At 42.2% G+C, this 69195-nt stretch overlaps 7 protein-coding genes and 1 long non-coding RNA gene across 11 annotated transcripts in view; 4 read left to right on the top strand and 4 right to left on the bottom strand.

Moving 5' to 3' along the window:
* Positions 1-16616, bottom strand: part of daam1a (dishevelled associated activator of morphogenesis 1a) — a 17199-nt gene extending 583 nt beyond the window's left edge. The window contains exons 1-27 of one of the 4 annotated variants that reach the window (XM_041060145.1): positions 16601-16616; positions 14190-14351; positions 9666-9895; positions 9459-9548; positions 9130-9201; positions 8940-9034; positions 8613-8832; positions 8340-8453; positions 7993-8103; positions 7447-7550; positions 7282-7348; positions 6956-7073; positions 6668-6806; positions 6346-6404; positions 5861-6048; positions 5476-5736; positions 5230-5337; positions 4939-5036; positions 4062-4146; positions 3623-3729; positions 3392-3480; positions 2979-3147; positions 2703-2810; positions 1612-1672; positions 1382-1516; positions 1058-1228; positions 1-925 (exon numbers count right to left, since the gene is read on the bottom strand). The exon at positions 1-925 is cut by the window's left edge and continues 583 nt beyond it. In XM_041060145.1, coding sequence (XP_040916079.1) covers positions 725-925; positions 1058-1228; positions 1382-1516; positions 1612-1672; positions 2703-2810; positions 2979-3147; positions 3392-3480; positions 3623-3729; positions 4062-4146; positions 4939-5036; positions 5230-5337; positions 5476-5736; positions 5861-6048; positions 6346-6404; positions 6668-6806; positions 6956-7073; positions 7282-7348; positions 7447-7550; positions 7993-8103; positions 8340-8453; positions 8613-8832; positions 8940-9034; positions 9130-9201; positions 9459-9548; positions 9666-9851 — 3156 coding nt within the window. In that variant the 5' untranslated portion in view covers positions 9852-9895; positions 14190-14351; positions 16601-16616 and the 3' untranslated portion in view covers positions 1-724. Of the gene's footprint in view, positions 926-1057; positions 1229-1381; positions 1517-1611; positions 1673-2702; positions 2811-2978; positions 3148-3391; positions 3481-3622; positions 3730-4061; positions 4147-4938; positions 5037-5229; positions 5338-5475; positions 5737-5860; positions 6049-6345; positions 6405-6667; positions 6807-6955; positions 7074-7281; positions 7349-7446; positions 7551-7992; positions 8104-8339; positions 8454-8612; positions 8833-8939; positions 9035-9129; positions 9202-9458; positions 9549-9665; positions 9896-11640; positions 11803-14189; positions 14706-16600 lie in introns of those variants that run through there. The other 3 variants (XM_041060143.1, XM_041060144.1, XM_041060142.1) reach the window with 3 other exon arrangements.
* A 2943-nt stretch (positions 16617-19559) lies between these two features.
* On the bottom strand, positions 19560-23873 carry LOC121197442 (G-protein coupled receptor 135). Its single transcript, XM_041061054.1, is given in 4 exon segments — positions 19560-21540; positions 22267-22386; positions 22388-22537; positions 23349-23873. Coding segments are annotated over 3 exon segments (1509 nt in total). The 5' UTR covers positions 22435-22537; positions 23349-23873; the 3' UTR covers positions 19560-20198.
* An 11037-nt stretch (positions 23874-34910) lies between these two features.
* Positions 34911-39299, top strand: LOC121197128 (jnk1/mapk8 associated membrane protein). Its single transcript, XM_041060549.1, has 7 exons — positions 34911-35018; positions 35571-35650; positions 36114-36268; positions 36384-36590; positions 36705-36886; positions 37042-37118; positions 37275-39299. Exons 1-7 carry the CDS (start codon positions 35015-35017, stop codon positions 37491-37493), a joined length of 924 nt encoding a protein of 307 aa, XP_040916483.1. The 5' UTR covers positions 34911-35014; the 3' UTR covers positions 37494-39299.
* Positions 39300-41016: 1717 nt separating this feature from the next.
* Positions 41017-43356, bottom strand: fam241a (family with sequence similarity 241 member A). Its single transcript, XM_041060561.1, has 2 exons — positions 43114-43356; positions 41017-41436 (listed from the first exon to the last, which is right to left on the bottom strand). Exons 1-2 carry the CDS (start codon positions 43255-43257, stop codon positions 41140-41142), a joined length of 441 nt encoding a protein of 146 aa, XP_040916495.1. The 5' UTR covers positions 43258-43356; the 3' UTR covers positions 41017-41139.
* lrit3b (leucine-rich repeat, immunoglobulin-like and transmembrane domains 3b) lies at positions 42150-48042 on the top strand. Its single transcript, XM_041060538.1, has 7 exons — positions 42150-43048; positions 43923-44190; positions 45110-45484; positions 45610-45692; positions 45987-46280; positions 46376-46435; positions 47101-48042. The coding sequence occupies exons 2-7, from the start codon at positions 44081-44083 to the stop codon at positions 47520-47522; spliced, it is 1344 nt and encodes a 447-aa protein (XP_040916472.1). The 5' UTR covers positions 42150-43048; positions 43923-44080; the 3' UTR covers positions 47523-48042.
* Positions 48043-51087: 3045 nt separating this feature from the next.
* Positions 51088-65173, top strand: LOC121197113 (glutamyl aminopeptidase). The gene is made up of 20 exons (XM_041060530.1): positions 51088-51861; positions 53253-53394; positions 54074-54208; positions 54363-54483; positions 56184-56338; positions 57594-57707; positions 57832-57966; positions 58143-58208; positions 58298-58363; positions 58698-58858; positions 59309-59391; positions 59472-59608; positions 60361-60416; positions 60509-60659; positions 61568-61641; positions 61798-61902; positions 62174-62347; positions 62949-63089; positions 64149-64230; positions 64443-65173. Exons 1-20 carry the CDS (start codon positions 51194-51196, stop codon positions 64587-64589), a joined length of 2913 nt encoding a protein of 970 aa, XP_040916464.1. The 5' UTR covers positions 51088-51193; the 3' UTR covers positions 64590-65173.
* Positions 65174-66410: 1237 nt separating this feature from the next.
* Positions 66411-69195, bottom strand: part of rrh (retinal pigment epithelium-derived rhodopsin homolog) — a 4929-nt gene continuing 2144 nt past the window's right edge. Inside the window, exons 2-6 of the mRNA XM_041060567.1 lie at positions 68692-68791; positions 68189-68342; positions 67651-67819; positions 66816-66994; positions 66411-66695 (exon numbers count right to left, since the gene is read on the bottom strand). Of these exons, the coding sequence (XP_040916501.1) occupies positions 66590-66695; positions 66816-66994; positions 67651-67819; positions 68189-68342; positions 68692-68791 (708 nt within the window). The 3' untranslated portion in view covers positions 66411-66589. The remainder of the gene's footprint in view (positions 66696-66815; positions 66995-67650; positions 67820-68188; positions 68343-68691; positions 68792-69195) is intronic.
* LOC121197145 overlaps positions 68653-69195 on the top strand; it is a 3213-nt gene continuing 2670 nt past the window's right edge. Inside the window, exon 1 of the long non-coding RNA XR_005896225.1 lies at positions 68653-68813. This is a non-coding gene — a long non-coding RNA (uncharacterized LOC121197145). The remainder of the gene's footprint in view (positions 68814-69195) is intronic.

The following is a 69195-nucleotide window of genomic DNA, read 5'->3' as shown; positions in this document are numbered from 1 at the left end:
CTGGGCAATATATAATTTATGTAAAATATATTTGATCTAAACAGTGCTCTGCTTCATGTCAGTACATTCACATAAATTAAGTTCCATAAATTGTTACAGGATGTATCAGTAGTTTCAAACAGCTCCGGTTTCTGTGATTGTGTGTATACCATAAACAATAACACATAAAAAAGGTTAAATAGCCTCCGAAGAAACTTTGGGACATTTTAAACATACTGAAAACACCATTCACATCCTCGTCTGTTCAATATTATAATTCTCTCAATATATATTTTCTCTTATGGTGTGCAAAATATTCTGTACAGGTACATTCTGAACACAGGAAATAGCAACATGTTCGGTACATCAACTCTTCATTCTCCATTTATACAAATTTCTCTGCAGAAACTGAAGTGTACTATTTAAAGGAATAGTTCAACATTTTGTGAGATATGTTTACTCTCTTTCTGTCAGTGAGTACAATGCGCTTTAGCAGCATCTGCTTCCAGGATTTATGGTAAGATAAACTCAACATGTCTGGACTCCCAAAAAGTTGCAATATTCCTTTATGTCCTCACCATTTGTCAGTTTACTGTTAGTATCTATAGGTGTATGATGTGTACCTCCTTGAGCCATGAACCGGTAGTGTGGATTTAAGTGAAAATAAGCGCTCCATGCCTACCACAGTGTTACCGACACATTCCCATGTTTCAGCAGGTCTATAACAGTCCCAGCAGGGGGACTGCTACTGGTTCAGTTTTGCTGCTGGTCTCTCCCGGCTGGTGTCCACCAAGTTGTGTCTCCGCTGTTTTCTGCGGTTCATTTTGGACAGATCCTTGTCGAACACCTCTCCGGAGCGCAGAGCAGACACCAGGTCATCAAACTCACCGCCCTCCTCTTCGTTCGCTTTGGCCTTCCTTGCTTTCTCCTCCCTGTCTTTCTTCAGCTGGAGACAAAAAGAGAGAGAGAGAGAGAGAGTGTGTGTAAATGGTTCATTGTATCTAGTCAAACAAATGGTTTTTCACACATCTGCCTACAGTATGTCCCTCTCTTATCATATCTGATAATGTCTGCTAACCTGTGCCTCCATGAGTGCCCGTCTCTCCTCCTCCTCCTTGCGTCGGGCCATGTTCTCATTGTCCTGTTTGGCCTCCGAGAAAGCGATGAGGAACGTGTCGAAGATCCCAAAGAACTCGTCCGGCTGCAGGTTGGATGCGTCCTCTCCAAAGTGTTTCAGTGCCTTTCCAAACTTCAACAAGACACAGACAGGGTGAAGGTGGTCATTAAGTCTCACTCTCCTCCACCGTTTCATCTCTAACGACAAACTGCTAGCCTGATGATGTTGGTCAAGAGAACTGTCTAACTCCTAAATATCTAATGGGGTTTCTGCTTACTCACTCACCAGTTCTTTGGCCTCAGTGAGTGCCTCCTCTACCTCAGAGAAGCTGAAAGAGGCCACGGTGATGAACTGACTGACCACAGGTACAAACTTATCAGAAGGACCATGAGAGGACTGAGCCTCCTGGTACTGCAGCTCCTGCAAACAAACAAAAAGAAAAAAACAAAACATCAGACACAAGACAAGACATTAATTCTGAAAAGATTTTCCAGCACCCTGCTGAGCTCACTCACCGCCTCAACGCTCTTTAGGCCTGATCTCAGATTGCCAATGTCCTTCTCCAGCTCTGTCATACTGGAAAGAAACAGTGAAGAAACATTTTTGGACATTTGAGGGTTTTAGTGGTTAATGTGAGTTGGAACTGGAGCTATTTGTTGGTGAACAACAGCTGGCAGCAGAGACTGTGTTTGGCACCACTCAGTGTTGCTACTTGTATGCAAAGCGAAAACAGAATTTTTTGTTAATTTATTAAAAAGGAAAAACTGTAATGTGAGACCGACCTAAGTATTCAGACCCTTTACTCAACACCTAGTTAAAGCATCTTTGGCAGTGACCACATCCTCGAGTCTTGTCTTCTTGTTATGGGTATGATGCAACAAGCTTTGCGCATCTGGATTTGGACATTTTCTTCTCTGCAGATCTTCTCAGGCTCTGTCAGGTTGGATGGGGCGTTGTCTTAGCGCATTGTGTCCCTATAGGGTCACTGTCCTGTTGGAAAGATAACCTTCAGCCCCATCTGAGGCCAGGAGCACTCTGGACAAGGTTTTCATAAAGGCTACGCCTGTACTTTGCTTCGTTCAGCTTTCCCAATCCTAACCAGTCTCCCTGTCCCTGCCACCATGCCTCACTGATGGGACAGGACTAGACAGGTAATGAGTCATGCCTAGTTTCCTCCAGACATGATGCTGAGGCACTTCCTTGGGCCTCTTCGCTTGGTCTTTGTTCTAATATGCACTGTCAGCTGTGAGACCTTATGTAGACAGGTGTGGACCTTTCCTCATCATGTCCAATCAGCTGAATTTACCACAGGCGGACTCACAATCAAGGCACAGAAAGTGTCAGAGCAAAGGCTCTGAACACCTCGAATATCTGTTTTCCTTATTAATAAATTGGCAAATTTCACTTTGTTATCATGGGATATTGGGTGTAGATTGATGAAGGGTGAAGAGGTCCGAATACACATTCAGAACACACACTGTAGGTATACACATGACTAAAGCTGGCTAAAAATGCATTTACAAGAAAACTATTTTAATAAACTTGATTCTGCATGTGTTACTTCAACTGCCACTGCCACTGTGTATGTCGGTTAGTTCATTCTTACTTGACTTTAGCAGCTTCTGGCACATTCTGCAGCTCTTCACTGAAAGCTGCCACCTTTGGGTACTTCTTTTCCAATACAGTGATCAAGTAGTGGAGCAGAGTGATGTTTCTACAAACACACAGGAGACATTTTTGACGTTTCATGGTAGGAAAATCACAGGCATGAAAAATACCAGGACTCTGAAACAAAGTTCAGCCATCATTCATTAAAGTAACGTCTACACGTGTGCTTTGCCTGCTTCCACCTGTCAAAGTGACTCCTTGTAGACAACTGTACCTGTCTATGCTCGACTTGGTGTCGGCTATCTTGTTGAGACTGGACACTTTGAATCCGTGGGCGTTTCCTCGCTGTCCTTTGTTCATGTAGTTCCCAAAGGCCAGAACCACCTCTAGGAGCTGACGCAGTGTCCTGCTCTCTACTACTTCCCTGGACGCGAGACACAGAGCTGAAACCACAGAGGGAAGGAGGGCATGTTCACACACAGCACGCAAATCGAGTTTGTAATATTTTATATTTCAGTTTCTTATCTTCAGCAGAGGAGAGAAATCAGAGCTTAAGATAGAAATGCACTCATACATAATACTAATACAGACCTTGCATGTTCATGATAGCCCTTCTGTCAAACATTCACATTCATTCATTCATTCATTTCATGGAAACTAACGAGCATTTGGGATAGAAGAGGTTACCTTTGATTTTAGGTTTGACCTCAGCCACTCTTTCAGCAAACTTCTTCTTGAAGTAAAGAGCCTGGAGTCTCTGTTGGTAGTGGTTGATTCTGGATGTGGAGACAAAACAGACATGAAAACTGAGAGTGGACTCCAGATGTCTCTGAAGACTCAGCAGGAGGAGATATTGGATATAATAGTTGGAGAAAATAGTCCCCAGTCTTTCCTGGAAGGCTGCTGTAGTGCCTTTACCTGCTCATTTCATACAGGAAGCGGTCTGATTTGGCCATCCGGTCCAGCTCGTGCTTGTGCTCTTCTAACAGCTCAATGTCGCTCTTCTCAGGAACAAACTTCAGAAGCTTTGACGACAAAGACGCATACGCAAACAATCATAAATGCATTTGATTTGAAAAGTTCAGACTTAGAAACCTAAAATAAATGTTTCCATGACAAACATGCATCGTATTTTCTGAATTGATCCAGAATTATCCCAAAATCCAAAAGTGAATAAAGCTTCTAAAATATTTTCCTGCTGCACATGTAGCTTTATATTACAACCCCGGACATCTGACATCCCCCCTCCCACTTTGCTACTGTATGTTCTCACAATGCAATGTTAAAGTAATGGAAATGGAGCGTGTGTTTCTTTCTTTTGTCTTGTGTGTTTCTTTGTATATGTATGTCTTAGCACCTGCTCCAGCATGTCTTTAGGCAGGTCTTCCTGTTCATCCATGGTTAGGATGGCATGGCGGATCTCCTCATTGGTCAGCTTCAGCCTGTGACACAGAGATTCTGATTACATGGATAATAAATGTAACATGTCATCATTAGTTGAGGCTGTAAGAGAAATTAAACTCCGGAGGCCTCTAGTCTGACGTTAAGAAACTGGCCCGATCACTGTGTGTTAGTGGAACAGACTGTAGTCTTTCTGATGTGATCGCATTGTAAATATTCCAGTGACAGTGTTTCACTTTGACCTGATCATTACCACCTGTGATGTCCAACTGAAAAAAAACAAATCTCCTCCCCATGTTTTCTGGAGAATCTCTGAAAATACAAAGACTAAATAGCCTGCGACTCAAAATACCCCCAGTAACACTGACACCCCACACTGATGTGGAAACTAAATGTTAAAACCCCTACGTGTAGATCAAGATGTGAAATCCTTCTAACGTTGCTGACCCCCAGTGGTACGATTGAATATGACACCCACTAAAAAAAACGATCAAAAGCTGAAAGCTTGAAATATAAACTTTTCAGAAATCTCATCATCCTTTGGAGTCAAACTTGAACAGAGGAGTCACTGCTGGGTCATGGCCAGTTGCCACATTGCCTCAAAGACACCAGATATAACAGTGCACTGAGGCAACTCATATAACATTGGAGTTTATTGGCAGAAAATTCCCCATAAACCACCAGAAATAAGGTAAATACCCATGGTAAATGAAGGCCAGTTCATAATACTGACGTTTATAAAGATGACATTTCACTTGATAGTATAATTTACAACAGTGTGACCAGGCTTTTGGTTCTAGTGTGGTGGAAACTAGACCCTAACACACACTGACCGTGAGAGCAGGATGTTACAGTTCTGTGCTCGGCGACCGTCGATCACTGACAGCTCCTTGACTTTCTTAGCGAAAGTGTGATCATCCTCAGCATCCTTCTGTTAACACAAAGGGTCGGAATACAACAAAACACAGCACAATATAACAGAGCTCTAATCAAAAATATAGGAACAGCAACATATATATATATATATATATATATGAACATAAAACAAAAGGTAAAAGAGGACATGAATAGCTGAAGGCATCACAGGGCTGTTGCATGTGTAGCGTCAGTATACAGTGTGTTACCTGTGGCTTTTGGTAAGCTGAGAAGGTCCTCTGGAACTCCTCTAGATCCAGAACTTTGAACACCTTGAGATCATCGACCTCTTTCCATATGGTTCCTTCTGTTTTGCTCTGAAACAAACAATAATGCAGTTTGTTGACAAAGTTTTAATTTAAGGTGGAATTAATATAATTTACTGCCCATCCTGTGGCAGTGGTGGAGGTGAAGCGGGAGATCCAGGAATCCAGGACTCCTGTAAATAAGCGTACCTCAGGCAGTTTGCTCCAGTTGAATGACTTCAGAGGGTTTGATGGCTGAGGAATATTCTTCCTCTGGGCCGTGCTCAGTGGAGCTCCTGGAGGAGGAGGAGGTGGAGCAAACGGAACCATGCCAAAGGCTGGCGGGCCTCCCGGAGGAGGGGGCGGTGGAGGAGGAGGTGGAGGAGGAGGAGGAGAGGGGATGGAGGGGACGGTACCAGGAGGAACTAAACCACCAGAGGTCACAGGAGGTCCACCTGGAACAGTGGACGTCTAAACAAGAGACACAAGACAAAAGAACTGAGTCAAACCTGACCTCAAACAACGTTACACAAATATGCTCAAACTAAAACTGATTGGCATTTCAAACTGAGTGGCATGTCTGACATGAACGTACAGAGCTGAGCTGCTGCAGCCGAGCAGACAGGTCCGCCACTTGCAGTTTCGCCTGCTTGTGGTCGTTGGTCTCTCGCTCCAGCTTGTCTTTCATCTTGTTCAGCATTGCCATCATGTCTTCTTTCTCCTTATTCTTGGCTTCGCACTCCCTCTCTTTCTTTTCAAACCGCTGCTGTAGGTTCTGATGGTCTGGAGAGGAGAAAAGCGAATGATGAGTGAAAGACGAGTGAACCAGCATCATCTGGAGTTGTGTTGGGTGCTTGGTCCCTGATGTTTGCACATAGTTTGAGGTACTGTTTGTTTTGTTAATCATATCGTGAAATTAGCAAAGCATTTACTAAGAATTTATTTAGTTCATTATAATGTTAAACTACTAAATTCAACCAATTAACTGTTTTTAGGTGAATGAATGAAAAGAAATGACTGCAATTTATATTTTGGATTATATTCATGCATGTTGTACATGTTGCACAAAGATGTACTTACCTTTTCTCATTTTATCAGCTTGCTCTTTCCATTGTTTCACCTCATTTTCCTTAACGAGCCTACAAGCAAAGACACATACAAACAACACCACTGAAAGACATAACATCATCAACATGCATCTACCACGACCACCACACACACACACACATCATTATATATGTGTGTATTTGTATACATACATATATGTTTATGACTGACGTTCCTCAGATTCAGTGTAGAATTTGGATTCATCGGGATTTCGTGATTTCAGACCTTTGAAGATTACACTTTAGATCGCAGCAGCAATGCTCATACCCCATAGTTAGGAACCCTGTCAACTTACATGCGTACAATGTTTTTAACGTTGAAGTCCTCCAGTGGAGCAACATCAGGGTTTTCACCTTTGTCCGTCTGCAGAACAAGCTGCTGAATTATCCGATCCAGCAGCACCCAGTACTGAAGCGTGGTACTGTTCTGCTTATCTGCACACAGACAGACAGACAGACAGGCAGGCAGGCAGACAGACAGACAGACAGAGAGGAGTTAAGAAACTGCTTCTGTCATACATTGATTATAAGGTGAGTGAATGAGGCAGGCAGACAGACAGGCAAACCGACAGAGGCAGTCTTACATGGCATCATGAGGCAGTGCTGCAGCGCAGACAGGAGGTGAGGGTAAGCTTCAGTGTGGTTCAGATTCTTCTTGATCAGCTCGAACATCTGGCTGGCACTTTTAGTTTCTATATGGACCTGAGGGGACATGTCAGAGGACATTTGTCACCATGTTTGTAAAGAAGATGAGCTGGTACAAGTGTGTTTCATTGTAAAGGAACAGTACAACATGTTATCCTGGTTTTCAACAATCCATAAAATTCCACTTCAAGTTGTGATGTGTGTCAGAACTAAGGACGCTGTGTTTGAGGTTAAGTCTGTTCCAGACAGAAATATTTGGACTTACAACGTCAAAGCGTTTGGAAATCATAAGCTCATCTTCATTCCTCAGCATCTCAAAGAAGTCCAGATGTCTGCAAGGCAACAATACCTGTAACAACTGAACTCAGAAACCAAGTTAAACTTAAAATATGTTAAGGTTCTTGCACCTCTTTGGTGCGACCTGATGTACCTGTCCAGAGTGGCGTTTTCATGGGAACGTAGCTTGTCAATGACTGGCTGGATGCCCAACATCAGAAACTCATAGCGGAGATGGATACGGAACTCCAGACTGGTCTGTGGAAAACACACACGTACACAACATTGCCATATTACTGAAATTTGTCCTGTTTGTTATATAATAGACAGGACAAACAATCAGAGATGACGCAAAGGAAGGACCTCAGTCCCTCATTCACTCACTAAAACACAAAATGTGAATTAATCCACAGATGAAAATAGTCCCCACCACAGGAACTATATCCTCCTGTGTGGGAAACGCTGGATAAAAACTACAGTGACCACTACAGTTGAGAGACGGACTCCCCACTCTTGGTTTTGGTCTTTGAATGACACCTGCCTCATCTTTTAGGAGGACACATGTTGAAGTAAAGTCACCAAAAAAAAGTCATACAGCATCACACTGTATCTCAAACTAACTCCTGGAGGACAATTAACCCAACAAACCGATGGAACTTCAAACTGCATGCGGAGCGATTGTTTTTCGATTGTTCCTCACCTCTCCTGCTCCCTGGCTGAGCACAGCGTTGATGAAGGACATGATGGCCGTCTTCAGATTAACCTCATCTCTGTAGCGGCCTGTGGATCTATCCAGGTCTGTCAGCAGGTTCTGCACACCGATCAGAAAATACATTATAAAGTCTGCTTGGGATACAGGGGAGGACAAGGTGTATCAAATGGGAGTGACTTAGTGCTGCTGCAGGACATGGGGCCTGCTTCAATGAGGTGGACTTTATTTAGTATTTTTCTGGTTCAGCATTTTGACTATGGGAGGTCTAGGGAATCCTCAAGAAGCTGTTTTGTATCTTCTTCTGCAGAAAATTAAACAAAACAAATGAAGCGAACCTGAAAGCGTGTCCTCTCTGAGGCAAACTTCTGATAGTGCAGCATAGCTTCCAACACTTTCTTATGGCCTCCGGGCACCAAGCATACTGCACCGAGGATCTCTAACACTGCCACCTGAGAAGAGAGAAGAACGGTCAATTACAAAAGAGATGAAGAAAAATTAATCTTGCCATCAGCTTTCAGTCAACAGAACTACAAGACTTGTTGCTGTGTCTTCACCTGCTCCCCATGTTACAGAGAAGCCTACGTGGAGTCTGTGTTCCACCTGTGTACCTTGGTTTTGAGGTTTTCAGTGGCGAGACTTTGTGCGATGATGTTAATGCTCTCACAGTGACCCAGGACGTGAGCTCTGCCCTGAGAATTGTTCATCAGAGCTTTGATGCAGCCAATCAGCGAGGTGTGGATCTGAGACTCGGCGGTCTCGTAGTCCATCGTCCTGAGGAAATTCAGGATGCAAGACAGGCCGTCCAGCTCGATGAATCGTGTCACGAACCTGAGGGAGATCGGTCAGAGCGGCAGGCGGAGGTTATTCAGGTCAGTGAAGCTTTGAGGAATCTCTTCGTTTTCAGACTAACATGTGTGTTAGAGTCGGGCTTGTACCTCATTGGCTGTGTCCTCAGTGCTGTTTTAAGACCATCTATGATCTTATGTCTTTCCTGCTCCTCCTCATCCTCCAGTGCCAGCAGAGTCTTCCTCTGGACATTGAGGGGTTAAGCAAAAATAAAGCCTCACAACTTTTTCACAATTACAAATGAAAATCTGTGTGGGAAGAAGCTGGTGTGTTACTCACAGCAGCCATGGACCTGAGCTGGTCAATATAAAACTCTGGCCAGCTGGTTGCTCCTTTGTCCTCCTCTGCCTCCTGAAAACCACATATACAGACACACAGAACAAGATTATAGATATACTTATACATGCAAAACAACAAATCCACGTGTCATCTGTTGCCTTCTGGTTTTTCAAAATGTTTATCAACATCGAGAAAATGAGAATCTGCAGCAGCTCCAAAAAAAGTGAATGAATTATAGATACACCATGGGTGTCTTTAGCAGAGACTGACACTGTCCATTTAGAAGAGATGCATGTTTAACATGAGATGAGTTGCTTATAGTTTCTCACCATTTTCTTACTGCAGTAGATCTTCCATTTTTTCTCGGCTGGCAAAGAAAACATGGCGGCTCTGTGCTCCTCTGTAAGGTCCAGTTCATCCTGGGATAGAAGGAGAAGGAAAGGATGGAAAAGGAAAAAAAAGAAAAAGAAAAGTGTGAAGCAGAAACACTCATGTTCAGAATAGGAACGATGACCACTCAGCGGTGTTGAACTCACCACCAGCTCAGCGAACATGGCGTCCAGCTCTTGAAGGGGAGGCATGGGCAGGGTGGGCTCCAGCACAGCCATGCTGTTAATGTCATCGTGGCAGTGGGTGATCTCAGGTTGGTCACTTCCTTTGAAGCAGCAAGAAAACAGAGAGGACAGGCCGCGCCCCTGGGGCTGCTTCGCCCAGGACGCCATGGTCACAGCAGGTGAGGGGGGGGGGTGCTCACCGGATGTATTGGCTGATGAGATGAAAAGCAGAAACGAAATATGTTGTTAGTTTTGTCCCTGGTGGACAGTGCTTGAGCTAATATCCATCCACAGTAACAATGACACATACACATACACCTGTCAGATATGTCCCATCTCTTAAAAATCTACACACACACACACACACACACACACATCCATGTTTCTAAAACTGTGCAGGCTGCACAAACATCACCTGTCACCTGTCCATTAACACCAACATCATCAAATCACACACACAGCACTAATTCATTTGGGTGTGATTAACAAGCCACAGCTGGAACAGATCTTGTTCGTGCAGCTGAGTCACGAGGTGTGGCCCCAACACACACTTACATCACTGTGCCCGCGTTTGGTGTCGTTTATTTAAGGATGTGATTTATGATAGGACCAGCACTTTGGTATGCTGCATGAGAAAGACAACTAGTTTCAGTGTAGTCCTAAGTGACATACTCAGGTTCTTACACAGTTAGAAAGCAAGTGCTGATGGTGCAAAGTCAGAGTCACGCAGAGAATGCTGGGAACACACTGGTGTTGCTGGTAGCCTACGACACATTGTGGTTATGTGTGGTTGTTTGTGGCGATTCTCTACACTCAGTCCTGCAACAGCAAATACAAACTTAGTTGTGGGTTTATTGTTGTTGCCGTGACGACACAGGTGAGGTACACCTGTCGACCTATGTATGCTCCTGTGGGTCGTATCTGAGGGACTCCTGTGGGTCGTATCCTGATCTTTCAGTACAGGATCCACATGTAGCGACTCCAGCGTTGTTAAACTGTTTTCTGCTTCTGTTCAGACTCTCGCAGCTCATGGTTAAGCCTGAGGGGGAAGATCCTGGTCTGGTTTAACACAGAAAACGTTCACAGTGACTTCAGACACAACCTGTTTCTGTACAAACCTCAGACTTTCTCTAACATCAATCATGGGTGGGGCTGTGGATGTGAGCCCTGCTCTCTGGTGTGGCAATCATGCTCTTTGTATGGCTGCCACTCACCCATACCACTTCCTTGTGAATCTGCTGATGGTTTTAATTGTGTGGCTTCATTCATTCCTTACAAAAAAAAAACAAAAATCCAGCTCGTAATTTTTCTTCCCATAAAACTCATACAACAATTACAGCAGTATACAACTATATAGCTGTATAGTACTGTAATTTCTAAGAGACAGGGTTGCTACACTTAACATTTTGTGTGCCACACTGTTGAACTTGTAGTAGTACAAGTACTTTAGTACTGTTGTTAAAGTACATAAAGTGCATTAATTTTTTTTTTTGTCCACTTGGGGACCTAACTTGACAACAAGCTGAAAATGATACATATCATGGCCTGATAGAGTTGATATAGCTGTCTGAGCTCAGTGAGGATCTGATCTGATATCTGTATTTGCTTAATTTAGATTAGATTTGTTTAGTATTTGCCTCTGTTAGTTATTTCTGTAGTTTGTTTTTCTAGTCGTTTATTTAGTTAACTTTGTAAAACCTGGGCAGCACTGTAGGCTCCTCAGGTTATAATGGTAGGTCGACAGGTATAGGACCAGCATGCACCTGGATGGGGCTTCGTTTGCTTGTGTATATTATATCCACATGGTCCATCAGTAGGCTTTTGAGTTTAAGTTTGATTCAAGTTAGATTTTTGACAATAATTAATGTGTTAGCAAACGTGAACCATTTCTCATTCATTTTGCCTGTGTGCTGAGTTAGGATTGTGACAAACTAATCCTAACTCAAAGTCCACTTACAATGACATATTTCAACAGCACTTCACTGTCTTCATCAGCAGATGGAGTCTGCATAGCTGTAATGAACGTGGTTCGGCTGACATCATGTGACCTGAAGTGTGGAGCTGCGGCCTCAGGGTAACTGCTGGTCTGATGGCATGGACTGTGAGCTGAGGTTGAAAGCTACAGAAGAAGACGGTAAGTGGACCTTGAGTTAAGATTATTTTGTACTTTTTATACCCATTGCACCATTTCACATTATCACTGGACGCTGTCATGACTAGCCCCTAAGGGGGTTGTTCTCTGAACTCTTTTGGACTTCTGAACTCTTGTTTAGTTTAAGTTTTGTTTATAGTTCCTGTTTTATTTTGAAATCACTGCCCTTGTGTATCTTGTCTTGTTCTACTTCCTGTCTTTGTCTTGTTTCCCTCCTTTTGTGATTGTCTGCCCCGCCCTAATTGGTTTCACCTGTTGCCCATTGCCTTGTGTATTTAAGTCTCGTCTTTTCCCTGTGTTCTTGTCGGTTCGTTTGTGTTCCATGCCCAAGTCTGTGTTCCATGCCCAAGTCTGTGTTCCATGCCCATGTCCGTCTCCATGCCTGAGTCTGCGCCATGCCCCTGTGTTTGTTCATGTTCCTGTGTCTTGCATTTTCCCCCTCATGGACTTACCTCGGTTTCTTTTGTTTCAAGTAAGGACTTTTGTATTTTTGTTTAGTTTTGTTCCTTGGTGTTTTTTCTCCCAAGTGGATGATTTTTGGTTGTTTGAGTTTTGTTCCCTTGCCCTGGACTCTTCCAGTGAATTTTGGTTTATTAAAAGACTTTTAGTTCCACCTTTCTGCCTGTCTTGAGGGTTTTTGCGTTTGGGTCCTAGTCCTTGTTCCCCATAGTTGTGACAGACGTTAGAACTTTTTATCTACAGCTGTTAATAGAGAAATGTTCAGGGGAAGCCACTATCAGTAAGGCTGATCCTCTGGGGACCATAAATACACCAAATAAATAAAAAGTACTGGAGCTCTTGCAATCAGTGTTCATGTATATTTCTCGACATTTGACAGTGTAGAAATAGCGAGGCTGTGTCCTTGCCTCAGTCACATAAATGCTTTTTTACGTAACAGCATGTCAGTGGTTGCTGCAGGACTTAAATAATGATCAGCACTGTGTGTGTGTGTGTGTGTGTGTGTTCACTGTGTATAGATTGATGACAGTGTTAGAATTCATCCTGATGCTCAGATCAGCCGCTCAGCTCGGAGTTTACAGGGTTTAATCAATACGTTATTGATCCCTGTAGGGAAAGTGTACAGGGGTCAAAGGTCAGTGTCAGCAACGACACTGTTTCACTCAATGACCATTCAGTCAGCAAATGTTTGCCAGAGCTTGTTCTTTCCCCAGCACGAACGTGCGTTGTCAAACGCAGCCTTTAACCTCGTGTCCACATTGAGCAGAAGAACAGAACTACTCCTGCAAAGGTCCGTTCTGAGACCTGATCATGTGACACGTTGCATCTTTAATAAACCATTTAAACAACTGAAAGTCACTGATTTTAATGTGTTGTTATGATGTGAGAGTTTGTACTTGTTAACGTAAATCACTCTAAATAACTGCATAATAACTATTACAGCTGCATTTTAACAGCATACATTAGGACTGGGTTAGGATTCCTAACTGCACTGAGGCTTTTACATTCTCATTCTGTCAGTGAAGCTCAGAATAACATGAAGAGACTTCCCCCGCTCGTAGCTGGACCTGCGGTAACAGAGCAGGCTTTGTGATTACAGATTATCAGGACAGCTGATGTTAGGCTCAGTGAAGCCAGGTAAACCCCAGGAGAGCCAGACTAAGCTGAACTTGACAGTCCCTGCTTTCACCTGCTTCCCTCTTGATTCCTTGCTCTGTTTGGAAATCTTTACATCCAAGATGGCTGCCTCCTCTCCCCTTGGAAGGCTGGTACCTTGCACTTCATTCTCTCTCTCAACAAACTATCAGTCCTTTTGTCTGATTTAGTTTGTTCTGTCGTACACGTTTGCATCATGGGACGTAATGACTGTTGCAGATTGTAGGTGCCACACAGAACTTGGTGGACAACAACCCGATGAATCTCTAATCAGAAATGCTAAAAAAGGAATTGAATCTTTTCTACTGGACCAACATGCCAGCAGTTACCACACACTGAACCTGCCACAGAAAGCCTGTGTACATTTTATTTGAACTGCAAACAGTTGCCTCAGTTAGACAGTCTGTTAGAGCTTCAAAGGCCAGCAAAACATTAGCATCCAAGGTCAGGCACAGTTCACAAACCACTAACTATTGGCAAGGGGGCATTCATTTAGTGTCACTACTGATTCCTACTGGAAACTCAGATGGAGGCTTGTTAAAGAACATAACAATATAAATACATATTGTTATATGGGTTATCTTCCCGAGATGATGATGGGTTACTGCTGTAAAAAAAAACTGAATCAAATTTTGGCAATTTAATCATCTGGAGTACAGCAGATTTAACATCAGAACGCTGCATATATGTGATTTAGCCTAAAATGTCATGGCGTGTGCAGATCATCGTGGGTCTCTTACCTGTGGGGTCCTCTCTCTTCTATGTGATGCAGTGAGACACCATGTTCAGCTCCAGCAGATTGAGTGGCATCAGATCAGGTGTCAGATCATTCACTCTGCTGTCACTGTTTAGTGAAACTCCAACCTCATTCCGACACTAGAACTTCATCACAGCTGGACACACTGAAGACAAAATCATCCTCAGGAAGTTTGTTGAGTTACAAACTGGATAAATATAAAATCCATCTGACATAGAAAAGTCACAGAGAGCTGATGCAGATAGGGAAGTTCCTGAAAGTCTGGCAGAAAATACGAAGGTGTCCACGAATATACAAATCCTCTTACATTTCTGTCACACATCCACACAACGCCCCGCTCTCGTATTTCTACCTCTGTATTCTTCTTTTCCCTTTTTTTTTCTCTTCTGATCTGAGGTTGATAGTTTATCAGCGTCTCTGCACCTGTCGGGTAGAATGTACAGAGAAACTGACGGATCAGCCCGGGTGAGAGTGTACAGTATGTGGAGAGTTCAAAACACACACTACTGCATTCCTGGTGGAGGCAGTCACGCCCAGACCTCACCCACTGCACTGTGAGTGTGTGTGTGTGTGTGTGTGAGAGAGAGAGAGAGAGAGAGAGAGAGAGAGAGAGAGAGAGAGAGAGAGAGAGAGAGAGAGGTGTGGCGATATCTGTGCAGCGTCTCCTTATATCGGACACACAGAAGATTTTTCAGATGTAGATCAGCAAATTACAAATGATGGCATGTTTACTGATGTACGGCCCGTCCAGAACCAGTTTTACTTTACTTTAGTTTAACTTTCACTTCCCTCACAAACTTTAATTCATCCACTGTGAAGACAGTGTGATATAGCTGAAAGCTCTGGGAGCTGAAGCTAAGAAGCAGAAAATGAGTTTGAAATGTTCTGCAAAACTATGGTTTGACAGAGGTCAGGAATGGATTTCACATGCTCACGTGCTCAGATTAAGATTAAGGTTGATGTAAAAATCTGTTGACATCATCAGAAAACACAACAGAAACACACTGAGATGTACTTTTGTGTATTCTGAGGGTAAAGGTTGCAGTCAGTGTTGACACAGTGTGAGTGCAGAGTCAATAACCCTGAGAAAGAGGCAGATACACAGAAATAGAAGTTAGCTATTTTGAAGTCTGTTGCAACATGGAATCTATTTTAAAGGCAAACTACAGCGAGCTAACTTATGGTATCGTTACTCAGCTCATGGGTGGACACAACAAGGCTCAACTCAAAGAGCAAAGCACCAAACCAACGAGCCAAAGTGAAAACTCGGCAGAGATGGTTCAGTGGTCCGTAATGCATGAATGAGAGGAATGTTGTATGGTGCAGAGAAGGAAACCAGGCTCAGTGCAGGAGGAAGTCAGACCAGGTGAGCCAAGTCCTGCCTGATGACCCTCACCTCCACCCTCCAGGCTGCTTGCAAGGGAAGCTACGGCTGCGTTCCATTCTGCGGATTATTCTTCCTCCCCTTAGCAAGGAGCTTTCCAAGCTTTCCATTCAGCTAACATGCTAACGGGCTAACAAGTGACTAACATCCTCGACACTCCGGCGTCATTTTGAAAAGACAGGAATTACTGCTGACACTGTTCCATAAGGCCTACAGATAATTAAGTAACAGCTTCAAAGAAACATACCGCCTGATGACTGATGGTAATTACACCAACAGACAAGTACAGTGTGTTACTGAGAGAGAACCGGAGGAAAACCAGGGGCAATAAAAAAGTAGGCAAAGAGTGTTTTAATGATTCATTCATTCTTCTTACACACGTGCTAAGTTTTGTTTTATGAATACACATGAATGACATTAACATGAGGCCTTAAATGCTCGTAATCGAAAATCTGGAAAGCTGCACAAGTCAGTCCGTCTGAATAACAAACCATTCCATTTAAAAACTGTCCTGCTTAACAAAAATACTTGAGTCTCCAGTGAACTCTTTATTACAACGTCTGGTTCTAAGAGACCTAAAAAACCTATTCCAGCTTCAGCAGTTAGGACTTAGATCATATCACAGCTCAACAACGGCTGCATTATGTGTCCTAAATCACCACCACAGCTTTTGAATGTTGCTCCATTATGTGTCAGGAATAGATGAACAGTTCATTTAAAAGTTTTAGACTTATAGTCAGTTTCAAATGGTTTCAAATCTAACACTCTTAAAGTATAGGTTTCACACAAGGGTCAGTACACACACAGTAACGCTCGACAGTGTGTCTTCACTTGATGACACATTCAGATTCACATGTGCAAACACTGACTCTGAGCTGTCTTTGATCATGTTCGACCCAAGAGATGCTGCAGGTAAAAAAAATAAATAAATAAACGGGTTCCTCAGAAAGCGTCTCTTACATCATCAGTGCCATGAATATCTGCAGATGATTATCCACACGTTCACTCACCCCCTCTTTGTTCTTTCTCTCTCTCTCTCCTGTGTGTGTGTCTGTGTTATGAAGTCAGGGGACATTCCAACACACACACACACTTGCCTGTCCCTGAGTAGTGAAGGGTGGTGTTCCTTTGTCTTCAGCCTTAAACACTACACTGATGGGTAATGTCAGCTTCAGCTAGAATAAACCATTATCTCTGAGCCTGTCACGCTAAACAGTTCGTTTCAAACCAGGTGCAGCAGTGCAGACAGAGTACTGTCCAGAGCTGACAGGCTGGAATTAGAGCAAGAAGAAATTCTTAAATGTGGAACATTCATCATCATCATCATCATCAGTTGCTGCTGCTGCTGAACAGTGAGCAAAGGGCTTGAACTTTTGGTTTAACATTAAGCTTTAATATAAAACTGCTGATGTTCAGTTTGAACAAGATTTAAAAGTCTAATGACCTGCTAGCTCCCTCTGGAGGCCACAGTCTCAGTATAGCCTACAACCTGACACTAACCTTTCCTTTGTAGGGTTGCTGAAAGTGGTTTCCTGTTCAGGATGGGATCGAAACACCCACATCACCCCAAACGTTCCCCTCATCTGTACTGCTGGCTGTGTTTATTACTGGCTGTCCTCTCTCAGATCTCCTGTCCTGGTTGTGTTTGTCTTTAAATAGCCCTCTATGGTAACAGTCTTCAAAAGACAGATGACCTTTAGGGTTATAGTACAGGAACAGGATGTTCCTGTACTATAACCCTGTATATGTATATATATATATATATATAACATATATGAATGGTGGTTTTTCAGTTGAATTTTACTCCCAACCTGCTGCACTGACAGGATGGAATTTCTTTTCTCCATGTATTCAGTATGTTGTTTTCCACACATGAACTGAAAACAGGTGGAAACATTTGGTACAAACAGCAGTGAAGCAGAAACAGGTTTTTAGTCTTGAGGATTTTCATCAAAGACTGCACCATACATATTTGGTTTCCGTGTAGGCAAATTTGACATTTTGCATGTTGCTGCATTGACTAAAATAAACAGAAAGCAGTTCACTGTTTGTTGTATTGTGTTTACGGATTCGTCAAATAAAGTGTTAGCTCTTTTTTTCAACAGTAAAGATGAGATGTTGATTAAAAATGCATTAAAAAAGAAGAAATGAAAGTGGAATTTGAAGATAGAAAAATGTAGCAATCTCTTTATTATTGACAAAAAAAAGATATGGAAATGCATTTGCACATTTAGGTCAAAGTGATGACATCAGTATCTTTTCCTTCCTGCTTGGCACCAGGATCCTCTTCCCTGCAGCACCTGAGGCCCTAAAAAGCTGGACATTTTCAGAGCTTGGCTCGGTTGATGACAATCATTTGCTTGGCTGAAGTGAAAGAAAATAAAAGTTCTAATAATTATCCACTCTCACAGAGTTTTTTTTAAAGACTTATTTAACATTAGTAATGCCAACATGTCATTCAGGTGTAGCAGTTATCTTAAACCTGCATCGCGTTTCCTGCCTGGTCAAGTATAATCCAAACTCTGCATCTGAAATAAAGTTTATTCAGAATCTGTAGCTCCTTCCACCTTTAAATTACTGTGCTGAGGTTCACTGTGGTTTTACAGACGCTAAACCAAATACAGGTGTTCAGTATGTGAAAACTGAATCATCATCACGGAGCTCCACGCCATGGCTGCTGAGCCATTAAAGCTTTAACAAAGCTGCTGTTGTATTTACTGACACATTTGCTTCATAATGAGCCAAAGGTGATGCGAACAAACCACATCAGTGACGGATGACTGACTGTGACACTGTGTACTGAAGTGAACAAAAAAGATTGGAATTGGCGAAATAATTCAGAACCTCTGAAACACAGTGCACAGAGCAAGTTCATAGATCCCCACAAATCCCACACACTGGCCCTTTTAGTCCGTAACTAACCCAAAGGTCTGATGCCACTTGTCTGTGGACTCTAACGTGGTCTTGCAGTGACTTTTCATTTGTAAACATTTGCAAATCCAGTGTTGTAAAAACACATCTGGCCCAGCATGTTCAATCTTAAGAGAGAATGTCACCCGAAACCTGTTGAGACACATTCAAACTGATATTTTTGCACAGTAGAATCATGATAACTTCAATAAAAAGTAATTTCGTACCTCATGAATTACAAAAAAGCCACAACAGACGAACAGACATGATGAAAATGCAAATCCTCATCCCTAAAAGATAAAACAGGTTTGTCAGTGCCCTCCCAAACGAACATCATGACTGTTCATATGCCCAGTTTCTGATCGACAACATCTTAGGATGATGTTTGGTTTAAACTACTTGTAGTTAAAAGGTTAAGGTTAGGGGTAGAAGGTTGTGGACATGGTTTAAGAAATCAGTCTTGACTGTTGACTAACAGCCTCAGACACTTAAGGCCCTACCTTTACACCCGTGATATTTCAGACTGAAGCAGTTGACATTTTCCCGTCCAGTGCCCATGTTGTTTAAATTGTAAATGCACTTGCGCCACCTGGGTTTTAAAGGGAATGGGTGATGGAACTCTGATTGGTTCATTGCATGTTACACCAAAAACACACCCTTGATTAATTAAGAGGTTAATTGCAAACCCTTCTGAACCATGAGCCTGGTGCTGTGACTTTTTCGTCTGCACTTAAACAAGCAAAAATGGATTTGGACACCCTAAATGCACTTGCTCCATGCACTTAGATTGTTAAAACAGAGCCCTTGAGCCAATAAACTATCCATGACGACAACCTCCATCCTGGCCTGGTCACAGCAGCATTTAAACCAGCAAAATTTTAGCATGAAATAAATAAATTCAAAGAATTACTGTGATCAGTGGATCTGGTCACAGGGACATCCCCCCCCCTTTTTTGTGAGAATGTGTGAATGAACTTTGCTGTGCCACTTTCTGATGTGACCAGACCATGAGAGGCTCTGCCTCTGAGTCTGCTTCTGATAGAGGACAGGCAGGTCCATATTCACATGACAGCAAGAGGCTGCTTGTAAGGAAGGTGAAACTTTAGGTTATTTTAAGCTTTTAAACAAATCGCCAATGGTGTCGTTTTTCTGGTGAGGACAGTCTGAAAATGACACGTACAGTACACATATGTTCTAAGCGTGGAAGGTTTAGGATTAAGGAAATGCTAGATCCTTTTCGGTTTTCCATATTCACATGCTGCATCTACATATGAAATTATGTCTGGCATGAGGATCTGTGCCGCGCAAACACAAACTCATCATGGTCCTCTACAGAAATCTTAATCACTGCTTAATCACTGAGGCGGTGGTGGTGGTGGGGCGGTTCCAGGGGTTCTTCAGGTGGTCGTGTGGATCCTTGAGAGGACATGGCATCCTTCAATTTAAGGAAGGAATATCAGAAAGTGTGAACAGTTCTGCAACCGAGTAGTACTGTATGAGCAACTCATGATCCGTTTGATTCCTGGAACAAAATCTGGCCTGGATCATCAACATTGTTGAGATTCTGAGATGTGATAAGACAGAAATACTAGAAGGTGTTCCCAAAAAAAGTCTGGTGACAGAAGCCTCTACATCCATAAGAATAAATACAGGTAAGATGAAAACAACTATTAGATGGTGAAGAATTGTTCCAAAGCGTCACAGACTGGTGTCAGCTGTCTTCATTTTACGAGTGCTGACAGAGTTGGGTGGTGCTGCAGTGTCAGGGTGGGCGTCCCTGCAGAAAAACACAGCAGGGTTTTTACAGGCCCACATTGCTACCTCTCCTCCTTTTCCGGGACTTGAACTCGACAGCCGGCTGTTGTTATTCACCCCTACGCGACTCACGTAGCGGTCCCTTATCCTCTCTGCTTGGTTAAGCCGGATCTCGCGGTTCTGGGTTTGGCTGGAGAGGTACGCGGCAATGTTTCTGGTCCGATAGCCCTCCTCTCTGCTCCGTCCCAGCAGCATGGATATATTGGGGTTCCTCAGGGCGTAGATCAGAGGGTTGATGGCTCCATTTGCCCAGGCTAGCCAGATGGCTACCGTGTCCATTGCAGGGTTGAAGGTGTAGTCTCCCATGGCTGTTACCAACCCCATTACACAATATGGCCCCCAACAAAAAATGATGAAAACAATCATTATCAGAACGGTGGTGGCTGTTCGCATTTCACTGTAAAATCGCAGCAAGTATGCGTACGTGGTCACCGGTCTGACTCGGATCTCTGAAAGCCGCACTGTCTTACAGATGTTGTAATGACAAAAACACATGAGGGAGAAGGGCAGTAAATAACAAACAACGATAAGGCAGATGCTATAAGCTGTCCCCATGCGTGAGGTCCCAGAGTGGAACACATACATACAGTGGTAGAAACCTCGCTTATGGATTTCTGCAGGTGTCCGGACTAACAGATACCAAGGTAAAGAGAAAACGACAGCAGTTAGCCAGACAGCTATCAACAGCTGAGTTGCTTTCTGGCGGCCTATTTTCGCCTGTGGCTGTCTAACTATGGCGTAGTACCTGTCAAAGGAGATCAAAGTCATAGTCAGGGTGGAAATGATACCAAAGCAGGTGTTGAAAAAGCCGTTGGCCACACAGAAATGATCCCCGAACATCCAGATACCATCCTTACTGAAGAGCATGACAAAGGAGAACGGCAGACACAGGACGGCTGTGAGGAAGTCAGACAGCGACAGCGACATGATGAAAGCATTGGTCACCGTTCGAAGCTGTCTGTGTTTGATGATGACAATGACGACCGCCGAGTTACCGAGGCTGGAGAGGAGGAAGATGGAGAGGAGTACCAGGGCCTGAGCTGCCACTGTGATGCCCTGCAGGACAGAGTTACTCTCAGCGGCGCTCAGCACCGATGGGGTCGACGCCTGGTGGGTTTGACTGAGCTCACTCCCTCTTTGGTCTCTGAAAGCCGATAGGTTTCCTGTGGTTCCCACTGTGGCCTCTGTGGTGGAGGTCACAAGGCTGGTCACTATGGAAACTATCCTAAAGAACCAAAAAAGAAATTTAAAAAAAAAAAGAATTAAAGCAACTTCATGCATCTCCCAAAAAAAAGTTACAGTAAGAAACATAACCTCAGCTTCTCTGAAGTACTGTACTACTACTAGCTGAATAAAATACAGCAAGCTTTTGGTAGTTGACAGTTTCTCCATACCAAATTCCATAGCACAAATCAAGGTTTCAGTATCAGTGAATTTAGTATTTCTTTAGATTGTCACAGGGATGTCTTTGCATCTTAAATCACCATGAAACCCTAATGGATTCTGTGACCCCCCCCAGAACTTCTGGAACATGCCAGAGACTGTAGATATTCATTATTTCAAGTCACGAGGGAGCTGTTTTCAGCAGGCCCTGAATTTTGTAACCACACCGCTGTTGCTGTGGGGTTGATGTTTGATCAGTCTACTCTACAGCTGAGATATGAAATCAGTCTTCTTGGCTAATTATATCTCTACTGAATTTAGCTATGTTCTCAAAAATGCTAATGTCTGCTATAGTTCGCTGTGGCTACTTCAAAGGGCACACGGATGGTGCAGGTGCCAGTGAGCAGGTGCTCCCCATTGTTGCAATTTCTTGTGCGAGGCTGAATGGATTTCATAATCATAACTTGCTCCTCTCAGGCAATTTAATCAGTTGTTGCATCACGTGCAAATCTGAAAATTAGCCATTTGCGAAATGAGATGGAAAGGTAAGACGGTCAAACTGAATCACCTCGGTGCAACAGGTGAGGCAGTGCCCAGCTGGTTGGTGAAGCTCGGCCCGGAGTTGTCGGCCGTGTAGTTGCTGCCACCGCTGCCCCACAGGGCCGTGCTAACAGGCGAATCCATCGACGAAGCCCAAAAACAGCACAACAAAACTCATCCCGTATCTCACACGCATCCAGTCCCATCAGAGTCAGCCAGAGTTGGTTTCCTGGATTCAGGGATTGCTGCTGATAGATGACTCCTCCTCATCCATTTGTAGTTTTCTGTTTTCATTATCTCTAGATCCATCAACAGAAAGAATAAAAAGACAGGGGTACGTCAAATCTGTGTTCAAGGGCCAACACTCACTGACTGACTAGGCTAGTTTGACATAACTGTCTACATAAGACTAATTACATGCAATGTCAGTGAAGCTTTGTTGTTGTAACAGCTACTGGCTATGCATTTTGTAAGCCATAATACTTCTTACTGACACCACAGGCCGGCTCTCAGAAATAAGAGGTCACTGACTGATGGCCGTGACCGATCCACAGGAGCTCGGCATTAAAAATGCATGTGTTGCACATTTGGCAACCGTGTCACATTAATTCAGAACAGATTATTATCAAGGATTTCAAACCCTGCTTGTTCACCAGCACTTTAAGATGCTCTTTGAAAGGTGGACCTGTTTCTTCTGAACCCTCTTGGTGGAAATATATTTGTGATTTCATTTACATACACACTGGTGGCAACAGTGATTTCACGGAAATCACGGACCTTCTGCAGTATTTAGCCTATATGATATATCAATATAATAAAATAAAATTCAGTCTGAAAATGGAAAACCAGCCTATGCTAAGCTAGTTAGAAAAAAACATGTTTTAAACGTAGCCTAATGTTACACAACAATTTTATGACAAACATAAGCTGAGTTTTTGTTGCACACATTTAAACCTCCACCTCTGTGTTTCTCCAACAACCTACCCGGAAGTTATGTGTTATTTGTTTACATTCTGGAAAAACAAATGCCCACAGTCGTGTAAACATTTTTTGTTAAAGCATGCTAAACATAAACGCCCGTTATTCGGTTGTAAAGCAGGGTTTATTTACCCCTCCCACTTTCTTCCTCTTGTTACCCCCAGACTGGGGTAATTCTGTCCGGGTCTGTCCACACAAACAAAGCTGTGCCTATCGGTCATTCACCAGCTTTGTTCCGAGAAAATGAGCTAAATGAGCGTTTTTTTTTTGTTTGTTTTTTTAAACTCTGGATGTTTCTCAGAGCTCACAGCACAGGCTGCATCTCCAGGAAAGCCACGACATATTCACAACTCCGCGTCGTTCATGTCACAGCTGGACATGAGGCTTGGTTTGGATTTTTGGGCCCCGAAATCCTTCATACGGAGAGAAGAAAGTCAGTCCATCCTCTTTTTTTTTTCTTTTCCTTAGCTGTCATCAACGCTGCTGGAAGAGAGAAAGAGAGAGAGAAAAAAGAAACATCGTCGGAGAGACAGCGGCTCCCACCCTGTTGATTTCTGTCAGGATTTAAAAAACAAAAAACAAAAACACCAGCCTTGGTTCTGCTTCTTTATGTCTCCATGAATAACGGCTTCGGTAACCACACGAGAGCCGCTTCAAAAATCCCAGGTGTGAACGAGATTCTGCACGAGCTCCATCCACTCTCTCTCTCTCTCTCTCTCTCTGCATCTCGCTCTCCCTCTACATGCCTACAATCCCTCGCGCTCTCTCCCTCCCAGAGACCACGCCTTCCCATGTGAACGTGCTCACCGTTTCGTCTGACGTTTCATACAGTTGCCATGGTAACTGGTGATAGATTTTTTTTTTTTCTCTTTGCGCATCTATGTCCCCTGTAAAACGGTGTTATAAGGTGTTTGCGAAACATACTGTTGAAAATGGACACATCAGGTTTGAAACGGTCTCGGTCTGAACGGGTTGAGCAGTTTGGTGACTCCACAGCTGGACTCCTGCTGCTAATATTATTTTCTACCACCATCACATCCATGTTCTGGAAACTCTGTAGCTGCTAATGTTAAAATGAAATTATAATTATTCAATCAATAGTACATTTTTAATTTTCCATATGTTCTCGCAAATTATGTCAAATTAATTCATTAGATTTTAATTTTTAAATTTAGTTTTAAAAAAATGCCAGTGAAAAAGACTATTTTTAATTATCTAAAATAATACTTAAAATTGAAATGTGAAAGTTCTGTATTGCATTCAATCATTCATAAAAAAAATATACTATTATATAATATATACTGTTATATAATATATAATAATATACTATTTCCTCCTTCCAGAATCACCATATTGACAGGGTGGAGGGGTTTGTGCTTCCCTGTGACCTTTGTTGGTGGGATCAATAGCTCCTGGTAGGGTCTCCTGAGGCACACTGGTCCCAGGGGAGGGGCCAGACTAAGAGCAAAAACACACATGAATCGGTGACAGCAGAGATGCAGTGTCTCATCTGGAACAGGGAAACAAGCCCACTCCTGCAGCCAGACTTGGGAGGGGAGCTCAAGGACATACTTATAACTGAAATTCACAAGTTCTGTTCGCAAATGAATCTCCATCTTCTGATTGCACATTGTCTGCAAATTTTAAAATGGAAATGAAATTTCAGATTCATGGCAAAGGCAGACAGAAAACAGAAAATAAGTCAATGCTTTTTCTGCTGCTGACTCTGTCTCTGTTACTGTCTTTGTCCTCCAATTTTTTTTTTTAGTTCTTCTAGCAACTTCTTCTCTTTAGTCTGCTTCCTCCACATTTCCTCCAGGGATGTCATCTATGTCACGTCCATTTCCAAAGGGCTGCAGAAAATGCAGCATAAAACTTGAGTTATACATAAAACTTGTCACCACTGATGCTCTGATGCCAGGTTTTATCTGGCTGGTATTCACTGATTCAGGTTGTGTTTGAAGCTCTGTGGGCCTGGTGGCTAAGGTGTATGCATTATTGGCAAAGTATTCAACAATTTGTGAGAAAGTCCAAGAATAAAAAAGGACACTGGGTAATACAGGGAGTTGAACTGCAGAAATGGTCCTTTATATATCTGTGGCATGACCAGTATCAAAGATCTCCAGTAAATGGCAGTCATGCTTTCACCTAGAAACACCATTCAGACTTTAAAATGTGGACACATCCTGTGTATTCGAGGTGTATTCAGCTTTTTTCCCAAGTTGTGTAGTTTTTGAACGGTGACCCTTTAATGACCATGATGGGTGTGTATTGCAGAATGTTCCAGCCTAGAGTGGGAGCGACTACAGCCACAAATTTTACTCTACAACAATGATAATTCTCCAACTTTGGAGCCACACTTGTCTTCTTTCTCACAATGTGTTTACTTTATTGGAAGGATTTACGGTTTTTGAATAGCCTGCCTGTTTCCCACATGAGTCGCTCTCAACTGCTCCATTGACTCCAATGTCAATCGAGATGAAGATTTTTGGAGAAAAGCAGAAAATGAGGACTCCAGTGTCCTGACATGGTGCAGGCACATTAGATCCATTCACAGGATCAGATATAGTGCTGCTGTGTGACTGCTTGAGTAATTTATTCAGAAGGTCTTATTCTGGTTTTGTTCAACGCTGTTATTTTACATGGCAGCAAAATTTGGATGTTCTTATTAAAAGTTCAACTGCGCACTGAGATGCAGGCCAAATCTGCATGGCTTTCAAGCAGTGCATCTGTGCCTGGCTGTAGTGCTGCTATTAGCACATGTATGGTTGGTATTGGCAAAAATGCCTGTGGCATTAACGCCACTTTACAACACAGACATATGTACATTATACTTCAGGTGTGTTACTGTGTCATACTAAGGATTGTCCACTGTGTGAATAAACGTTATTGACACATATGTGAATGTAATGTTTCATGTCCTGGTGTACTACAGACAATAGCATTCATTAGTCCTGCGATCACTACACTGCATTACCCAATATATATATATATATATATATATATATATATATATATATATATATATATATATATATATACAAAATATATATACCATTATTATAATTATTATTATTATAACATTATAATGATAGTTTAAAAAACTAAAGTGAAAAATTAGAATGAATGAAAAACTATACTGTTATTAGCACCAGTGGTCAGGGGCGAAGCTGCCATGGAGGACAATGTATTCGTGGAAATGTGGCAGCAGCTTTGAAACAGCATTTAGATCTTTGTGTTAGGAAATGAAACAGTAATGCTTTATTTTCAGGTCGGAAGCTTTGGTGAGACATTTTATTTTATTTTGAGCTCAGCTGATAAGCAGTCAATGGTTGTCAAGAGAAAACATCCTCATAAAGAAAATGAAGTTATTTAATGTTTCCTTAATGGAAAGTTGCTCATGTGGACTCAAAGAGATGTTTTCTACTTACACTTACACATATCATTATAACACTTATTTAAATACAATCAATTCACTTCAATTCAATTCAATTCAATTCTATTCAATTTTATTTATATGGCGCCACAATCAAATCGCAGAAAGAGAGAGAAAACTCTCTCTTTCTCTCAGAGAGAGAACTCTCTGAGAGAAAGAGAGAGGAAAAAACTCTCTCTTTCTCACTGAGGAGGGAAGAGAAAGACAGAGAAAAAAACTCTCAAAGAGAGAGAAAAAACTCAGTCTTTCTCGCTGAGGAGCGAAGAGAAAGAGAGAACAGCAGAGAAGCAGAGAAAGAGAGAACAGCAGAGAAGCTAAGATAGAGAGAAGCAGAGAAAGAGAGCACAGCAGAGAAGCTGAGAAAAAGAGAACAGCAGAGAAGCTGAGATAGAGAGAAGCAGAGAAAGAGAGAACAGCAGAGAAGCAGAGAAAGAGAGAACAGCAGAGAAGCTGAGATAGAGAGAAGCAGAGAAAGAGAGCACAGCAGAGAAGCAGAGAAAGAGAGAACAGCAGAGAAGCAGAGAAAGAGAGAACAGCAGAGAAGCTGAGATAGAGAGAAGCAGAGAAAGAGAGAACAGCAGAGAAGCTGAGATAGAGAGAAGCAGAGAAAGAGAAAACAGCAGAGAAGCAGAGAAAGAGAGAACAGCAGAGAAGCAGAGAAAGAGAGAACAGCAGAGAAGCTGAGATAGAGAGAAGCAGAGAAAGAGAGAACAGCAGAGAAGCAGAGAAAGAGAGAACAGCAGAGAAGCTGAGATAGAGAGAAGCAGAGAAAGAGAGAACAGCAGAGAAGCTGAGATAGAGAGAAGCAGAGAAAGAGAAAACAGCAGAGAAGCAGAGAAAGAGAGAACAGCAGAGAAGCAGAGAAAGAGAGAACAGCAGAGAAGCTGAGATAGAGAGAAGCAGAGAAAGAGAGAACAGCAGAGAAGCTGAGATAGAGAGAAGCAGAGAAAGAGAAAACAGCAGAGAAGCAGAGAAAGAGAGAACAGCAGAGAAGCAGAGAAAGAGAGAACAGCAGAGAAGCTGAGATAGAGAGAAGCAGAGAAAGAGAGAACAGCAGAGAAGCTGAGATAGAGAGAAGCAGAGAAAGAGAGAACAGCAGAGAAGCTGAGATAGAGAGAAGCAGAGAAAGAGAGAACAGCAGAGAAGCTGAGAGAAGCTTAACTCCGCTCCTATCCGGCCTTCATAAGGTACCTGTGTTCCATTTCCTGCTGACAAGTCCAACATTCCTTCATCCAGGAGAATCTTGGCATCTGCTAAGTGTGTCTTTTTCCAGGCCATATCCACAATACACACTTGAGATCCTGTGTCCCATAACACTGTGGTAGCAACACCTCAGAGGTTACACTGGACAAAGCTCTTGCCATTTCCACACTGTAAGCTGCAACAATTTCTCTTGCCAACATACTGAGAATTAATGCAAAAATAATACTATTAAACCTGATAACGCGAAATCAATAAACAAAATCATGAAGTAACATATATTCTTGAGGAATATAAACTTACATGAGCACACTGATATAAAAATAAACCTGAAACATAAAACAATGGTTGCAGGGCGCTACACCTTCCCTCATTACGAGAAATAAAATGTTAATAAAAGAGTTTGATTCATGTCAGATACAAAGCTTAAATCAACACCCGTTTAACTTTCAACTTAAACTCTTTAACACTATGGCATAAATTCTAACCAGGTTACAGTCACCTCCTGTGACAGATCATTAACTACACATCTATGGACTATAGGTATCATACTAGGTTTCCCTAATTCGTTCTATGAAAGGATACATGTCACTCACACAGGTTACAGTCACCTCCTTGCAGCAGTTCCTCCACTTTGTTACTTTCACGCTCTTGTACCATGGCTACTTTCACTGATTTTACTTTGGTAACAGATGACACTTTACTTTTCCTCTCCATTTCCACACTGTAAGCTGCAACAATTTCTCTTGCCAACATACCGAGAATTAATGCAAAAATAATACTGTTAAACCTGATAACGCGAAATCAATAAACAAAATCATGAAGTAACATATTTTCTTGAGGAATATAAACTTACATGAGCACACTGATATAAAAATAAACCTGAAACATAAAACAATGGTTGCAGGGCGCTACACCTTCCCTCATTACGAGAAATAAAATGTTAATAAAAGAGTTTGATTCATCTCAGATACAAAGCTTAAATCAACACCCGTTTAACTTTCAACTTAAACTCTTTAACACTATGGCATAAATTCTAACCAGGTTACAGTCACCTCCTGTGACAGATCATTAACTACACATCTATGGACTATAGGTATCATACTAGGTTTCCCTAATTCGTTCTATGAAAGGATACATGTCACTCACACAGGTTACAGTCACCTCCTTGCAGCAGTTCCTCCACTTTGTTACTTTCACGCTCTTGTACCATGGCTACTTTCACTGATTTTACTTTGGTAACAGATGACACTTTACTTTTCCTCTCCATTTCCACACTGTAAGCTGCAACAATTTCTCTTGCCAACATACCGAGAATTAATGCAAAAATAATACTATTAAACCTGATAACGCGAAATCAATAAACAAAATCATGAAGTAACATATATTCTTGAGGAATATAAACTTACATGAGCACACTGATATAAAAATAAACCTGAAACATAAAACAATGGTTGCAGGGCGCTACACCTTCCCTCATTACGAGAAATAAAATGTTAATAAAAGAGTTTGATTCATGTCAGATACACAGCTTAAATCAACACCCGTTTAACTTTCAACTTAAACTCTTTAACACTATGGCATAAATTCTAACCAGGTTACAGTCACCTCCTGTGACAGATCATTAACTACACATCTATGGACTATAGGTATCATACTAGGTTTCCCTAATTCGTTCTATGAAAGGATACATGTCACTCACACAGGTTACAGTCACCTCCTTGCAGCAGTTCCTCCACTTTGTTACTTTCACGCTCTTGTACCATGGCTACTTTCACTGATTTTACTTTGGTAACAGATGACACTTTACTTTTCCTCTCCATTTCCACACTGTAAGCTGCAACAATTTCTCTTGCCAAAATACTGAGAATTAATGCAAAAATAATACTGTTAAACCTGATAACGCGAAAACAATAAACAAAATCATGAAGTAACATATTTTCTTGAGGAATATAAACATAAAACAATGGTTGCAGGGCGCTACACCTTCCCTCATTACGAGAAATAAAATGTTAATAAAAGAGTTTGATTCATGTCAGATACAAAGCTTAAATCAACACCTGTTTAACTTTCAACTTAAACTCTTTAACACTATGGCATAAATTCTAACCAGGTTACAGTCACCTCCTGTGACAGATCATTAACTACACATCTATGGACTATAGGTATCATACTAGGTTTCCCTAATTCGTTCTATGAAAGGATACATGTCACTCACACAGGTTACAGTCACCTCCTTGCAGCAGTTCCTCCACTTTGTTACTTTCACGCTCTTGTACCATGGCTACTTTCACTGATTTTACTTTGGTAACAGATGACACTTTACTTTTCCTCTCCATTTCCACACTGTAAGCTGCAACAATTTCTCTTGCCAACATACCGAGAATTAATGCAAAAATAATACTGTTAAACCTGATAACGCGAAAACAATAAACAAAATCATGAAGTAACATATTTTCTTGAGGAATATAAACATAAAACAATGGTTGCAGGGCGCTACACCTTCCCCCATTACGAGAAATAAAATGTTAATAAAAGAGTTTGATTCATCTCAGATACAAAGCTTAAATCAACACCTGTTTAACTTTCAACTTAAACTCTTTAACACTATGGCATAAATTCTAACCAGGTTACAGTCACCTCCTGTGACAGATCATTAACTACACATCTATGGACTATAGGTATCATACTAGGTTTCCCTAATTCGTTCTATGAAAGGATACATGTCACTCACACAGGTTACAGTCACCTCCTTGCAGCAGTTCCTCCACTTTGTTACTTTCACGCTCTTGTACCATGGCTACTTTCACTGATTTTACTTTGGTAACAGATGACAGTGTACTTTTCCTCTCCATTTCCACACTGTAAGCTGCAACAATTTCTCTTGCCAACATACCGAGAATTAATGCAAAAATAATACTGTTAAACCTGATAACACGAAATCAATAAACAAAATCATGAAGTAACATATTTTCTTGAGGAATATAAACATAAAACAATGGTTGCAGGGCGCTACACCTTCCCTCATTACGAGAAATAAAATGTTAATAAAAGAGTTTGATTCATGTCAGATACAAAGCTTAAATCAACACCCGTTTAACTTTCAACTTAAACTCTTTAACACTATGGCATAAATTCTAACCAGGTTACAGTCACCTCCTGTGACAGATCATTAACTACACATCTATGGACTATAGGTATCATACTAGGTTTCCCTAATTCGTTCTATGAAAGGATACATGTCACTCACACAGGTTACAGTCACCTCCTTGCAGCAGTTCCTCCACTTTGTTACTTTCACGCTCTTGTACCATGGCTACTTTCACTGATTTTACTTTGGTAACAGATGACACTTTACTTTTCCTCTCCATTTCCACACTGTAAGCTGCAACAATTTCTCTTGCCAACATACCGAGAATTAATGCAAAAATAATACTATTAAACCTGATAACGCGAAATCAATAAACAAAATCATGAAGTAACATATTTTCTTGAGGAATATAAACTTACATGAGCACACTGATATAAAAATAAACCTGAAACATAAAACAATGGTTGCAGGGCGCTACACCTTCCCTCATTACGAGAAATAAAATGTTAATAAAAGAGTTTGATTCATGTCAGATACAAAGCTTAAATCAACACCTGTTTAACTTTCAACTTAAACTCTTTAACACTATGGCATAAATTCTAACCAGGTTACAGTCACCTCCTGTGACAGATCATTAACTACACATCTATGGACTATAGGTATCATACTAGGTTTCCCTAATTCGTTCTATGAAAGGATACATGTCACTCACACAGGTTACAGTCACCTCCTTGCAGCAGTTCCTCCACTTTGTTACTTTCACGCTCTTGTACCATGGCTACTTTCACTGATTTTACTTTGGTAACAGATGACAGTTTACTTTTTCTCTCCATTTCCACACTGTAAGCTGCATCAATTTCTCTTGCCAAAATACTGAGAATTAAGGGACTAATAATATTGTTAATAAATGAATACGGTTAATAATACACAAAAATAACGACTGCACCATTCACGAGGGTGGCAGACTTCACGCTGGCATTCTGCATCGGATCTACAATCAGCTACAACAAAGAAGAAAGAAAGAGAAAAAAGACAGAAAAACACGAAACAACAGTCACTCACGCTAACACGCTGCAACGCTCCGTCCACTCACTCACCATCCACTCAGAGAGAGAAACAGAGAGAGAGAGAGAGAGAGAGAGAGAGAGAGAGAGAGAGGAGGACAGTCTGATGGCCCGGGTCACGTCTGTATTGAAGTTCCGACCTCCTCAGAAAAAGTTGAGTCAGTGAAGGAAGGCTCCTAATTTATATCATCTGTGACAGTGACGCCATAGCCAGAGCCGTTGCCAGGGGATCAAAGGCAGATGATATCGTGACGTCAAGTATCAGTGACGTCGACGAATTCAAGTGGGACTTGGCAGTTGGAGTTTCATTGTTCATTATGTCAAAATTACGTTTTTTAAAAATTACTTTAAGAGCTCAAATTTCACAATAAGGTTTTCAGTTGCTTACAGAGTTCAGATTATTCTAGCTTTCCCTTGTTTCCATTTACACAGCCCCTCATACAGATCCAAAGGCTGATGAAGCAGGCAGATGCCGCTCAAACTGTCCATGGATTCAAGCTGCTGACGCCAAATTCTGAGCCAAAGCTCCTCTGAACTGCTGCTTTTTTGCTTTTGACTCCATTCAGAGTTAAACTCTACAAACTGTTGAGAGTGAAAATCCCAGGAGATCAGCAGTTTCACTCAAACACTCAAAGCAACCATCAGTCCACAGTCAGGGCCACTGAGATCCCATTTTCTCATTCTGGTGTTTGAGGTGAACATTAATTGAAGCTGCCACATCATTGGCTGATTGGATAATTGCATGAAAAAGCAAGTGTAGAGGTGTTCCTAATAAAGGACTGGATGAGTGTATTCTATGTGCATCTTAGTGCAGATTTTTTTTTCCTTATTCAAGACTTAACAGAGTGTCCAGTGCTCCACACACACTGGCGCATCAAACTCTAGAGTCATTTCCTTCCACAATGTGCTTGTTTGCTGTCAAACAGACTCACATGAGAAGATTTAGGAATTTATGGATTATGGAACGGAGAAAAAAAAACATTAAAAACAACCTATAACAACTGTAAAGTAATAATAAACGACCTGAATAACTTCAATAACAGTGGCATGCTCCTTTATTTGAGATTCAATCAGATTCATCATTTTAATGCCTGGACTTTAATGTAATCATGGTGGTCACTATATTCCTGGTGTTTTAATTCCTTAACACTATTAGACGTTTATAACATAATACACTCTGCATGAAATTTGCTTTGCTGTAAAATTTTATTAGTGTTTTATTTGATGTATAACCTGAATCTCATCACTAGATGAGAATAACAGCTGATTGCATGCACAGGACCTATGTTAAACTGTGTCTCAGTTGTACCCTGCACTAACAATTTTAAATATATACTACGTGTACTAAGAAATCTTCTTTAATTTTCTTCTTTTAACATTAAATGTGGAAACTTTAAGATGGAACTAGACAATTCCTCTGTGTGCTGTGCCCCGTGACCAAAAACTATGAAAGCTATGAAAAAGTTGAGTAACACATTGATAATTTGGACTTGTTGTGAGGGTGGACGAGAAACCCGGTTTCTCCATGTGCTCACTGTCTCTTTCTCTCCTCAGCATGTGAGACAGTAGCAGACACCTTGTTCAACACAGTGTGGACTCTGGGCTGCAGACCCTACATGAACAGCCAGAGGGCAGCGTGCTACTGAAAACTAAAATGCAAACCTCTGTCCAATCTTCTCAACAATATTAAATATATACTACGTGTACTAAGAAATCTTCTTTAATTTTCTTCTTTTGGTCGTTAACATTAAATGTGGAAACTTTAAGATGGAACTAGGCAATTCCTCTGTGTGCTGTGCCCCGTGACCAAAAACAATGAAAGCTATGAAAAAGTTGAATACCACATTGATGATTTGGACTTGTATCTACATCTTTTCATTGAGTACCATTCATTGGAGGAGGAAGGATGGAGGGGAGAGGAGAGGAAATGGGAGGGCAGGAGAGGAGAGGGGAGGGGAGTCCTATAAAGGAGGAGTGGGGAGTCTGGTACTTGTATATGCCAAGAGTCTTGGTGTCTGTCCACACATTGACACAGATGTAGAAAAAAATGATGGCTTGATGGACTGATTAATAAATTAATAATGAATTTGTTGATTGTTTTTGAAAAGTGTGTCTTTTAGCGACAAGAGTCGCTCTCAACTACTGCATTGACTCCAACGTGAATCGAGAAGAGGATTTTTGGAGAAAAGCATAAAATACCCATTTTTAAACTTGCCGTATTTTCCACATTTTTTTTTACACTAGAACCAAAAATAAATAAACAAATAAATACATCACTGTGTTCCTTAAGGCCTTGTGGCTTTGTTTGGTTTTTGAATAAATAGTTCGGCAGGCCCGAATCGGCCGAAAATGACACTATCAGAGAAGCTGTGAGCTCCAGTAAGCCCGTCACCTTGGCAACCATGAGTGCAAGAGCAGGCATAACTGTGCCTCTCTCTGTAATAACTCTTGTCTCTTCTAATCTTTCTAATTAGAACTATAGCAAAGCTATAGGTGTGCTGTGCGTAGACACACACAGACACCTACATAGACGCACACAGACACAGATGGACACACACTAACACAGATGCACAGACTTACCCAGACTCACACACACAATAGCACAATAACACACACAGACAATAGCACACCGCACTACTCTCGTGATTTCTCGCAGGGGAATTGTGTAGTTATAATAATAGTGATACTCATAGTAATAATAAAATAATACTAGTAATGATGAGAACTAATACAATTATTGGAAGAAAAAAATTAGGCAGGATATAATTAACAGTGTAACGTCTGGCTCCAATAAACCAAGATGGCGACGGCCAAATGCCAACAATGCGTGATGTCACGGTGCGTTGTCATTCGCATTTGATCAATAAAGCTGTCCAAAAAAACGAATTTCCGGTTTGTGCTACCTTATTTTTGTCCGCATCCGGTTTACGTAGCGAATGAAAACAGTATAGCACGGAGGCTAGAGTCTCTAGCCTAGAGACTTGTTTTTAATCATAATTTATCCAAAATGGGTAAGTTAAACTTTACTTTTATCTTATAATAGTTAGCTGCTTCAGATAGTTTAACAGCCGCTGCACATAATAGTGTGGTTTTATTAGCTACCCGTGAATTAGCTAGCTAACCCCATCGCTACACTAACCCAAAATGATTGATGAAGAAACGTCTCTGTACTGAAATAAACCGACGGCCGACAGTTTAAACATAAACCACTGAAAGTAACACTGGGTGCAGCTGTACGGAAATAAATTGGGGAAGTTCTCTTCGAAACTGACTGGTGGCTGTCTTGGTCAGGGGCTAAAGTCACATCCATCATCTGTATTTACAAATAAAGCACTAAACCGCGAGGCTGTCCGTCACTGTTAGGCGTTATCTCCACTCTCTGTCACAGCATGTGAATTACGACACGTAAATATTTAATGGAGGACACGTTAACGTTCAGTTAGTAAGTGGTTACGACTGTTGAGCTGTTCCCATGTAAGTTCCGAGCTACTCTGGAACCTGGACCCATTTTGTGTGTTTGTATTTGAAACCGTATAATATAAGGTGTTTATCTGTCCTTCCAGCTGTGGCCATGAGCTCGACGTGTCCCGGCCTGTACTGTGGCAGGGTATTGGTCAATGGATCCGTGGAGGGAGAGTGTGGTGTGAGTATTAACCATATTACTCAATCAGGTTTATGTCTGACTGCTAGTTTTTCTGTTCTATAAAAGAGAGTGCAGTATGAACACAGGTTCAAGGTTTAGTGGTAGTTATTTATCTCCATCACTTTCCTTTAAATGAAGCTGAACATAAACATAAACATAAACATAAACACACCCAGACTGTACACTGAAATGTAAGTCCCTGTGATCTTATGCAGGGTTTTCCTGCATGTTTGGAACCTCAGTCCATGGTACCAGCTGAAATGTGTTGAATGTCTGAAGTTTATGAGCTTTCATCATTGTTTTTGCAGTGAAATGCATCATAATGATAGATAAGATTACTGTTTGGTTTCAGTTAGAGGAAGGAAAAAGGGGAGTGAGGGAGAAGGGAAAACATTTAAATGTTGTTGATGGACAGTTTTCGTCGGCTGTTTCTAATCTCAGCCGTCTCCGTCTGTCCTGCCAGGTTTGTCCCCGTGGAGAACGGGCCAACGTCCAGAAGGTATGTGAACGCTGCACTGAGTCCCCTGAGCTCTACGACTGGCTCTACCTGGGATTCATGGCCATGTTACCTCTGGTGCTGCACTGGTTCTTCATTGAGTGGTACTCTGGAAAGAAGAGGTGAGGTCACACATAAGATTACACACACACACACACACACACCAATAGTGTGTTTTTTAAAGCAGGGTTTGGTTTTATGGTTCTGTTGTTTCATGGTGTGCTGCTGTGTGTTCAGTTCCAGTGCTCTGCTGCAGCACATCATAGCCATGCTGGAGTGCAGCGTGTCAGCTGTGGTCACTCTGCTGGTCACAGAGCCAGTGGGAATGCTCAGTATCCGTTCCTGTGGAGTCCAGATGCTGTCAGACTGGTACACCATGCTCTACAACCCCAGTCCAGACTACATCAACACCATCCACTGCACCCAGGAGGCCGTCTACCCTCTGTAAGTACTCATTGTGTGTGTGTGTGTGTGTGTGTGTGTGTGTGGGAGGGGGGGGTCCATCATGGTGATTAGCTGTATAGTGTTACTGACTTTTTTCCCCCCTCTCTTCCTCAGTTACACTATCGTGCTAATCTACTATGCCTTCTGCTTGGTGCTGATGATGCTGCTGCGCCCTCTGCTGGTGAAGAAGATAGCCTGCGGTCTGGGCAAATCTGACCGCTTCAAGAGCATCTACGCCGCTCTGTACTTCTTCCCCATCCTCACAGTGCTGCAGGCCGTGGGCGGAGGACTGCTCTGTGAGTGTTAATGCTCCAGAGTTTACATCCGGCTGCCTCGTTTTCCCCCTGTTGGCTGTGATCACATTACGCGGCTAATTATAATTGTTTCAGTTGAAATAATAATGCACGTGTGCAGGTGTGAGTGACAGTTTGTGTGTGTTGGTGTGTTTCAGACTATGCGTTTCCCTACATCATACTGGTCCTGTCTCTGGTCACGCTGGCTGTTTACATGTCTGCCTCTGAGATACAGGTAACAGCTCTCACTGCTCCGTGTGCCGTGTGGAGTAAATAATATAGAACCTTTCAGTGCTGTGTGATGAATTAGTTATGAGTTAATAAGTAAATTATGAAATTGAATGTATCAATTATTTTTAAAAGGTTTATTCATTCTAACCTCTTTCCACAGTCCTTTAAAAACCTGGTTGCGAAGAAGAAGCGCCTGGTCGTGTTGTTCAGCCACTGGCTGCTCCACGCTTACGGCATCATCTCTATCTCCCGACTGGACAAGCTGGAGCAGGATCTGCCCCTGCTGGCCCTGGTGCCCGGTCCCGCCCTGTTCTACATCGCCACAGCAAAGTTCACCGAGCCCAGCCGCATCCTGTCCGAGGGCGGCAACGGACACTGAGCAGGTTTTGTCAGGTTTCGTTAAACAGAAGTGAAATGTCACTAATGTATAATTCACTTCATCACTACAGGCAAAATCTTTCAGGATTCTGTTTACTGAGCCATCAGCAGACAGACAGGAGACAGTCTGGCTACAGTGGCTTTGAATGGGGGTTCAGTGTCTGGCCTTTAGTGGCCACTTAGTGACAATATCATCAGGTTTTCACCATTTTAAATTGGACAATGAGCGATAACTGCTCTAGATTTTTCAGTATCAGCGCGTTTCCGTTTCCAGTTCCTAAACAGGACAGATGGTCTTCTGGATCCTCCAAATCCTCTATGAAAACTAGCTCTTCACTCAATGAATTTTTAATCAGTTCTCCTTTAATCCATCAATCCGTGACAAGTTGCCAATGGCAGTGTGGACAATATTGTCTCTACCTTGTGAGTCTGTGTGTCATCAGGTGGTTCTGGAGGTGGTTTTGAGTGATTTGGCAGGTGATCATATGTCTGTCTGTGTGTGTGTGTGGACACATTCTGCCACAGCGAGAGTGTCACAACTGTGCAACATGGACTCCTCCAAGTGCTGAGGGCTGTTGCAGCAGTGTTTGGTACATTAAAAGGATGAAAGAGCTGAAGAATTCATTTATTATTGATACATTTTCCTGCACTACGTCATAGTTTATAGTAAATTCCCTGCTTCCCCTATGTTCGTTTGACATCACCTCAAAGTGTGGACATTTTTTTTTTTTTTGTAAATACACTTAAATGTGGTGAAATTTTAACCAATTTAAGTTTAAGGTGCCACAGCTGAAGTCGGACGAAGCAGGACTCTGGTGAGGCCTTCAGGGCGGGAGAAATCAGGGATTTATCTTTTCCCACTAACGCATGTGACAATATATTAGAGGCACAAGCTTGGGTTGGGGGGGGGTGTAAATAGCGTCCCTGCTGTGTTAGTGTTAGTGATCTTGATGAATTATGACACTGAAATACAAAGCTGAAGCATCTTTCTACTACTGGATCTTGTTTGCTTGTTGTTTTGTCCTCTGTGTCCTGAACCGAGCTGCAATCCTTCAAACGGCCTTCAGCGTTTTTCTGAGTCGAAGCTGCTAACATACTGTATATGTATATAATTGTAAATACATAGATGCTTGTAAATATTAGTGTGTTTATGTTCGGAAGGATTTGATGCATCCATTCAAGCTCAAATTGCGGAGTAATAAAGTCCAGTGTAACTGCCTGTATGATGTGGTGTCTGCTCATACACCTACCAGTAGTGTGGTGTCTTGAATGCTGAGATGTTGTGTACTTCCTGAGGTGAACAGCGTGCAGGTGTCACCGCAGACGGGAGGCATTTCGCTGCCTCATGCAAATCTAACGTGAACAGGCCTGTTCCACAGGTCCATGTTGTAGTTGAGGGGTTTTACTCCACACAAACGTGTGAAAACATAGTAAACCCGCTTGTATAAATACAGTCATGGTATGTAGGCTGCATTTCCTGTTCTAGAAAATGATTTTTGATGTGTGAAGTGTTGCTTGATGCTTCTAAAAATAGAGTGGATTTAACTTGAAAACATTTGCTAGAGAACTTTTTGCTAGACTTTCTGAGTTCATTACATCATTTCTCTGGTAAAGCAAATTGCAAGCCATTTCAGTTACTGTTAATCTGTCCAAATTATGAGCCGATATTCCCACTGAACCTGCCTTCATACCACAAATGTTAGTTTAATGTCAGTTTGTTATAAAACTCTTCCAGTAATAAATACAAGAAATAGATAAAAACATTTTTTCTTGCCCAATAAAATGATACAAAATGTTTTTCTATCATTTTTAGGAACACTCACCTTTAATCATACACAGTGCAATACATTTAGATTCATCATCTTGTCAAAACAACATTGCAGTCTCTTAAAGGAAGGACAGGTGCAGCATGGCGACAGCGAGCGAGCGAGTGGTCAACATGCTGTGCAGAAAACGTTTGCACTCAGTCGTTAAATAGTAAAATCAGTGAGATGACAACACGTGACCAGTTAACCTGGACACCGGCACATCTGAAGATATGGCAGCAAAATGTACAGTAACAACACAAGAGAGAAATGTTTCATGGTAAAAACTACCTGAGACTGACATTGCAGCTAAAGGTAAAGCCTTATCAGCTGTTTCTCCTCAGAATGAGACTTTGGAGGAAACATGATTCTGCAGATATATTTTTAATGTATGTTTACTCTGTAAAATGTGGACTGCCAGCATTTTACAGCGTCCCTCTTAAGGCAGCTTCAGCAGATTAGGGGTTTTTTCTGTTTATGTTTAGGGTACACACCAAACATGCTTAGGGTTCATAAAAGATGGCGGTCACATGACTTAATAAAGCTCGAGGACAACCTCAGTCAGACACATTGTATGATGATTATCCACCTCCTTCAGCGTTACATTAGGTCCTGTCTGCAGAGTAAAACATTCAGCTTTGGATTTATGTGACTGTGATCAGGGACATGTTTCTCATTTAAAGACCAACAACACCTGAGCCTGAAGAGGTTTTCAGAGGATACTTAGACTCTGGAGGATTTATGAGTATGTTGACAGTCAGATATGATGATTACAGAGAGGCATTTAGTGTTAATTCCACTCAACGACAACAGGCTGACAGGCTCAGACATCTGAGTGACTTAAAAGTTATACAGACAAAAAAAAAACAAAAACCAAAATGGAGCTCTGTGCATAAATAAACATGGTGTATTCCAGTTACTCAGCTGAACAATGGTTTGGTGTAGTTGTGTGCAGCAACCGTGCAAAGGTTCATTGTGTCAGACCATGTTGGGAGTTGCTGTCGCACCGCAGAGACTAACTGGAAGACTATAACATGCTGTTGGCATCCAGTGTAAAAGTTTAGCTGTCTCACTCCACAAGAATTGGCACAAGAATACTCAAACTGAACTGTATCAGCTGAACACAGACACAACTGATGAGAGCTGTGTCCCAGTTCATCAGTTTCTTATCTGTGCAGGAGTGTGACAAATCATTAATTACACACTTTCTGTCCATTCCCTTGTGAAGATGACCTCCACTTGTATCTGTCAGAGATGCACAAAGTAATCATTTTACAGCAAAAAGGTTTCACAAGAACAGGACATCAACTGTTTATCAGCTTTAGTTTCACACGCTTTCTTATGCTTAATTACTGGAGTCATATTACTGCTCTGCTCTGCCACTTCAACAGAACTGTCTGTCAGCAAAGTTTTCTCACCTTTCATACGCACAGAGATGTGAGCACTTCCATTTCCTGAGCCTCTTGGCCTTTAGTTCATACTCTCTGACTCAAACAGAAACAAACTATTTCCGACAACATCTCTGTCTTCCCTTAAGTCATCTGATCAATTGCATTCATGTGAGCTGAGGCAGCAGGGCAGCTCCACTGATTCACTGAGGCGGGAGAAACTGAAGAATCCCGACTGAACAAGCTTTAAACCCTTTTCAGAAACCTGCTAAGTGTCCATCAGCCATTATTACTACCCCCCCCCCCCCCCACCCCCCGCCCCCCGCCCCACCCCTCTCCCAAGCACAGATCCACTGCATATTCCAATCCAAACATCCATTAGAATTAAATGAGTCCTGCATGTGCAAATATTGACCAAAGGAAACAAGCACGCTGCCCTGGTCATCAGCTCTCATTACTTCTGGATGTAGATGATGATGATGCACAGTGTTCCCACCAGGCCCAGGGCCTGAATACCCAGGAACCAGAGCAGCATCCAGAAGAAGACAATCACCACTGGCTCCACTATCTTGTCCCCAAAGTACATCTGGCTGAAGCCCATCCCCCGCAGGCACTTGTTGAGCATCCCAAACAAAGTCCCCATCCTCTCACAGTCATCCAGCTGAGGCTCCCTGGTGGTGGGGTCGTCCAGGTGGGGCCAGTCGACGCTGGGGTCACTGGGCGGTCGAGGCCGGGTCCGGCTGCCATCAGCCTGCAGACACCGGAGTTCTGGTTACAATAACAATCTCTCATACCTGCTATCAGAGATCTGTTAGAAAAGGCTACACAGTCCCCAGCATGTGATTATAATGTGGACACTGACGTAAGCAGTACCAGTCAGACAGTGGTACTAATACTCACTTCCATGTTAGAGCAGTATCTCCCTAGACAATTGCCAGAATGCAGTGTCAGAAGCTGCGTGTCTGTTTCCTCACTGTGTCCCACTACTGTTGTATTTTCACGACACCAATCTGTATCTTCCTCACTGTGGATTTGTTGTTGAAGTGACGTCATTACCTGGGCTTGTTCCATCACTGCTCCTTCAGCACGTAATGTAACTGACTCAGTGGTCTCACGGCTCCCTGTAATCCCATTCGCTGCATAATGATTTACTTCCTTGCAGAACCAGAAAGCAATCTGAGGCACGCCCCGTCATGTCTATGATTATACACACACCACAGTGGCTCTACTACATTCCACCTGATAACCTTCTGAACAACAGTAAATAAGAAACTGCTACAGGCAGAAAAAAACAGATTTACCATGGGAAAGCAGTGCACCACAGGCTGCACCCAGATTTGCAAAGAAAAGCATACAGACAGTGGAGAAATGACGATTCATATGTACCACCGTAGACATAGCAGCGAACATACATTAAAAACAGTGACACTGATTTAAACAACAAAAACAGTCAGTCAGTGATTGTGTGGACAACACCTTGTTAATCTGAAGCGATAGAAAACTAGTGCCTTTAATTACAGTGTAAATTCTAAATCCTAATACAACTTGCAAAATGGTTGTACAATGACACACCTGGGAAGTCTAGTAGATGATCCTAATAAATTATCCAATAATATAACATAATAATAATAATAATAATAATAACAATAATAATAATAACTAACATTCACCCCCCGTTGTGATAGACCTTTGGCCTCCAATGATAAAGCTCTATTGCTGTAGGTGTTGGGAGCTGTCAGTAGTTAACCGTTTCATTTCCCTGTGAACAAACTAAATCTGATAATACACCGCCCTTTACCTACCTTCCTGTTTTGTTAAAGCTGGCAAATTATTGCTGAACTCAGGATTAGACCTGTCACATGTCACACCATGTTCTCTCTTGTGGCACCGAACTAGCACTGAAAAAGCGTCCGATTTAAAGTTGTTGTGCTGGTCCATAGTGTGTGCAGCCTACTGTATCATACTGTATGTATAACACAAGGAAGCTCCTAACCACTGATATTAACCATGCATCTACTTATCTATGGGGCTCATATATATATATCCCGACTTGAATAACTGATTCTGTTAATGCTTCATAAACACAAGTCATATTCTATAAGGACTGTATCGCTTACCTTTGGAAAGAACCATTGAAGTGTCTGATTTTTGAATGAAGTTTGGCTCACGGGCTGGTGTTTTTAGGGCTTTTTACACAGGAGCTAAACTGGATAACTGAAACCCGTTCAAACTGCGGTTGTGTGTAAACTGAAACTGACGAGCGTTATTATTATCATAGGACCTCACTGAGCTTAGCTCCGACACAGCGAAACCCCCCCTCCAGAGTCCTGGTCCAGGACTGTCCCGTGTGTTACGACAACAAGGTTAGCATGAAATCTAATAAAGGGCTACAGCTAGCACGTTGATGTCACGTTACTTTTTGCTTTACCTGGTGGTGTAAAGTGGTCTGCCTTGTACCATGGACCGGTGGGGCACTGTGCCTGCCTCCTCTTTGGTTTGCTGGCGGACGCTCCTCAAATTCACGTCGATGAAAGACGTACTGGTCGTTTACACGCGGCGTCGCAGCGGACATTTTTTTTACACCTGTCCGCTAACAGCAACTTTCAGGAACCAAAACATGCGAGCGGAGTGACTGATAGCTGAATCCCAATGTCCGCCCGCCGATGGCGCGTGCCCGATAAATTCGCGAGCGCTCAGCAGCATCACCCAATCGCAGAGCTGCAATGCCTGCAGGCGCACCCTACAGGCTGGGATAGGAAGTACAACAATACTGTTTAGGTACGCAACCCATTCAGATGGTAATCTTTGCTTTACCAATTAATATTTTACACAGAAAATAAGATAACCACCTTGTAAAATACAATGCATTATTAGATATTAAACTGCTCAACAGTACTGCACAATAGTGTAACACTGAAAGGGCCTATTTTCTGCATATTGTGTACTTGTACTTGGTACATTTTGCCGAATAATACTTCAGGACTTTTACTTGTCAGAAAATGCAATGCATGACTTTTAATTGCAAAAAAAAAAATAAAAAAAATTAAATTGTGGTGCTGCTACTTTGATTTAAGGGTTAACACTAGTGTTAACTTTCAGCACTACTCAAAATAATATTAAACAACTCTGTGATGTAGGCTATACGTGTTCCGGGTTATGGTGGAGGTGTCACATTGTCCTCAAGCGCCCAAAAAATGCCTGGGCTGGCTCTGATGTTGTGATTTGTTATTCTGACAGTGAGGCATGGGATTACAAGCTGCTTGTAAGCAGCGTAATCCCAGCTAATCTGGGATTCAGTTTCACTCTGCGCTGTGGACACAGCCTCGGACTGGAGGAGCACTGGGAGTATGGAGATACAAATGGCCTTCCTGGGTACGGGGTTCGTCTGCTGAAGGATGTATCTGCTGGTCCTTGTTCACATCCTGCAGTCCTCTCTGTTGGCAGTCCAAAGCTGTCCAGCTTCATGTGCCTGCACGTACGGGAACAGTGGAGCAGCAGAGCTCAGGTGGAGTGAGGCTGACTTCATTCTCATCTCTGTGTGTTTCTGTGTTCAAGTGAGGTGTTTTTCCATGAGCGTTAACTCATTACAGCCCATTTTATGATAAGAGTTGTCATATTATTGAAGCTCTGTTTGAACCAACACGGTGATGCTGATGGAACAAACGCTAGAACCAAATCTGTCAAATGATGTTAGTAAATCACTGAATAGCTTCATGTATTGCAAAAAGAAGGTGGACTCATACTGTCTGTCTCGTGCATATTAGTTGACATTGTGGATAATGGTTGTCTGTATGCACAGGAACAGGACTGCAGTAATCTTGGTTGCAAACCGAACTTAGTGCAGGCTGACAAAAAAAAAGTGTATCAGTGCTGACAATGACAGGTGTTGAACAGTGAGCGGGTTTATAACATAACATCATATACTGTTGATTATGGATGAAAAGTTTTCCATAAACAGTAAGATTACAATAACAAATTCACATTTACTTACTGAAGATCATCTCTTGGAATAATTAGAGACCTTTACAATATTTCATTATAATTTATAAATAAATTAAAAATAACTGAAAATGATCAACTTTCTGATACTGTTTCTAGCTTTAATATTATAATTCTCATTTTCTGGTCACTTTCATTCAAAGACAGCTCTCTCGCTGTACTCCCTAAAAAAATATATAAAGTCCAACCCACAGAGGAACAGCTAAAGCTCTGTGGCCCACCCCAACATCCATTTAAAAGGAGAAATGTGTGATGAAATAGGGGAAAAGGGAGATTGGCAACTGATGTAAATGATGCTGGTTTCAAACAAATTTGTGTGGGAGCTTTGTTTGCCATCTTTGTTTGTGAATGATAAACAGAAAATACAGGTCTGTGTATTTATCAGTCCCTAACTTAAGCATTAACAGGTTTGTGTTTAACATCAGGTTGGTGCAGTGCAGTGACCCTGGAATCGCAGTTGTTCCAATCAATGTCCCAGCGGACACAGTCAAACTGCGCCTAGAGAAGACCTTGATCTCCAGAGTGCCCCGGGCAGCTTTTTACAACCTGTCCCAGCTGCAGTTCCTGTCCCTGGCCTACAACTCCATCACGTCTGTCCACCCCAGCAGCTTTGTCAACCTGAAGGCCCTGAGAGAGCTGCGTCTGGATGGGAACCTCCTCACATCCTTCCCCTGGGAGGGGCTCAGGGACATGCCCCGACTCCAGACTCTGTGTCTCCACAACAACCGTCTGTCCAGCCTTCCAGCCCACGCTGCACTCTTCCTTCACAACATCACTTACCTCGACCTTTCCAGCAACAGGTGGGTCCACATACAGACAGCCTACTGGTGTACGTTCAACTGTCCTGTCCTTCTCTCCTTGTTTCTTTTCCTTTCCTTGTCCCTTCTCCTCTTCTCACTCGTCTTTATTTTCCTTTTCTCGTCAGGCTGACCATTTTACCTGCCGAGCTGCTGGACCTTTGGTTTCCTCTGCCAGGACAACTGGGACCAGCACAAAGACGGATTTTGGGTACAGTATGTTTTGCCGTCAGATGTAGATCAGCAAAGACAGCAAGACATTCAATGTCTTTCAGGGTGAAAGAGCTTTAACACTGTACAGTACAACATGCACTTTAAGCAGTTCAAAACAGAGATGGACCCAACTGCTCCCTCAAGATAATGTTCCATGGGTGACTTCTTTTCTCCATTTCAACTATTTTAAACAACACTGCGTAACAATAGCACTGGGGTGTTTCCACCCAGTTTGTAACACACATCAAACTTGACAATGTTGCTAACAAGTCAAATTGCCCTGGATACCCAGGTCTCCATGACAACCCTTGGTTGTGCGACTGCCAAATCTCCATGGTGATGTCCTTGTCTATGTCCCTGGGGAGTCCTGTAGTTCTCATGGACCAGTTGTTGATGTGCAGCAGGTCTCTGGGTCAGTCAGGGATGCTGCTGACCCAGGCTGAGCTGTCCCGCTGTATGAGGCCCTCAGTCCAACCTGCAGCCACCAGAGTCATCTCTCCACTGGGCAGTAATGTAATCCTCCGCTGTGACGCCACTGGTTACCCGACGCCAACCCTGACTTGGATCAAAACCTCAGGCTACGCTGGTAAGAAAACCCAGGGTTGCTCTCTGATGATCAAGCGATGTGACTAACATCTGAGGGAACAATCAAGTCATGTTGTGATTTTGTTCTCTGTACAGATTGTTGCCAGCAACACATCCTTGAGAACTCTGAACAGTTGCCGAGGAATTTGGAGAGCTGTAAGTGGTGCTGTTTTGTCTCTTTCAAGATACAGACTGGTGACAAATTAAAGGAAACACCTGAATAAATGAGTGGAGAAACATAATGAAATCAGATGCTTCCACACAGCTACACTACATGGTACAGTTAACATCCAGTCCTTCTCTGTGGTGTGCATGAAAATGCTGAGCAGGTCCAGTTGATTCTGAAGGGAGGGGTGTTATAGTAGGATCACAGTTCATGGTCGTGATGGCCATGGTCAGATGAGTCGTTCTTCACATTCCATATTCTCCACAAGTGGGTGAGTGCATTTGTTTAGGTTAACAAATAGATGCGGACAAACTAAAATCATTCAGAAATGAGGATTATCCTTCATTTCCACTTGTTTGATTTAGTTGCTTATTTGACAGGGGTAATACAAATAAAACACAGGCAACCATATCTGTTACATACAGATAAACGATGCAACAGATGTAATCTATACAGGGTGTCCAGCTGAATCTGGATTAGCAGTCCCTGTCCCTGCTTAAGCCTTTAAGTCTGGGTTAAAACAGGAAAACAAATGAGGAGATAAAACAGAATTGGAAGAAAAACACCTATGTGTAATAGTGTGTGTGTATGCATGGATCTTTGTTGTTGTTTGGGTTGGTTGTATAAAACAGTAAGACTGATTTTTGTATTCCAGTTATGCAGGAATCTCCTCGCGTCGGGGTTCGCTGGTCCATAATCAGCCTGAACGGGTTGTCATACAAGGACGCTGGTGAATATCGCTGCCAGGCACGGAACATGGCAGGAATATCCGAAGCCCCGATTAAACTGAAGGTTGTGGGCATCTCAAGACTGTCCCGCCTTCCGAAGAAGAAGCCCCAAAAGACTCCGCCTAAATCGTTATCAAAATCGAGGAAGCCAAATCAGAATCCATCCACTATCGACACCCCCTCAGTGAAGGAGAATCAGATCTTCCAAAACATCACACCGAAAGACCCAGATGCAAAGAGACAGGCCCAGACACCCATCAGGTCCACACCCGAGTCCTCAGACAACTCTACAACTGCTCTTTTGTTGGAAACACTTATGAAATATAATGAAGATGGTCAGGGTCAGTGACTTGGTCGACCTTCACACTGGATTGGAAATAAAATGTAATTGTTTTAGATCCTGAGGCTCATTCTTCTCTGTAGAATAATGCCCAGTTTGTTGATGAGCTATCGTGTTGATTTAACTTGTCAGTAAAAATAAAAAATGTGTGATACATGGAAACTTAGATGCAGCGTCAGTGATGTACCCAGGTCCACCCTGCAGGATAAACACCCCCCACCTCCACCCCCCATGTTCCAGAACTCTTTCAAGTAGTTTATAAAATCAAAGCATAAAATAGGGTATTTATTTTGGACCATAACCACTCTGATCTGATGCCTGACACCAAAAGGTCTCTCTCATGAAGCCATACTTCCGAGCCAGGCCTGGGCTACGCATTCATTTTCCCACTTCGGTGTGAAAGTTGAAGCCCTGGGTCCGGTATTTCACAATGACACAGATGTTTTCATAATCGCAGGCACCAGAGACAGAGGAGGAGGAGGAACTGTGTTTACTAATTTGGCTTCCAAATAAGCGGTGTGAGAAAATAGAGCAGGGAGAAAGCCTCTGTTTTCCAGGAATACAGTCTCAATGGAACTAAAAATGCAGGGCAGACTGGTACAACACAGACGAGAGGGAGAGATGAGTTGTTCAGCCCTCAAGTTATTACTTAGATTGTGCTGTTGAAAAAGTGTTCAGTGCTGCCTCCAGGTAATTGAGTTTGAGAACACTGGTTTCCAGTTTCCCACTGTTACTGGAGTCATTACTAGAGAGGTTGTCTAATGTGTTTTGCCATATTCTTACTCTCTCTGATCCAGGCTGTGTGAGAGAGGGGCTGACTAGTTTAAAAGTAACATGACCAGTAGGTGGTACCAGTAGATACAATATATTAACTCACTGTGTCAGCTGGACTCTATGTATACTACTCCCTCTGTGTATGATGCTTGAGTAAAAAGGCGTGTAAAGGCACAGGTGACAGTAAGACATCTAATGTCTTATTTTAAGATTATGTCACATTACATTATGCCTGTAAGCTGAAGTATAAAAAAACACATATTTTAGAAACAACAAGGAGGAACAAGCTCAAAGTGACAATAACAGTTGTGATTAATTTTGTGTGGAAACATTGCAACAGTGTCATAAGTAAACTACTGTTTTGTTTTTTTTTTGTTTTTTTTTTTAACCCGAGTTCATGTCTTTACAAGACAGTAACTGCTATTACTATGTTACCGTGGATTAGCTGGTACTGCCCCCAAGTGGTTTGGAGAACTGTATCATGGAGTCTTGCACAATCATTTTATGTTTTTTTTTCTTGGATATATTTAAGTCCTAACTTTGGAGGCACACTTGGAAGTGTATTATTGTATAATGGCACTGATTACATTGATGCATCTGAACATATCAGAATAAGTTTGAACAAAGTGTTTTGAGAGTCATTTAATACATTTAATGCTCTGCAATGCTTCATTGCATTAAGAAGCCCCAACAAGTTTGGTAACTCGATCACACTTCATTTGCCTGACCGAGTCACCAAACTTGGGGGTGCCAAAAAAGAGCTCAACACAGCTCTACTGGCAGTTGGTACAAAGAGACTGAATGTGATTTTGATTTGAACACACCCGATGCTGGTGAAGGGTTAGTGGGAGTGTAAATGACTCCAACACAGGATGTGATTTGTCTCTCAGTACGATACTCACCAAGCTCATAAGGATGGATGAAATGTCTGAACAGGCAGAGCAACAAGATATGTTATTATTTGTCTATTTGTCAAGATCTTGAGTTTAGTTTTATTAAGTAGTTAAGTTAGTCACCTTTGTGTTGCTATTGTCCGGTTACTGTACTGTAACTACGGTCCAGCTGAGTTGTAATTCATTGCCTTGCCTTCTGTTCACTTTCTGTTCAGCTCAAATCAACGTAAGAGCTGAACAGAAAGTGAACCGAAGGCAAGACATCTGACAAGTTCTTCTGTCAGATGTTCAGAAGGAGTCAGAAACCCAGAGAGGGTCCAGATACAGGGTCCTGACATGTTGAATACAAGGAACCCCTTTCTCTAGAGGGAAGTGTCTAAATGAGAGTGTGTGGGAATTGTGTCCCTCTCATGTACAAGTTTAGTGAGGTCGAGGACAAAGGACCATTAACATTTATGAGTGTCTTATCTCTGTGAAACCGGTGGAAACAATAAAGATACAACACGAGGAGGAAGCTCAGGGTCAGGTTGTTGCATAAGCTGATCTCCCGAAACTGATTTGAACCTTTAGCTTCTGTAGAAACAAATCACCCTGAGAAGCTGCAATGGTCAGATGTTGGACAGAACTAACTATTGGACCTAAAATGTACAGTTTGTGCTGAGGGTGGCACTCATTGTGAATCACCTTCACAGTCACCTGATCTCAACACCTAAGGGATATTTTGGAGCGACGCATTATAGACAGCGCTCTCCAATACCATCATCAAAGCACCAAATGAGGGAACATGTTTTAGAGGCTTGTGGAGGAACAACACTTTACTACAATCGGTACAGTTCCCCATCTCATACTGCTTTGTAATAGGGTCAGATTAGTACTGTTTACCTTATGGCCGAGGAGATGGAGGGTCACATGATGCTGCTTTGCAGAGTTGTGAAATCCTTCCTCAGAGTATCATAAACGTAAACTGCCGTTCAAGAAAAGCAAACTAAAAGTGAAAAAAACAGACATATGTGAAATTGGGGGGGTCCATTGGGCTTTTGCTTCTGGAACCAGACGTGCCCGAAAAACCTCACAGATTGTAAAGGGTTCATCCTCTGGGAAGCATCAACCGTTGCTGTTAATGTTATGGCAGCCCATCTATTAGAGTTTCATGTTGGAAAAGGATTTTCCACATGAACTGTCACGATCCTCTTGCCAATAAGTGTTGAAATATCTTCCTTTGGACCTACTTCGTTGGACCAACAGCCACCTGACTGAACAACCAGCATCGTCATCCTCAGGTCCTGCTGCTACTGGAAAAAGAAGAAAAAAATGAATATTTCTACATAGTTAATCCTGCAAGTGTGGTGCAACACAATATGACCATTGTTTTGCTTTTCTGTTCACACATCTCTCTGTTGCAATCACTACAATGTTGACCAAAGAGCAAATGTAACAGCAGGCACAGTCGTGTCCAAACAGTAGACCCCTCCCCCCTGTGTATCCACTGTCAGCCGGACAGATCTCATTGCATCCGACTCACTTTGAAATTTAAAACACTCTGACAGGGATTCAGACCAAACACACACACAAAGTGATTCACTAAATTTTAAGGTTACTTGCAGACACTGAGTTCATGCTCTGTTGACATGCATATGCACAGAGAACAACATGCAGCAGTTTTTGAAGCACAGTGCACATCAAGTTAAAGTTAAACTGTTGATTTACAGGCAGATTGTGAATGTTTAACAGGAAGAGGCGTGTTAACAGCTCTGAGGACAGAATAAATCTCTCTGTCCATGTGTGAGATTCTCTACGCTGCCTGACAGATTCCCTCTCCTCACTTCTCCTCCTCTTTCTTCTCTCCACCCCACAAGCACCACAGTGGGAAGCTTGGGATTAGCTCACACAGTTAATATACTATAATACTGTAGGAGCCAAAGCCTGCAGCTCTGACTTTAGGTCAGCTTTAGAACATTTTACCCGAATAAAGTGATTTTAGTCTGGTGAAATATCTTAGGTTTGGACGCCACCATGGTTGACAGCATGGACATGGAGAAGCAACAGAAGCGGTACTGCATCCGTGGTAAGCATGTAGTCATTATATGTGTGACAGTGGTGGTTTGCTCCTTGGCAGTGGGCCTTGGGGTGGGCCTCTCCAGGTCAGGCACCACCACCACCACCACCACCACCGCCGCCACAACCACCACCGCCACTCCCTCTACACCAGCCCCCACAGCAGAGCCTACCCAGCCCCCTCTGCCTGGCAGAGGACCATGCACGCCTTCCACTGACTCCAGTGGGGACTGGAGGAATTTCCGTCTGCCCAGCTACGTGAAGCCGGTCCACTATGATCTGGATCTGGAGCCGGACCTCGTCGAGGACACGTACACAGGCACCGTGGAAGTCCACGTGGAAGTCAGCAAGCCCACCCGCCATCTGTGGCTCCATATCAGGGAGACGTTTGTCAGCGCCATGCCCAGGCTGAGGATGGTGAACAGCCAGGGGGGCCTGAGGGAGATCCCAGTGAAAAGTTGTTTTGAATACGAACCTCAGGAGTATGTGGTGGTGGAGGCCACGGAGGAGCTGCCAGTCACTGAGCCGGGAGAGGTGTACGTGCTCGGCCTGGACTTCCAGGGCTGGCTTAACGGCTCTGTGGTGGGATTCTACAGGGTCATCTACACCGAGGAGGGGGTCACCAAGTAAGTTCAGATTTTATTCTGTCATAAACAATATACACATAACACACACATTCTCACAGACAAAACAAAGGGAAAACAAAGTGGCAAGTGGACAGAAGACAGGAAACCCTGGAGTATTGACGAAGACAAAGTTGTTAAAATGTCCTTAAAATTGACACTTTTAAATGATTCTTTCCAAGGATAAGACTGAAAACAGTGATTTAAAGACCTTTCAAAGGGATTTATTACTATATGTTGAGATTAATTATCTTCACTTGACAGTGACAGTTACAGTAACGATGACAACCTAAATGAGGGGTCCAACAACTGAGGGGACAGCAAAAGACCGTTCAGTTACACAAACTTAAAGAGCATGCAGTCCAAACAAAGCTTTCTAAAACAGAGTTAAAATTCTAAAACTCATGAGCACCAGTGACGAAAGAAAGAAGAGTAAAGAAGAGAGGTATATTAATAGTCTGGCTGCAGCATTGTATGCTAGCTGCAGACACACATGAATGACAAATGAGGTCGAATCCCACTCTCTCCAGATTTTCCCTCTCTTTCTCTCTTTGATCTCTATTTCCATTTTATTTGACTGAAATCAGGACAAACAAAGTCTGAGCAAAGTTCAGATAATATTTATAAAAAGCTACAATCAGGCCCAGGTTGCTCTGCAAGGCCAGTTGATGATTCTGTTTGAACCAGACCCGGTTTCACTGTGATCAGAGACATTAAAGTCATGGTCGCCTTGTGCACATAAGAACACTGGAGTCAGTCCATCTGTAGCTGGAAATGACAGCACAGCATTTTTTTTTCTAGCTGTGTTTAAAGCCCAAATAAATAGTTTCTGTGTACACTTACTAATGTGCAATCATTAACCTCCAGTCAACCTACTGATAAATCATTCTAATGACCATCTAAGTTAGTTTATATGCTCCTGGTGTGTTTCTCCCTTTTTTTTTTTTTGCTCAGTTATGTTTTGGTTGGATGTCCAGAATCTAGCTTTTCAGTAACAAACACTCGTCAGCAGTAGGGTCACTGTCTGGGCTCGGCTTGTATTCATGTCAGTTGCAATGGATTCCAATGGTGACACATGTTTAGATCAGAGCATCCGCAGAAACTTTTCAACCTGTTCCAGAGATATAATCCGGTAAACACTGCCCTGGTCAAGTGTGTTGGGTCTGCACTGTTTCATTCGTAATGACGGGAAGATTCTTTTCCTGGTAAAGACGTTCTCTGGCATCAGGCTCAGTCAGGTGGAACTACATGATACAGAACACCAGGGGTGGTCTCAATCAGTAATGACAAACTTGCATCTGGAAGTGTTTAACTTTGTTGCAAAGTGACAGACATAATTATGCAGTTGGTCCAAAACGCTTTCTGCAATCATTCGTCCTTTATTTGATCATCAGAAAGATTGCTGCAACTGATCACGAGCCAACAGATGCCCGCAAGTCATTTCCCTGCTTCGATGAACCCAACAAGAAGGCCACGTACAACATCTCCATCATTCATGATGCTGCCTATGGAGCTCTGTCCAACATGCCGCCTGAGGTAGGAGTCAAAGTCAGCAATGCTACTCAGTGTGTCTGGATCACATTGAAGGGTTTGGGATTTTGGACATGCAGTGTCAGTGAGGCAGCAGTGAACTCTTTCTCTGCGTTGCAGGAGTGTTACAGATTTCTAGTTTTATCTCTGATCAGTTTATAGTTATAGAGTTACAGCTACTTTAATCTGCCACTCAGACAGTTATCAATTTTGCCAAATGTCTATCAAAATGTCCTCCGTCCATGAAAATGGTCTATCACAGCAGATGTTTAAATTTTTTACCTCTTTTAACATTTTTATCAAGTTAACAAAAGTTAACAGACAAATCCTCCAACTTCCCACTCCACTAACAACTGCTAATAATTACTGCTTTGAATTCTTTGAATATACAGAGTCACTGTGGCAGGAAAACGGTTTGTAATCCTGTTGAACTGGACTGAGGTGGACTGAGTACAACTTCTCAAACTTTTCCCATGGTTGAGATGAAAAAACAAAAAAAAACAAAAAACAAAACAAGCAAAAAAAGAAAAAAAAAAAAGAAACCGGGCTGAGAGTGAACACTTTGAATACCAAAAAGCGGAGGAATCAATCTTGTTCCTCTGTTGTTGGGCCAGGGGATCCACCCAGCTCTACAGGCTGAGTGACATCCACATTAACCCATTAACCTTTTGGTCTGTCTCTCCAGGGCACCCCTCAGCAATTGCCTGGCAATAAACTGAAGACCTCCTTCCAGAAGTCCATTCCAATGAGTACCTATTTGGTATGTTTTGCTGTGCACCAGTTTGACTATGTGGAAAGACTCTCTGCTCGAGGAATTCCTGTGAGTTCACCATTGTTTGTCACTATCAGTGCCGTCACTTTACAAAAAGCATTGCTGAAAAGATTTGAAAAGAACTTGTACAAATACACAGTCAGACGCATCCCAGTACACACTCTCACACTTGTGTGTGTTTTGTTTTTCTCTCCCTTTGCAGCTGAGAATCTACGCCCAGCCAAGTCAGCTGAGTACAGCAGAGTATGCAGCGAACACAACCAAGGTTATCTTTGATTACTTTGAGGAATATTTCAACATGACATACTCCATCTCCAAACTAGGTACGTTTAGACAAACTCATGTTATCACTACACACCGAGCAGGGCATACCAACCTAATCCTGTGGTTCACACACTGTTATTCTGTTATATACTATGTTAACAATGTCGGATTTACAGTGCTTACATTTAAATGATTTTGTCTATGTTTCACCTTAGTTGTCACAGTGCGGTTTTACTCCAGGGTGCTATTCCAGATAAAACTGCAAGACAATCCCAGACAATCCCTGTACTCAGCTATACTGAAAATACTCAGCAACATTAATTTTAGGTGATAAGGAGGTGATGAGGAGGTGATAAAGTTCACTTGAAGTGACATAGATAGATAGATAGATAGATAGATAGATAGATAGATAGATAGATAGTGAAGATCTTAAGAAGTGTAAAGCTGAATCCCTGAAATGAAACAGACAGTCATCAGCATACAAATAAATATGACTCTTCAGTATTTTGGACGATAACGGGATCATGGTGCTCAGTCAGTGATCCTAATGATGAGTAAGGCTGAACGATAAGCTGCGCTTTGTTGCAGTGCTCCTAACTGACCCAGGATCTGCTCCCTACCTGCCGAGCTCACCAATCAGAAGCGGCGTTGCTGCTCGTGCACAGGTGACGCTAACGCAATCAGTATAACCTGCTGCACCTGCTGCTTCATTAGTGAAATGGCTTCAGCTGGAGCAGAAGCGGAGTTACGGGATTTAATCCCCAATAATAAAAAACAGCCCGTCGGTCATTTGGGAGTATTTCGGGTTTGAGGCTGCAGACGTGCACCAGAAACAGGTACTGTGCAAAACCTGTCGCGCTAAAGCTGCAACATCCAGCGGAAACACAACCAATTTATACCGTCACCTGAAAAATCACCGCAGATATTTGCATGACGAAAAAGTTTCGGTGAAAAGTCTCGCTAAAATAGAAAGATAACTGCCGTTGGTCAAAGACTTCATAGAATGTACATGCATGTTTCTTAAATACATTTGAAATCAATTCTTAACGTTAGTTTTCATTCTTGCATTCGAGTAATGGCATTTAATCTTTTAATGGCATGATGTAATTTGCTGTCATGTCTGTAAATGTTACTGTACATTGTGAATATTGCAATATCTGCCAGAAAAATCGAAATGAGAAATCGTTCAGCCCCAATGATGAGGCAGCCAGTAAAGGTGAAAGAATAAAACCCTGTCAAGAACCTCCAGTAAATAAATTTAGCCTGTCAGAGCCATGGTAGGCTGAAGTAGCAATATCTGGAAGGCCTCTGTGACTGTGTATGCATTAATCACTTGCCTGCAGCCCAGAGTGTGTAAATAAAACCAGATGGAACCACTTAACATGATCTGTGTTAATATGGGGCTCAGTAATTTGCAAAAAACTCAGTGGGTCTTTAATATTTTTCACAGTATTGAAGTTATACAGTACTGACGTCCCAGTTAATTATGACCAATAGTAACTGTTCAAGGTGAAGCAAAAACCAGCATGTAAGAATAAAATCAAAGGTACTTTAATTTTGAGTATTTAATAAAACTAATTTAGGAATCTCCTCTGGGTCTGAGTTAGGCCCAGTCCAACTTTGATGGCAATGTTGCCGGTAGTTATCAAGATACAGTCAGTCAGTATCTCACTGTTTAACAAGAACCAATAATGCAGTAATGCCATAAAACTATGATAAGTGCTTACTTCAGTGGGCTCTCTGTGCTGTCTTGGTCCAGATAAGATAGCCATCCCTGACTTTGGGACTGGTGCCATGGAGAACTGGGGCCTCATCACCTACAGGGAGACCAATCTGCTGTACGATGAGAGCCAGTCTTCCTCCTACAACAAGCAGCGAGTGGCCAGTGTTATCGCCCATGAGCTAGTTCACCAGGTACCACTCGCTAGTTACTTATTATTTTCTCTGTTTAGTTTGTTTGTGTAATGGAACCGTGTGACACGTGGATGTCTTGTAGTAGCATGACATGTATGACCCTTTTTCACTTTATGTGGCATATATCTGGAATAGAAGTACTGTAGTTTTTATGGTTATTTAAACATTGGAGATGTGGGACTTGATAGAATTAAGAATTTAGACCATCTATCTAAGTAAGCTTCTACAATATATATCTATGACCGGCAAGAGAAATGACAGGTCTATTGTTTTGTAATGTCGGACATATTCTAAGATACTTCTAATTTCATCCAGGGGTGGAAAAGCTCGCTCAGACCAGTTAATTTGTATCCGGATAAACTGATAAAATTTGTGAGCATGTGAAGAAGAAGCAATGGAAACTCAGAGATGATCCCAACATAAAGCAAGCTGTTATCAGTTTTATTTCAGTGCTGCAATTCAGCCACGTGATGGGGAAAAACCAGATGAGCTCACTATTCTTTTGACAGTGCTGTAATGGCTTTTATCTTTATTTCACACACCAGCGGTGGAACGTTCACAAAAAGAGTTCAGAGTTCAGAATTGTAAAAGTTTAAAAATCCTTTATGTGATATTGTTCAAGCTTTTTATGGATGCCTGATCTGGGAACAGCCATCTGAGATATCAGCTGATGGGTGATAAGATACTTTGAGGCAGTCAATAAAGTTTTATGAAGTTTAAAGTTATGGGAATCAGGGATCAGGAGATTATTATGTTCAAATAGACTTGTGGGAGACTGTATAGAGTTAAATACTGTGTACACACACACAGTTTATTCTGTCAGGTTTGTTATAATTTGATTTATTTCTAATTCAGTCTAATTGAAAGACTGTAATCATCCACAGCGTGGCAATGAAAAATGCTTATTTGTTTGGTGAACTGAAAGAATTTTGTCTTGCAAAATCTAGTAGTATTACCATTGTTACTTCAATTTCAGGAACAAAACATTCAGATAAAGGCAGAGACACAAATAGTAGCTCAGGCATATTTAAATAGTACATTTAGAGTGGCTGCATTGAAGGAATGGGAGAGCATCACCACGGAATAAACACTTGCTGATGCCTGTGAGTCCAGGACTTCAGGCAGTCACTGACTGAGTTGTGCAACATGTTTGATTGTGATGGACTACAGTAAATTTTGTCAGCGATTTTTAGATTTTTGCCTCGGTCGACTGACTCTTTAGTGAGGTTAAACCCCTTGTTTCCCCTTGTTCCAGTGGTTTGGGAACATTGTGACCATGGACTGGTGGGATGACCTCTGGCTTAATGAGGGCTTTGCCAGTTTCTTTGAGTACATTGGTGTGGAGGAAGCTGAGCCTGCCTGGGGCATGGTGAGTTCTGCTTTAAAGGCCCAACAAAGTGGCACCAAAAATATTAGTCACACTGACAGTGGACCAGTCATTTTGGGGACTTCAGTACTCTGAAATTTGCCTTGTGTCCTCCTGTTGCGTTCAGCGAGACATCATGATCATCAGCGATGTGCTTCCTGTAATGGTGGACGATGCCCTCCTGTCCTCTCACCCAATCATCGTGAACGTGTCGACCCCAGCAGAGATCACCTCTGTGTTTGACGCCATCTCATACAGCAAGGTACGACTGTACCTGAAAACCTCACTCAATTAGGGTTTCAGTGTAAAGTTCAGAAAATCTTGCTTCCCATGGGAACTGCAAGAAATTTGTTACATTATCAACAATATACAGACAGAAAATGTATCATCATGCAACAAAGTACTATTTGTAATGGAAATTATCCAAACTTTTTCCAGGGAGCGTCCATTCTCAGGATGCTGGAGGACTGGATGGGTAAAGATTTGTTCAGAGATGGCTGTCGAGTAAGTCAGACACTGTTGCAGCGATTGATGGTTGTTAAAGTTTCAAGTGCTCCAACAGCTGTTTTTTTTTCTTTTTCTCCTTTCACCAGAAATATTTGAAAGACTACCACTTCAAGAACGCCAAGACAGCCAACTTCTGGGCATCTCTTGCTGATGTACGTTTTAACTTTCTCACTTTTATCCTCAGTTTCTCTGCAAGTCCAGATTAATAACCAGTTATCAAAGGAAAGTTTAATGTTTCTTGAAAGAATGTCTAGTACTTCTAAACAGTTTCTCCAGCTTTAGCGTAGGTTGTCAAACATGGTCAGTGAACACAGGTTGTGGTCTTGGTCCTTGTCCTTGGGCCCATTGTCTCATAATGTCATAGAGGTGTATACAGTCACTCTCAGTCTCACAAAACAAACCGGCATGTTTCCGAAAAGGTTCCTTCAAGCTTTGTCTGTGAATTTTTCTGACCATTAGCCAATTTCCTCCCTCTCTGTACCCTAGGTGAGTGGGCTGCCAGTTGCAGAGGTGATGGACACATGGACCAATCAGATGGGTTATCCTGTGCTAGACCTGTCTGTCTCTGAGACGAATGCCATACTGAGACAGAAGCGTTTCCTCCTGGATCCTAAAGCTAATGCCACTCAGCCCCCTTCACCTCTTGAGTAAGCGATGCATAGACATTTGTGTCTTGTTGGATACCTCTTGAAAGTGTTAGAATTTGATTGTTGTCTCAGGACAACAGGTCCTGATCCTCTCACCTGGCCATATGTCTGTTACAAAATGGAGTCATTAAAGCTGCAGTAGTCAGTATTTTTTTATATTAAGAGTGGGTCAAATGACTACGTGCAATGTGGAAGTTGGCCCATCATGGGCTACCTTCCCATCACCAAAAATCAGACAGTCACAGATAAGCTGGATTGATAGTGGATGCACAAGCTTAGCAGGAACCCTGCTGTACACTACAGGTGATTCATAGGATGGATATAGTTACATCCAGATAACTTAACATTGTTTTACTGTGTCTTGTTACTGAATAAGAGACTACAGCCATGCATTCACTGTGACAATGGTCATTCATTCAAACTGAAACATCGACTGTGTTTCTGTCGCAGGTACAAGTGGACAGTTCCAGTGAAATGGCACTCTGTGCAAAGCGACAAGAATATGTTTGCTATGTTTGACAAGAGCAGCACAGGTAGTATGCTCATCTGTCAAGTATGTCCATTTATAAATGTCCATTTTCACATGCACGCTAAAGACTGCGTCGATTTTCAGAGCACGTCGTCAGTAACTACTCGCCCTCAGAGGACGGCCTGCTGAAAGTTAACAATGATCACATTGGATTCTACAGAGTCAACCACGATGACCACATGTGGAACGCTATCACTCAACAGCTTCAAAGCAACCACACGGTAACGCTGTCCTCAGAGATGTGTAGACACTAACCCAGCACACCTTCATGTTTAGTTTGTTTTGTTTTCACAGTATTATATTCAGATTTTGAGTATAAAGTTAAAGTGCTTTGAGATTTTAGGAGAGTAGTTTGCTGAAACAACCACATGTAATCAAACCCATCCAAACTAATTTGGACTTATTTTAAATTCCTATTTTCTGTAAATACTGTCTATACTGTTTATTTTTACCATTAGAGGTTTATGTTTGGAGGCTGAGTGCCTGTGTATTGCTGCTGTGATAGCGAAATTTCCCAGCTTGGGATGAATAAAGTATTTCTATTCTATTCTATTCTAATTATAACTCACAAAACTTTGACGATGATTTTATTTTATTTATTTATTTTATTTTTATTTTTATTTTACTTTTTCTCATAAATTACTACTTCATTCTGCTAATATTACAAATGTTCTTGTAACATTCCACCTTTTCCTCAAAACATTTTTACTTATAGATATTAAAACTTTGTTCTCAATAACTTCATTTCTTATATACTGTATATTTAAATGACATATATATATATGTATATTTAAATGACATAATATATAATTTTTTTTATTTTTTTTTATTTTTTTTACCTTGGATGCTCACTTCTTAGGAACACGGAGAACTGAGTCGAAAATTATAAACAACCAATACTGTACACTTTCTTTTCTTGACTTTTCTTACTGTTATGTTAATCCTGTCTGACTCCCGTTTCTTTCTCAAACAGGAGTTTGACGCAGCTGATCGGACCAGCTACATTGATGATGTTTTCGCCCTTGCTAGGTGAGATTTCCACCAAAAACATACACTGAATGAACGTTCATGTCACCAATCACATGCAGAGATTAGAAATCCTGTTTCATTTCCCTGTTCAGGGCAGACATTATAGATTATGGGAATGCCTTCAATCTTACCAAGTACCTGGCGAATGAGACTGACTACATAGTCTGGGACCGTGTGGCCTCATCCATTGCCTATGTCCGAGACATGCTGATAGGCAATGCTTCGCTCTACCAAAAGTTTCAGGTAAGCAGCCTGTTAATCCCTCCATGTCTTTAGCACGTTTTCAGGTTGATCTATGATGTAAATTTTCAACCAACCACCTCAACACAAATATAATTTATTGCATTTTATGTAACATTTTAATTTAAATCAAGAATCAAATCAAAGATACTATGATGTAGCTGCTGATAAAAAGTGAACTGCACTAAGAATTTAAAGCAGAAAACATCTGTGTTGGATACAACCAAATAATATGCACAACCTATTAACTATTTCTGAAGTTCCGGTTAGATTTTAGACACTTATTAGACTATTATCATTATTTACATGAGAATGCTTGGGGGGGGGGGGGAGGACATTTGAATCTGGGTCTTTCTGTCCTTCACCTTAACAGAGGTCAGCTGCTTTAATTTGGAGAATTATGCAACCTGAAAGAAAAGCTGAGAGACTATTTGTTTGTCTTGGAAGTCCTGTCTCCACTCGGCTTTCAGCAAAGTCAAAGAGACAAGATGGTATCACCCCTGTTCTGTCCTCGCTCTGCTGGTTAACAGTCAGATCACAAGCCTCTCCACATTTTAAAGAAGTAACACTTTGCTCTGCTGAATCATTCAAGAGTGATCTTTTATTTATCTTCCTCTCATCAAATTACACCTTACGGAATTTAGTGCAACATTGCTGTTACAAGCTGGGACAGGCTGTTAGCATCGGCCTCTGGAGTTATTTCCAAAATAGGGAACAAGCCAGACACTCAGTTTTCAAGCTGCTGGTATTATCATTTGGACAAGTGACTGCTGAGCCAAAACCCATTACCTATGAACACGTACTGTGCAACAAAACTTCTTTTCCTTTCAGAAAGATGAAGTGGGCCTGTAAGGTTTCTGTATAATTTCCTTGTGGTTTTTTTTAACCATTTTCTTGTTTCTTTTTTCTAGAAACTCTTCCGTGATCATGTTAAAGCAATCTCAACAAAACTTGGATGGGATGACGTGGGAACACAGACAGAGAGGTAGTGTAGGAGCAGTGTGAAAAAGAAACACCTCACATCTTTACCTGGTCTCCTTTCCAGTTTGCTATCAAACAAAAGTCAGCCTCATTCTTTTAATCTGAACCATGCACTAATTTATCAACCAGTGTAAAATGGGTGTTTGCGTGTGTTTGGCAGGTTACTGAGGGAGACCGTGCTTAGTATCGCTTGTCAGATGGGAGATCAGGAGGCTCTGAACGAAGCCTCCCGTATTTTTGACCGCTGGATTGATGGAAGTCTCAGGTATCACACTAAACATGTCTGTGGTCAGTTCCATACGTCACTGACAGACAACGGTCTTTCTAAATGTATTTTAATCATTCATGTACACATCCAGCAGAATGAACATCGACTACATGACATCAAAATACATTTTTTTATTTTATATTTTGGATTCTGACCTGATCCAGACCTGACGTGTTCCACTGATGCTTTTTACAATTTTCTGCTTTGAACCCAATTTCTATGAAGATATATTTCTATAGACAAATGTCTTTGACCTTTTGACCTGCAGCAGTGTAGCAGTCAACCTGAGGCTGCTGGTCTATCAGTATGGAATGAAGAACTCAGGCACTGAAGCGAAGTGGAACACGATGTTCCAGAGGTACAAAGACACTTCTCTGGCTCAAGAGAAGGACAAGCTGCTGTATGGACTGGCTTCTGTGGACAACGTCGACCTTCTGTACAAGTAATTAAAACGTCTTATCTTTACAAAATGGCTGAACAGATAACCTAACCTTGTTTTAGCAGATACATCGTATATAAAGAAATTATTATTTATGTATTTTATTTTGTCAGACAAGCGTGACATAAGGATTTGGTCTGCTGTCTGTCTCACTGCTCACTAGATCTTGACAGTGATATAGCTACTTTGTTGTTTGCCAACTGACAAGTGGACAACTAAGACGAGCTTTAGCAGTTTTGCTGTTGTTCAACTGAAGACTTAAAAGAAAAGAAATCTGGACTGGTTCCAATATCCGCTCTAATTCCTCACGTAGGAACTGCTCCACACCGTCCTGTTGCACTTTGGGATGCTGAGATCTTTACATACGGTAAATTAGGTCAGAGCTGAAGCAGGAAGTGGTTTGGGTCCGATCTCTCTGACCGCTCATGTTTCTTGTCCACTCTCACCTACTTTTAGTGATTGCAAAAATGGGTGCGGGACACTCCTCCATATTGTAGCACTGCTTTTTGTTTTAGTCTGATACTATGACTGGATCTGGTTGTAAAATCTCACCCAGTGCAGTTTTAAAATCCTGACGAGAGAAAACCTTTCTCCGGCCCAACAGGCTCCTGGAGGCCACTAAGGATGAGAGTGTCGTGAGGAGCCAGGATTTGTTCACCGTGGTGCGATACGTGTCCTACAACCCTCTGGGACAGAATATGGCCTGGGACTGGACCACGCTAAACTGGGACTATCTGGTCAACAGGTCGGTGCAACAAGGCAACAACCACAGCTGACTGCAATAATCTGAGGCATTTACCGAGCGAGCAAGCAAGCAAGCAAGCAAGCATACCCACCCCCCAAATTATACTTTAAGCTTCTTTTTGGCCCCCTTTTATTATACCAGAGCTGTAAGCACAACTTCTGACACGTTATCCATGTAGTGGTCATCTTAATGGGCTACAAGTTCCTAGATCACCTTGCATGCAAAGTATCTTAGCTTTGAGTTGTGCTCCACTGAATTAAATTAAAGTCCAGGAGGCAGAGAAATGTTGAATGAGGTTTTAACTGAATATGTAGTTACATCTCAAACCCCATATGAAGGGGATTAACACTAATAGTCAGTAATAGACATAGTCAGCTGGACAAAACCAAAAGAGAGAGCCAAAAGCCTCCACGAAGGGCCCGAGAGAGTAGAGGGAGGTGAGGAGTGGGTTCAAATATCGCACTCAGTCTAACACTCAACAACTAAAAGAAGCACACATTGATGTTATTAAGTGTGACGTCCATCTCTGACGTCCATCGCACATAAATCTGCTTAGAAATGAGAGAAAAGACACTGAGAAAAATAGCAGATAAGTGTGTCTATACCAAATACAAATATGTGCTTCTACTTGCCTCAGGGTGTATTCAGTGGATGATTACTGTGTGGTAGCTCGAACAGTAACGTGTATACCACAGCAGCATGTGACAGATGATAAAGGTTAAAGCTGTTCAGGAGATAAAATGACACAACTCTTTCAACATAGGCCCCAAACAGGGAAGCAGTTCTTGATAAGAAAGGACAAAAGGCAGAGCAGTGCCTCATAAACTGTGTTGTTCAGTACAGTTAGATAAAACCATTTCCTGCTTTGAAATAGCATCATGCTTTGAAGTTGATGGTAAACACACTGACATAATGTGACCTGTCGTGTAAAGAAAAGCTGTCAGTTCATTGAAACTGAAGAATAAAAAAACACTTCATTTTTTTTTTTCAACTACAGTCAAACATACCTTCAAACACTCGCTGTATTTTTGTCATGTGATGAGATTTCTTTCCCCACAGGTACACCATCAACGACAGGAACCTTGGGCGTCTGCTCAATCGAATCAGCACCACCTACAACACAGAGCTCCAGCTGTGGAAGGTTAGCGCTGACCTTTATCTGTTATTACCTAAATGATCTGGGCTCCATACACAGATCACTTCGGTTGAATTCACTGCCTGTGCTCTGTGCTGCACTGATGAACGTGGGGAAGAGCATTGTGATACAAAGGGTTGGATTCAGAAGGATTTTTGATACTCCACTGTGAAAAGTTCAGGTTTCTTGTAACACATCACTCCTTGCTGGTTTTGTAGATGGAGCACTTCTTCAGTCTGACACCAGACGCTGGTGCCGGGGAGATGCCCAGGCAGCAGGCGCTGGAGACGGTGAGGAACAACATCGAGTGGATCAGGAGCAACGGGAATGAGATTGGAGCGTGGCTGGAGAACAGCGTGGTCTAAAACACTTCAGGGATACAGGCACACTGTAACTGTGAAGAACTGGAGGACCCACAGGGCCCCTCTTACTGTAGATAAGGGTGAATTTGGGTTGAGACTGATCTGTTTAGTGAAAGTCTCATTTTGCAGGCAGCAGGATGTGAAGGTCTTTTCCTGAGTGTCCAAAACAGTCATGTAGAACATTATACAAAATAAGGCAGGGGTTGCAAAAAGGTTGAGTTCCAGACTATTTGATGTAAATTAGCTCTGATGGTTATTGATACTCATACACTCCACTGCAGTGTAATGCATTTTTTACTGCAGTGTCCTCCCATCATGTAGCTAGGAAGGTATCAGCTGCCAGATTTTATTTATCCCTGAAGCTTTTTCCTCACTAGTTTTACTAACAATCATTTCTGACGAAGCATGTTTATACGACCGGTTCTCTTCTCCGTACTTGAAACATTTAAAATTTCTTCATTATTATTATTATTATTTTTGTAAAACTTTAACTTATAAAGAAAATCTGAATTATTTTGTTCTCAACAAGTCACAAATGCAAATATTTGTATGATATGCAGTTTTGAATGGAATTAAAATGACTTTAAATCCCAGGTGTTTGAATCGTCATGATCACAGAAACTCTGGCTTGTGAAACAGTCCCATATTTTTGGTGAGTGTTTGCTAGTGAGTGTTTCTGCTAGTTTGTGCTGCCCCTTCACTGACAGTGCGGAGAGTGTTGCCCTGAAGGCGACCTCCTCTCTGCTTGCACCATCATTAGTGGCTCTCTCTGGCAGGGTTGTGTGTTTTCCAGGTTTGTTAGAGTATCAGTTCCTGCTCTGCTTCACTCCCCTGTGCATTACTCACGCATCGCTATTCAACAAATCAGGGGTTCATCCGCTTCCTGGCTGGACAGGTTTATTCTGCTGCCAACTTCTACTAGTGTGCTGCATCTTATCGAGGCATAGGGCAAGAGCTCTGTCCTGCACAGACATCCACCTGGTGGTGTTTGTGGCGGCATTCACGGCTGGTCGTGACAGCTTTGAGGGTGTCTGGGTGTCTGTGTACGGAGACCCCAACTGTTGCCTCTTTCCTCACTAGGATCTCTAGACGGTCCTGGATGGTCTCTCAGACCTGCCTTTTGGGCCCTTGATGTTGTGGGGCTTTCTTGTTTTGTTTTCCTTTTCTTTCCTCTTTCTCTCGGTGTGTGCATGTGTGGGTGTGTGTGTCTTTGGTGTGGGTGTGTCTTACAGGTTGTGGATTCCTAGGCAGCTCCTCCCTTCTCCCTCCTCTGGCTCTGACTGATTGCGCACACCTCTACGAGGGAGAGTCCAGAAATCCCTCTTCCGCCCTGTCTTTTTCTTTCATTCCCCTGTTTATTTTGAACTATATAAATAAATTGGTTAAACTGTTCGACATGTCTCCTGTCTGCTTTTGGGTCCAGGTCTTGAACTTTGACTCTGCATAACACTTGAAGCAGGTGAGCCTGGACCTTATATCAGTGAAGCTGGTGATCATCAGCCAGGAGAGTGGGTGGTCTTTGTGCCTTATTGGTGCACCCCCGCCCCCCCCCCCCCAACTTTTTTACTAGCAAGTACTGTGGCCACATGACCAAACCCATTGTTTCAGTCTTTAGTCATTACTTCCTTTAGTCTTTTTTTCTGTTTCAGAATCTTTAGAGAACAAAGACTAATGACTTTTCCTCTTGTGCCTTTGGCTGTCTTTAAGAACAGGATGTTATTATGAGACGAGCACTTGAAGGACACGGTCCATACACAGAAACATTTATGTTGTCAGTTTGTTATTGAAGTAAATGGAACACAAACAGTAACTACAGTGTCACAGCAAGTGGGATTTACACAGTAAACACCACAATGCACAATTTGGGTTATTCAACAGTACAATAACTACAATAGAAAGAACAACACTGACAGTGATTTATGTTATTTCATCATGTCAATCTTCAATACGTGGTTTTAATGTCAGGGTATATTAATACAGCATAATACTGAAGCAATGTCATCTCACTGGGTCAGAGGTTGTTGGGAGGTTGTCATGGGAACCTGGGTATTGATGGTGATTCGCTGCCTGGTTTGACATCGGATCATCCCAATGATGGCTCTTCTGAATCTGAAGGAAAAGATCATTTATGCCCTTGAATGTACCATCAATAAAACTGCACACAACTTCTTACCACCATCATATTTTTTTTAAAAAAGTGTATAGAATAATGAAAATAAAAACACTCACTTTTTGTTGGCAATAACATAAATGCAGGGGTTGTAAAAAGTGGAGGACTTGGCAAAGAGCGGAGCGATGATAGCCATGGGGGCAGGTATGGTCTTGGGGTCACCAAACGATGCCCAGAGGCACACCAGTGAGTAGGGAGACCAGGCCACCAGGAACATGACAATCATCACTATGGACATCTGTTGGCCACAAACACAGCACAGTGTCATACAGGCAGAATACTGTATGTAGTGTAAAGGAGAGGGTTGAGATAGTTGGGAGACATTAAGGAATAGAAAGTCATGCTGAAACTGCCAAAAAACACCATTTGGAAAGGGTTCATTTATCTCTCTGCTCTGGTTTTCCTGGTCAAGAAGACTCATGTTTAGGTCATGAGTCTTCTTGGGGCATCTGTGGACACCTAGTGGCCTGAAATACATGTCTCTAATGGTTAGGTAAGCGTGACAGTGAGCCTACAACTTGTCTACACCAGCAGTGAAGCAAAAGCAGTACAGCAGCAGCAGCTACAGTCCAGTATCTAGACTGGATCACTGCAGACCAGTATCTAGACTCAACGCTCACAGCCCTATACGCAATCATTGTATTTATGTAAGAGGGAACAAAAGGGAATCTGTGCCTAAAAATACACTTTAGGTTAAAGTTATTCTCATAAAGTGTAAGTCCATACACAGCCTGTGAAAACTGTATTGATTAAAACTGAACACAGATTCATGTGAGACAAACCCCCCCCAAAAATCCAATGGATGTGGCACAACTTCCTCTAACCACCCACACCAAAGCTGCACGCCTCTGTAAGAGTGAGCCCGAAAATAGCTCAGCGTGTCTCGGTTTTCACCTTGGTGACGTCCATCTGATCCGACCAGTCGATGTTGAGGCTGTCCAGGCAGTTGCTGGCTTTGTATCTCCTCACAGTGACGGACACGTTGTAGTAGCAGTAGAACATGACGGACAGAGGCATCACGAAGTTGACGGCAATCACTGCCATGGTGTAAGAGATGAACGAGCTGTGGAGGAACGGCAGAGTTAGTATCTGCACGTGCAGAATAAACAGGATGTTTTTTGTGGTTTTGGTTATAGTACTACTACTAGTACTATTAAAGCATTTGCTGTGTGAACCCTGAATAGAAAGAGGAGCAGCAGCAGTATTGAGAGCAGTTTGTAAAGTAGCCATTAAAGCAGTAGTACTAATAGAGGTACTAGCAGGCAACCCATTCATGTTCTGCTACTGTACACTATGGGAAGTGGATTAGTGGATTATCTTATTCTGCTTATTCTAAGCTGCATCAGTATTTGTTGAATCATTCTGAAGTCTGTTAAAATGCTTGAGAGAGCTGAAAAGCAGTTATTACATCTGCCGTCAACTCATAACTCACGCATCATTGTTTCTCCAGTTGATGGTGCATGTGGCTCCCGTGGGGTCGGGGGCGTAGCCGGCCCAGCCCACTATAGGCATGGAGGACCAGAACACAGCATTGAGCCACGCCGCCACAATAAGAAGGTTGTACGATCGCACCGTCATTTTCTGCCCTGGAGAGAGAAATGACATGTGCAGATACTGGTTCCATTACAGTTCATTTTTATTGGGTTAATAACGTGTTCTGCTTAGGTGTTGATGCAACTGCATGATCACCGAGGAGGCTGAAAAGTATTTCTGTTATTTTGTCCACTCCAATTAAAATCACTAAGTGTAGACTGAATAACAGGAACACCTCTGAGTATAACACACACACACACACACACCACAAACCACATCCTCCAAAATGATCGCACAGCTGAAACAAAACCTCTCTGAAGCAGTTTCAGCAAATGAGTGTACAGTGTGGTCAGTTTATTTCTACGTGCGTGCACGGAGAGCAGAGGAGCAGTGAATACACACCTATGTCTGGTCTGCAGATGGTGAGGTAGCGGTCGATGGCCACCACAGTCAACAAGCCGATACTGGCCATGCCGAAGAAGATGTTGAGAGCAGCATAGATCTGGAGACAAGAACACAGAAATGTAAACCCCCCTTTTTTTTTTTCACAGATGGTTCATGACAAAGACCTGCTATAAAGTTGCCTTCAGGTTTCTTAAACTATTTGCATATTTGTGACACATAAAGTTAGAAAACGGGTTCAAATTCAAATGACATTCTTTTCTTTAGCACTTTATTGGTATGTTATCAGTTAAAGGTAGTGTCTGTTTGGCTGTTTGGGCTTAATCCATCAACTTCTATAGCAGCTAGGATCTACAAGTAGGCTGACAGTTTGGTAACATGTAAAAGCCAGATACACTGGAGAAGGTGAAAGTGTTTGTCAGACTTTAGAGAGGGAGGACACAGCTGTTTACTGGAGGCAGTACATACCAGTGTAAACTTAATGTGTTGAAAGAGATTACTTTG

Source organism: Toxotes jaculatrix, chromosome 17 (genome assembly GCF_017976425.1).
Source record: "Toxotes jaculatrix isolate fToxJac2 chromosome 17, fToxJac2.pri, whole genome shotgun sequence".
NCBI classification, from domain to species: Eukaryota; Metazoa; Chordata; class Actinopteri; family Toxotidae; genus Toxotes; species Toxotes jaculatrix.
Note: the sequence above shows the minus strand (reverse complement) of the source record. Positions and strands in the feature narration are given on the sequence as shown.

Excerpts from the sequence above, each read along its gene's own strand:
- LOC121197128 (XM_041060549.1), top strand. Across the intron at positions 36,591-36,704 it reads CAGGAGGCCGTCTACCCTCT|TTACACTATCGTGCTAATCT; the intron begins GTAAGTACTCAT and ends TCTCTTCCTCAG. Across the intron at positions 36,887-37,041 it reads CGTGGGCGGAGGACTGCTCT|ACTATGCGTTTCCCTACATC; the intron begins GTGAGTGTTAAT and ends GGTGTGTTTCAG.
- fam241a (XM_041060561.1), bottom strand. The coding sequence starts at position 43,257 with ATGTCCGCTGCGACGCCGCGTGTAAACGACCAGTACGTCTTTCATCGA. Across the intron at positions 41,437-43,113 it reads AGACCACTTTACACCACCAG|GCTGATGGCAGCCGGACCCG; the intron begins GTAAAGCAAAAA and ends CGGTGTCTGCAG.
- lrit3b (XM_041060538.1), top strand. The coding sequence starts at position 44,081 with ATGTATCTGCTGGTCCTTGTTCACATCCTGCAGTCCTCTCTGTTGGCA. Across the intron at positions 44,191-45,109 it reads AGTGGAGCAGCAGAGCTCAG|GTTGGTGCAGTGCAGTGACC; the intron begins GTGGAGTGAGGC and ends GTTTAACATCAG. Across the intron at positions 46,436-47,100 it reads GCCGAGGAATTTGGAGAGCT|TTATGCAGGAATCTCCTCGC; the intron begins GTAAGTGGTGCT and ends TTTGTATTCCAG.
- LOC121197113 (XM_041060530.1), top strand. The coding sequence starts at position 51,194 with ATGGTTGACAGCATGGACATGGAGAAGCAACAGAAGCGGTACTGCATC. Across the intron at positions 58,364-58,697 it reads TCTGGGCATCTCTTGCTGAT|GTGAGTGGGCTGCCAGTTGC; the intron begins GTACGTTTTAAC and ends TCTGTACCCTAG. Across the intron at positions 60,660-61,567 it reads CGCTCTACCAAAAGTTTCAG|AAACTCTTCCGTGATCATGT; the intron begins GTAAGCAGCCTG and ends TCTTTTTTCTAG.